This window comes from Neltuma alba, unplaced genomic scaffold (assembly GCF_004799145.2).
Source record: "Neltuma alba isolate B1F8T4 unplaced genomic scaffold, ASM479914v2 tig00004174_pilon, whole genome shotgun sequence".
NCBI lineage: Eukaryota > Viridiplantae > Streptophyta > Magnoliopsida > Fabales > Fabaceae > Neltuma > Neltuma alba.
The window spans coordinates 9,200-81,288 of record NW_021633593.1 but is presented as its reverse complement, the minus strand read 5'-3'; the positions used below and the strand labels follow the sequence as shown (position 1 = coordinate 81,288).

At 32.5% G+C, this 72,089-nt stretch overlaps 2 protein-coding genes and 1 pseudogene across 2 annotated transcripts; all 3 read left to right on the top strand.

Annotated features, from left to right (window-relative positions):
• The first annotated feature begins 28,918 nt into the window (after positions 1-28,918).
• Positions 28,919-33,328, top strand: LOC114743904 (heat shock cognate 70 kDa protein-like; annotated as a pseudogene).
• Positions 33,329-47,436: 14,108 nt separating this feature from the next.
• Positions 47,437-47,868, top strand: LOC114743903 (uncharacterized mitochondrial protein AtMg00820-like). Its single transcript, XM_028932106.1, has one exon. It carries the CDS (start codon positions 47,437-47,439, stop codon positions 47,866-47,868), a length of 432 nt encoding a protein of 143 aa, XP_028787939.1.
• A 400-nt stretch (positions 47,869-48,268) lies between these two features.
• On the top strand, positions 48,269-48,631 carry LOC114743902 (uncharacterized mitochondrial protein AtMg00810-like). The gene has a single exon (XM_028932105.1). It carries the CDS (start codon positions 48,269-48,271, stop codon positions 48,629-48,631), a length of 363 nt encoding a protein of 120 aa, XP_028787938.1.
• Positions 48,632-72,089: the final 23,458 nt, after the last annotated feature.

The window sequence follows — 72,089 nt, the reverse complement described above, 5'->3', positions numbered from 1 at the left end:
TTATGTCAACCGCATCAACTTATATATGACTGAATTATTCATTCGGTTCTAAATATAAGACCTATTTTGTAATATAGTTACATTACAAAATGGTTCTTATATTTAGAATTAGAGGAGTATTAGATTAAAATCATTGCCGAATCTTTCTCCCCAGTAACTAGGAAGCATTTCTTTAGTTATATTGTGGTTAAACACTTGACACGAAGCGTCATAGTGAATAATATCTTAACATTCAAAGGGGTTTGGGACCAACCTAAAAATGATACGGGGAAAAATAAATTATGTACTAATTTGGAAATTTATATAAAATTATGGATACCAAATCATTAATATTCTTTGATAAAAATATAACACAGAAGAATTAAAATAACCTTCAGTGTGATCTTCTCATCCATGGACTAGAACAGAAATTAGAATAGAAATCCAAGACTTGATTCGGGAGGAAAATATAATTTGGGAAACAGAATTGAGAGTTGGGGTTGGCTGCTTCTTTTGAGTCATTATTATCATCGAATTGTTATAAAGATTTGATACGATACATGCACTTGTTACAGTCTGGTTAATTATAATTTATTTGTTGACAACATGACATGTAATTTATAGTGAGCTTTGATTTCGTAGCTAGTACTGTTTAACACAAAAAATGGTCCCTTACCAAATGGCCCACCATAATATTCTAGCTTCACGATAAAAGGGGCTGCAATTTGAAACCTACTTTTGTAGGATGCATAACTTTTTTCGGTCCCTAAATATAAATACTAATATAAATTTGGGATAATCTTTTATAATTTCAACCGGTTGTGAATTAGCTCCTTATAGATTTTTTTTTTCATATTCTTATATTTTCACATGTTCTAATGAGGTCTTTGTATTTTTTTAATTTTTTATTAATTTAATGTAAACTTAATTAAATTGATGATATTGAAATATAAAACATCAATAATGAATTTAAATTAATAATTATATAATTGAAAAATAAGAAATATAATTCATTAATTCAAATAATTAATTATAAATCAATTACAATTATATTTCATTCTTATAAAATTATATTAATGTCATTCGAATTTTATAATTATAAAAATAAATAAAATTTATGATTATAAAATATATTGTATAAATATTTGTTTAATTAAAATTTTTTAAAAATATTAAAGTAATATTTTTATAATAATTACTTGAAGAAAATATTATCAGATTGTATAGAAAAAAGGAAAATATTACTATAATTTATAAAATAAATAATAAAAAAATCCAAGGACCTAATTAAAGATAAGTTGAAATTACAAGGACTTGATAAAAAAAAGGAATATAAATACAAGGAACTAATTAAAAATGGGTGAAAATATAAAGACATTATAAAAAAAAAAATATTGGGACTTGATTCAAAATAGATTAAAACTATAAGAACTTGCAGATTAATTATCCCTATAAATTTTTAGATACAAATAATAATCATTTACAAAAATGCCACTTCTAGTTATAATTAATTATTATACTTGTTTTTAGGTAATTGAGTTTTTCAAAAATACAAAAAATCCCTATTAAATTTATCTAAAATACTAAAATTCATATTCAAACTTACACTAACATGCATATTTCTTATCAAGTCAAAATAACTAACTAGGAATTGCTGAATCTTCCAAATTTATCTCAATGCTCATAAATGTTTATTAATGACTTTCCTCTTCTTTTTCTCCAATCCTTCACACTCTCTCTCCTAGGGATAAATATTCGGTTATTTGGTTTAGTTAATGGAAATAATTAAGATAACTGAATAACTAAATATGTCATAATTTTGACACCGAATTGAAACCAAACATAATGGACTAACCAAATCGAAATAACCGAAACATATTCGATTCGATTAGTGGGCTTATTCGGTTATTGGGCCCCTTTTTTAGGTTTTTTTTTAAAGCATTATACCAGTTCAGTAGCCCACCCAATGCAAAAAAAAAAAAAAAGAAGTGCAGATAGTAAGTAAGAATTGTGAATTTTTTGGACTTCTTTTGTACAATAAATTTGGATATTTGAAACGTGTAATAAAAGTTCTAAATTCCAAAATCAAATACATCTTATTACACAGTAGATATATTATGAGACAGAATAACTAATAATCAACTTCTTTCAAGTATTAATCCATAACAGCATACAAACTAATAACAAATAAAAATTCAAACATAATTAAAATCCAAACAAACCAACCAAATACTAATAACATAACATGTGAAATTCAAAATTACCACAAATTCCAGCCAATCCTTGTCCCTAAGTTCCTTGTGTGCAACTTGCCACCAACACAAACTCATCAACAACTACAATTAAACAAGAAAATTAAATTAGAGAGTGCACAACTTTATAGTTAAAAAAAAAATTAAGCACAAGATTTGTTCACTCAAGTTTTTTTCCCTTTGTTACGCCTACAATATATCAACAGTTGCCTCTAATGAAATTTTTTGCAAATCTACACAAAGAAAGACAAAATAAACTTCATATATCATAATAAATCAAGCATTATATTATTCTTATAATGTTATGAAGTAATACTAAAATATTACCAAATTCTATCTTTTGAATATCATCATTCCCTTCTTCTACAACATATTGAATTGAGCATCTAAGCTAATCTTGAGCAAAAATTAGAGATTAGATAGCTTTAGGAGTTAAAGAGCTCCTAAATGAATTTAGAACTCATTGTCCAATGCTGAATATAGACTCTAATGCAACTGAAGAAATTAGAATAGCCAAAACATCTCTTCCTAATAGAGAAAAAACAGGAAGTCTAAGACCATTTAGCTTCCACCAACCTAAAATATCAAAATCATCTTTATTAACCTCAATTTCTTCATTTAAATATCTATCAACCTCAGTTTTGCTAGTTCTTCCGCCAAAATGCTCAATCATGAACTCTTATTCCTCAATATCAAGAAATTTTTTGACTTTTACAGCAGGGTCATCATCTTCATCACAATCTTCTTATGTGCTATACAATGGCTCCCTTTTAGATTGGGTTGAGAGGGGGAAATGTGTTTTTATACAAAGAAATTAAAATTTCTTTAACATGCATCCCCAAACTTATACCAATTGCACTTGTGTGCATTTTACACTAGGCAAATGGTACCCAATCTAATTTATATCAGGGATCAAGAGCAGTGGCAATGTAAAAAAGTTGGTTCATCTTCATAGGATCTCCCCAATACTTATCAAATTTCTCTTTCATTCGGTTTGTCATGGAAGCCAACTCCCAAACATCACATTTTGTCTACTTATCCAAAAAACAATATAGCTTATAAATTTCACGAAAAAAGTATTGGATGTTACAAATAAAGAGCCAGATATCCGCACATTAAGCTTATAAAAATAACCCAACATCATGATCATCCTCCTAACATCCTTCCAATCTTCATATTCAAATCTTCATATTCAGGCACCCCCTCCATCTTGAAGATTAAATTGAAAATAAGGATCTTCATTCTCAAACTTTTTAAAGGCTGCCTCAAATTTTTGATTAGTCTCTAACATCAAATAGGTAGAGTTCCACTTAGTTGGGACATCTAATCATAAGCTTTGTTTACTTTGAATCTTTTCATCCTCACAACTCTTTGAAATTTCTCATTTGAAGGGGTGATTGTCTAACAAAGTGGACAACTTCTCTAATTTTTTTCACTAAGCTTCCTATTTCTTTTAACCCATCAGCAACAATCAAGTTGATTATGTGTGCAACACATCTCATATGTAAGAATTGACATTTCATAATTGAGTGGCCTCAGTTCATAATTTTTCCTTCTAAATATTGAACCATAACATCATTAAAACCAGTATTGTCCAATGTAATTATAAGTAGCCTTTCAATTCTCCACTCAAGTAGAAATTTTTCCATTTCCATTCCAATATCCTTTCGTTTATGACTATAAATTGGAATGAAATTCAAAATCCTCTTTCTCAATGTCCATACATCATCTATGAAATGAATAGTAATGCACATGTAATTAATTCTTTGAATGGAGGTCCAAGTGTTAGTGGTGAGGCAAACCCTTTGCCTTTTATGCAACAAATAGTCTTTAAATTTAACTTTTTCCTCAATATAAATTTCAAAATAGTCACGAGCAATAGTTCATCTTGATGGAATTTTAAATTTAGGTTGAGCAATAAATATAAATGGCCTAAACCCATTCCCATCAACAATTTTGAAAGGCAATTCATCAGTAATTATCATGCATGACAAGGCTTTTCTAGTAGCATCTTGATCAAATTTCTAATTTGCAAGACCTATTTTGCCATCTTCTACATTAAAGTTCAAAAGAAATTGTGCAAGTTCTTCAGGAAGGGGCTTTAATATACAACTACTCAAATGGTTGTTAAGTGCAGTGGTTTCATTAGCTTTTGGATCACATGCAAGATCATTTCCGCAATAATTGCACTTACCTCTCATTCCACCTTTTCAATTCACAAATTTGGTGAAATGCTCCCAAATTTTTTATCTTGGCTTCATGCCTTTTCTTTTTGTAGTCCCACTTATTATTGGCATTGAAGGCTTTGTTGTTTAAGTAGCGCTATCATCTCCACCTTGAGCATAACCCATACTTTCACCATGAGAAAACATCTAATTGAATGAAAAAACTAGTTACAATAGATTATATAAGAAACCAAATGAACACAATTTATAATGAATAGATAACTCTCATCTATAATCAATTTCTCTTCTTGTAAATTTACATTTTCTGACGGGAGAGGTATTTTGGATTTAGAGTTTAGACCTATATAATATATATGTGTCGTGCGGTGCAGAAGAATAGGAAGGAACAGGGGATCCACCAGTTTGAAGATAATATATATGCTTTTACCTAATCAAGCCACTAATTTAAAGATAGAAATTGATTCTTAAACGTATGATTAGACACGAGTTCCTTGACTTTATTTTCCAAGGAGAGAAAAAACTGAATTACATGCCAAAATCCAAATAAATTAATTCGATCAAATAAGTTGTGGCTACGTTCACATCACAGGCTGCACAATCAAATTTAAGTTTAACGAAAGGAAATGGAGGAGAATCAAGCGGGGTGTCAAAACTTTGAAATATAAATAACATTTCAGAGTCACAGTCTCATAGGATGCCTGTCAATTAGAAGACACGTAAACAATAGATGCAGAGCTATTTGACAATTATATATATATATGTGTGTGTGTGTGTGTGTGTATATATATATTCTTCTTCCAAGTTAACATAATTGGGTTACGAAATACCCCATCATTCTATTCTAACTGTACAAATTAGTTCGATGAATGTTGAGGAATATTGTGCAGAGAACTAATTTTAACGATATCGCTTAGGGACTCACCGCTCACGTCTCACAGGGATGCAGAGTAATGCTGTGTCGCTGTTGGAGGAGAGCACTACCCACGTATGATGGAGGAGACTAGAGAAGATGCCGGAAGGCTTTGATGAAGCTCAAAACTTAAGCAGTGGAGTTGAGAAGGCCACAATCGATAAAGCTTAGAAGCTGTGCAATGGAGTTGAGGAGGCCATAAAAGATGAAGCAGAGGTGAAGTCCGAATAGACTGAAGCCACAAACCTAAACTTTGAGCTTCAGGTAAGGAGGCAAGGCAACTTGAGGTAGACGGATGACAACGCGATTTAGGGCAAGAGTTCGAGTGTTCGACTGGGGTGTCTGGGTCAGTGGGTTGGTTTGTGAGACTGACGAGAAGGCGAGAGGAGAGCAACTAATGTCCAATGGACTGAAGGGAAGGGACTGACTGAAATATTTAAAAAAAGGAGAAAAATAAAAATAGAAAAAAAACGGGAGAACAATAAAAAAAATAGTTTATATTCGGTTATTTGATTATAACCGAAATTTTTTTACGGACATCGAACCAAACCCCAAACATCGAAATAACTGACAAAATTAACCCAAAAAAAAAATCAAATTAACCGAACTGGAAAAACTGAATTAATTTTGGTTTGGTTTGGTTCATTTTTTGATTTTGCTCATCCATACTCTCTTGGACTCTCTCATGGATTCACATTGTATTGTATGCTTCCCTGCCTTCTCCTACTGTTTCAACTATCACAACTCCTTTTTTTTTTTTTTTAAGTTCAAGCTCTTCCTACAGAGACAATAGCCAAGGCACCATCAACATGTTTTCTCCTCTCACCCTCTCCAGATTGGAGAGTGGGTGAGAAGGATGGGGGAAAGAGGAATTCTTAATTGAGGAGAGAGTGACAAGGGCTAATATCTAATAAACATTCAAGGATATTAAGGTAAATTTAGAAGATTTGTAAATTTGTAATCAGTTCTCTTGGCCTAATTATGAAGATTTTTGGAAGTATAAATCTCAATATGGATTTAATTGCGATTCTCCCTTTAAAATATTGTGCATTTGTGCCATTAAATAAAGGGTAAAAATGAGGAGAAAAACTAACTAATTTGAACATGTAATACATAGATTTTGGTATATGTGGGTGTTTTGCAAATATTAGGATTTATATATATTTAGGGGAGTAAGTTTGATTTTGATAAGATTAAGAGTTCCCTATTTTGACTTGATTTTCGTCCCATTTAAATTGAGAGTTTCCAAAAAGAAGACTCGGGCTAGCCCCTTTTTTTTTTTTGGGGTTGATTCTTTACTTATATGCTTCATTTGAATTGAAAGAAAAGTTGGGAGGATAAAAATAGTGACCAAAATATCTTTCTCTGTAAAAAATGTATCACGTTTTAAATCAAATTATATACCACAGTTGAGATGTAGTTTTCTCCATCCAAACCTATTTTCTTTTCTCTTTAATTTTCTCTCCATCTAAACAATTGTAATTGATGAAGACAAGATGTCAGATTGAAAAATAACTTCATCAAGCCCATTGAGAAAGACATATTGGAATGCATCAAGCATAGCCTAATATTCTGCCATGAATGAAGAGTCAGCCTTAATTAAATTGGCTCCACCGTTCAGCCATTTGTGCCTCTTGCAATAAAACAAATAGTGGCAAATGGCAATTCGTTATGTATAATTAGTATCATAAATGACGTTTTCGATGGAATGACGTAATAAATTTGTTTATAAATTTATTCATTTTAGGTGCTAAATGTTCCAGGTTTTGGACATAGATTTATAACAATCAAATTATCCTAAATTTTATTTTTAACCATCAAGATTATGATATCCTTTATGGAAAAATATAATCAAATGTGCTAATAAATTTATTTATCATATAACTATTAAGAAAAAGACTTTCAGTGATGACTTTCAACAGGAATAAAAAAAGATAGTCACTGAAAGTCAATTTTCAGTAGCGATACTAGAAGCTGCCACTGAAAGTATATCCTTCAGTGGTGACACAAAAAGTTGCCGCTGAATGTGAGACTTTCAATGGCCACTTTTTATGTTGTCGTTGAAGGGTATACTCTTAGTGATGATTTTTTAGAGTCGCTACTGAAAGACTCACTTTCAGTGGTGACATTTTTTGTCATTATTGAAAGTTGATTTTTAGCAGCAATATTAAAACTAAAAGTCGTTGCTAAAAGTATCTTTCAACACTTTTACCAACAAGAAAAAAGTCTGCACTGAATGTGAAACTTTTAGTGGTAACTTTTTCTGCTATTCCTAAAGGGTATATTTTCAGCAGCAACTTTGTAGCGTCACCACTAAAGGACCCACTTTCAGTGGCAACTAATAGTGTTGCAACTGAAAGTCTTTGGAGTCTCCATTCAACTTCAGACTTTTAACAGCTACTTTAGAAAGTTGCCGTTGAAGGTCAAACTTTCTGCTACTATATTAGAAAGTCGCCACTAAAAGTATGATATTACCTCTAATCCTAAATATAAGAGTTAGTTGACTAATTTGAGTAGATTAAAAAATAAGTTAAGTTAATTATTTGTAATAAATAGGTGTTATCTTTCCTAAAATATTATTACTAATCAAGTTTATTGGTTACAACTATTATTATTAGAAGGATTATCTTAAAAAAAATGAATAAGTATGAGAGACAAAATAGATTAGGGTCTTATAGTTATGACTAAAATAAAAGTCAAGCAAGGTCTTATATTAAGAACTAAAAGTAGTATAATAATACATATTTTATTTTACAATAACAATCAGAAAGTCAATCTAACTCAATGGCAAGATGATTGGGCACAAAAAGAGAAGATTGTCAGTTTGAGCCTTGAAAAATTTAAGCCAAAAATATTTGAGTGGTAGCATGGCAGGGAAGTGATGACATGACAATAACATGATATGAGAGTGGTGACATGACAACAATGTAGACCCCAATCGACGTGGGCAAGTTGGTGAAGTACTTTCAGCAAGATGTCGCTGCCAAGTAGCCATTTCGGATTACGTAAAAGATATTATTAAACTTAAATTATCATGTTTTTTGAGATAACCACAACCGAATTAAGGTGAAATATCAAGTTTCAAATTTAGGCCTATAGTTTTAACCAATTTCTAATCGCGTCAAAACCCCATGATCTGCAAGGCATGGGAAATTAGGATGATTGCCTTGCTTATAGAGAGTGTGCCTTAAGTCATCAGTTTTTCTTGGATTCATCTTGCTTATAGTTTCATAGTAAATAACCAATTAATTCGCTGGACTTAAAGAAAACATCTTTTTGTATAGTGAAAGAAAGAATTTCAATTTTCTGTTTTGACTTAAGTGATGGTGGAGCATGGTGTGATTAATATCAAGCTTTAAAGGAAGAGAAAGGAGTCCAAACGCATGAAAAGAAGTCTAACATTCCAAAAGATCTATTACAAAGTATCAGAGGTCCAATGACAAGAGCAAGGATCAAAGCTATAAAAAAGGCTCTGAAGTGTCTAATAAGAGAGCTAAAAGAGTTGGAATTCATTTATTTGGAGGAAACACATGTTAGTGAGCCTAAAAGAAGTCCAAAATAGTCATCACATTGCTAGAAGCCCAACAAGGTGATGTACAAAGCCCATGTAGAGTCTGGATTTAAGAATTCACTTAGAATACCATGTGACAAGCATGTGTCTTGGAGGAGGAGTATAAATGATGTCCAAGAGCCTTCAAAAAGCATCAAAAAAAGTCATTATGCATTAATTATAATTTAAATTCATTTTTTTAGGAAGTCTTATTTTCTTTATTTGCTTTGAATAAGGCTTTTTGATCAATGATTGTTCTAGAATATTATTTTTGATCTAATTTCTTATTTTCAAATAGCAGACTCGTTCTTGAAGTTTAAGCCATTTCTTTTTATCTTTATGTAATAAATAGTGCCTCCCATCATCAAATAATCATTAATAAGGCATCACCCTTAACATTTATGTCTTAAGATGCTGATTCTAGATTGTTCTATGGTTGTCTATATATAAGCTATGTTTTTGTACTTGAATTTCAGACTTAGATGAATAAGAATTGAGTTTATTTATTTTTGTGTGAGCTTTGCTTGCATCCTCATATTCTCATGAGAATACTCGACAGTATCAAGAGATTAATCAATCTTGTGGCGGTGTCTTTATGGCTAAAATTGTAAGAGATAGGTTCTCTTAAGGTCTTACCTAAATCAATTTTTCGTTCATCACTTGATTCTAGCAGGTCCATACATCCTCTTGTATCATTAAGTAGACAAGTTCATTCTAGCCTTTCAATTTAAGTTTAATGAAAAGGTTGGTTCTGTTATAGTTATTGCTATTTTCAAAAAATTAGTATAGAATTTGTAATTTTAATTTTTGTACAAGTTTCTTTTTTATATCAAAATTAATTATTACTGTGCCATATCAAAGTTGATAATTTTTATTTTATAAAATAAAAAAGATAAAAATCCATTTAAAATTTAGCCTAAATATACACTTAGTCCTTTAACTTTATATAAGGTTTTAATTTGGCCTTTTAATTATAAAATATTTGTTTTTAATCATTTAATCCTAAAATTATTAATCTTGAATGATGATTTTTTTTATAATAAATATGGTTGTTTTGAAACTTAAACTCACTATCTTAGTATATGAGAATGTTTTATCAATATTTAAGATCTCAGTATCATCATTTTTAGGCTTAAAGGATGAAAAAAAATATAATTTTTAAAGTTAAAAAACTAAATTGAAACCTTATATAAAATTAAATAACTAAAAATATATTTGACCTTGATTTTATAAGGGTAAAATAGTCATTTTCTCATTGGCCTTCCTTTCTTCCCTTTTCAAGCCAAACAAAGTATCATTAATGTATCTCTGCTCCCCTCTCCACTAACCAATCCAAACAAATTATTATTAAAATATTTCCCCTCTCCTCGGTCGATTCAAACGTAAAAGGTTAAAGCACATTGATACAAGGGTTTTTCATTGTATAGTGAGTTTTTTTTTTTCCTTTAATGGGAATTGAAAGAAAAATTCGTTATGACCACTTTATTTGGGGAAAAAAAAAAAAGAAAACGAAGTTACCCAGTCCTCTTCTGTAGAGCTGTCAAAATGAGCCAAGCCTATCAGACCAATCCTTTTAAGTCCTTTTAAATGGAGCGTCGAGCTTGTATTTTATGTGTTGAAAAAGAAACTGGGCTTAAAAGGGCTAGCTCTATAGGGCTCAAAAATAAAAGGGCCAGCCCTTTTAAGCCCGTTTATTTTTTTATTATTATCAATATATTTATAAAGTTATGGATTACTTTTTTATGAATAAGTTTGAATTAGAAAAATATTTAGAAGAACCAATACTCAAGCCAGATAATTGAAAAGAATTAGATGTCTTGGACTTGTGGAAGAACAATTAAAATCAATTTTCAATTCTTTCAAGAATGGCTACTGATATTCTTAACATTCTAATCACTACAATAGCTAGTAAATCTTCATTTACCATCGGTTTACATATCTTAACAAAGTGTAAAACTTTTCTTATTCAAACAAATATTCAGGCTCTTATTTGTATTTATAACTACTGTATAGTTTTATTTTAGATAAGGCAAATGAAGACAAAAACCTTAATATTTTTATCATTTAAGAAGAGCTCACTTATAGTAAAGAACAATTAAATATTGCTGATTTTGATGATATTGATGAAGATAAAGATAATAATGATGTTGATGTTATTAATCTTTAGCTGCTAGGTTTTTATCTTTCTGTTTTTCCTATTTTGTTAGATTTTGATTTTTTTATTTTGGATAATAGTTTATTGGTATTTAATTTTTTTTTCTATACACCATTAGTTTATTTTACTTATATTTATAATTTGAATAAAAAATCTTAGAAGTTTTGTTGTTTCATTTTTTTATTTTAAAATAATTAAAAAATTTAAAATTTAAAAAATAACATAAAAGGGCCAGCCCTTTTAAGCCCTGAGCCCGCATTTTCAAGGGTCGGGCTTCAATAGTTAAATAATTTTAAGGTATGTGGGCTTTAAAGGGCCAGCCCTTTAGAGCTGAGTTAGCCCTTATTGACAGCTCTACTCTTCTGTAACTAAATACAAAATCATCTTGGCAGTTGAGTTTCACTCTAACGACATTGGTCAATATTTGAGGAAGTTAACCTCTTGAATTACGTTTAATTTTCCTGTTTTTTAATTATATAGGAAAATTATGATTTTTCAATAACGTTAAAAAATTTCTAATTAAACATCTTGGTTTGATTAGAAATTTATTAAAAATATAGGCCTAATTTTAGATTTTGACAATTAAATTAAATTTAATTGTGATTTTCTTCTTCTATTGTGCCAACTAAAATTGTTATAGGTATCTTTAACAATTATGATTGCGATATTTGTGATAAAAAGATGTGATCTATTTGAAAGCACATATAAAGTCCAAAAAAAAAAAAGAGAGGAAGTCAAGCCTGGATTTGTATGCCGGGATAGTTTCTACTCCTCTGATTCTTAATATAAAACCTATTTAACTAATTTAACTAAACTAATTAAGTTAGGTAAGTTAGTTAGTTATAAAAAATATAAAATATTTTTCTTAAAATACCATAATAATTTTTCTTAATATCTTTAATCCCTTTCCTACTTGATTATGATTGAGTATTAATAAAGGTAAGGGAAAATTAATCTCCCAATCCTTATAGTTTTCTTCAATTTTGAATCAGGTCCTTGAATTATTTCTTCTTTTTATTAGATCCTTTAAGTTTTTTTGTTAGATTTATTGGTCCTTCTATCAAGAAATCCGTTAAAAAGACATCATAGCATTATCTTTAGAGCACATTTAATCCCAAAGTCGATCCCTACACCCACCTTTTACTTCCTCGCTTCCCCTGTTTCACACCTTGATGGCAACACTAATATTTTCTTGTTCTGGGGAGTATAAGTACATCGAGAATCCAAGTTTCTTCAAAGCACATGTGTGAATTTTTGTTGTTGGGTTAGAGAGAGAAGTCCGATGATATCATCCTACATTCACCTGCAAACCATTGAAGTACACTCCACTTTAAGGCAAATAGTTTTCTTGTATTATAAGTCAACTTATAGCAGAAACCTAACAACTAATATACTAATTCTTTTTTATAATACATGTTTGATAATAGTAATCAGAAGCTTATGTAATTTGCAAGTAATCATGGGATGGCTAAATAAATGGCTGGAGTTTTGTTACATAACTTGTTAGGAGCATATGTATAATTTTGTTGTATCACCGGCACAAGTGTAACAGCTTCCATAATTAATAGTAAATAAACATTTTTAAAATGATAATTTATTCTTTAAAGATCAACAAATAGAAAAGAATTAGTTAAAAACATTTAGAAATCTACCATGGCCACTAACAATTAATATCCTTAACAGAGTAGTAGCTACTATTCTAGAATAGTAAAGATAGTTAATAAAACAAGAAATAATCAACACTTGATTTTTCACGTATATATCAAATCTGTTTGCAATACTCTAGAATCTCAAAATACAATTAAGATCAGTTGTAAATGGGCTAGGGCCTTTGAAGCCCGTCAAAATAATAGTCACTACCGCCCATAACAATTGCCACCAAAATAAAATTCACATATGTGTCTAAAAGGGCTTCGCCTAATAGCACAATTCCAAGATGAAGTGGAAAAGTTAAAATTATGTTAAGTATAACAAAAAGGCCCTAAAGTTTAGTAATATACATCAATCAAGGTATGTATAACAAAACAAATGCTATACAGGGATAAAAGGGAAACTCAAGCCTCGGACAACTTTCTCTTAGGACCAACACCTGAACCCTTGCCTGAAAAATATTAAATAACATAGGGTGAGTCAAATTGACTTAGTGACCACAATTCCAATTGAACAAGTATACAAGGAGTGATTACAAGATAGTTAAGTGAGCAAAGCACAATTTCAAATAACATATAGGAGGAACATCTTTACAAAAAAAAATATATAATAATTCAAAAAGTAACTTGTATGCACAGAACTTCACCAACTATCCTTATAACCTCCTTGTAACCTTTGACAGAACCCATGGGCTATTCGCACATAACAGGATTCATCTCTTTTTCAAAACTGCACCAAGCTCTCCAATAATGAGGTGTAACTCGGCCAAAAGTTACGGAACTCATATTGGACTGTGGGTTCCCTTTTGTTGAAATATGAAAAGGTGTCATGTCCTTTAGGTTGACCCTTGACCCGGCCAAAAGAAGGGTGATACCGATGGCCCTAAAAATGTTAAAGCCAACCAATGGGTGCCAAGTGGCTGCTATACCACGTGGTATGAAATAACCAAACCTCCCACAATCATACTCCATCACAACCCGATACAGTTCCATGAGCAATTTAACAGTTCATTTTCACACAATTCAATATCCATAAATTATTTCCATATTCAATACTCAATTTTTGTTCAACATCAACAATAAAATCTCAAGATAAAACAATTCATGCCCACTTAACTAACAAATTTATCAAAACATAGATTTCATATTTTTATTCCACACTTTTTATAGATAAAATACTATAACATATAATGATAACATTTATAATGTCAACATATGCTTATAATCACATCAACAAGCATAGAAGGTAAATTAGAAAGTGGTTACCCCAAGTTCTTGACACAAGGACTAAAATGAGAGGATTCAAGACCCAAGAGCCTAAACCAAGCTCATAATATTAAACATATATTAATAAATTAGAAAATAGTTACCCCAAGTTATAAACATATATTAATAAAAAAAAGACTAAGTAATACAACATTAAAAATAGTTTATTAATTAAAGCCCTATAATTGGCTTACTTTAAAAATTATCTTTAGGAAAAATAATAATTCATCTATTCCTCTAAGTAACATTTCAAATACTTCCTGACTCTATTTCTCTCAATCACATTATTAATAAAAATAATTCCTTCAAATCATCCAAAAATCTCCAAAAAGTGCTTACTTTAATAACTCTTAGAAAAATAACCATATATCAACTATGCCTCAAATCATTATTAGAATCCTATTCCCTTCTTTCATTAGTCATTCTCCCATTCATTAGAATCAATAAATTATAATATTTTTCCCAATTTAATTCAAAACACCCATTCTACTAGTTAAAGTCCCTCCAGCAATCATCAACATTCCTATTCCAACAAAAATCCTCAAAGTTCAAGCATTGAATCCTCAATATAACTGTCGATGAACTAACTAAGAAATTAAATTCAAAATTAATATCATCATCAACACAAATCACAATTTTTCAACCAAATCCTAACTTCCATTGTCTTAAATCAACCATCCAAATAAAAATCTAAGTCATAAGTCTCTTATTCTAACCCCAATAGCTCTATTAATATCATAATAATAAGTTAGAAACCTCAAAAATTAAAAATCTAATAAGCCCTAAAAATTCATTCTTCTGCCATAACTTAGAAAATAAAAAGAATAAGCTAAATAAATAAAAAAGGACGAAGATAACTTACCTAGATATCTTATATGTGCCCAAGTAAAGCCCTTTCTTTCTCACACCCTCAATCTCCCACTCACTCTCACTCATTAAAGCGAACAAAATAGATAGGGGAGGGGAGTGTTTGAAAGTGGAGGTACACGTGACTCCCACTTGAAATGCTTTTGCTATATATATATATATATATATATATATTTTAAAAGAGCCACAGCCCAAACAGGGGGGAATTAACCCCCCCTCCTTCCAAGAGGTAGTGAGTGGCCCACGTGCCACCTACTTGCCTTTTGATTTTATTTATTTATTTATATATTTATATATAATAAATTTTTTATTTCTTTTCATAATTTATATGTATATCACAAAAATTATTATTTATAATTTATACAGTAAGATTTAATTTTAAATATTATTAATTAATCTCATACCCAAATGACTTAAATCTTAAAATAAGAGGGAAAAAATGGAATGTTACAACAAGGGTTCCCTTCCCCTGTAGAAATTTGTGTCACATTCCAAAATGTTTCATTTGGCAATAAAGGATCAAAAACTGGGATGAGGGTCAATGTAGGAACTAACGAGGAGATGAAACAACTTTTGATATGAAACCCCGAAAAGGTCTAGACTGACATTTTCATAATCATCGGTCTAGAAAGAGCAAAACGGAAAAATTTGAGAAAAATTCCAAAAAATCCCTGAAAAATGGAAAAAGTGTATAGTAGAGGTTTTGAAAATTCATTTGAGGCCCGAAAGGTAGAATTTCAGTGAAAATGAATTATTACATAATTTCCCGTAAATAGAGATTTTTTGAGAAATTATTGAGAAATTGAAGGAAAATAATTATTTCAATTAGTTAGAGGCCTCAATAAATTTTGGAGATTGATGGATAAATCATCTAAATATTTATTTGAATTTATAAAATTAGTTTTCAGCCTTCAAAGCTGAGAAATTAATTTTAGGGAATTTATTTTCTCTCAGAACTACTGATAAAGGCCTAATCGGGAAAAACTCAAAATAAATACCTGGAGGTGGCAAAAATTTCTAAAAATTTTCAAATCATATTCTCATATTAAAAGGTGAATTATCATGGAGAGAAATGAATTTTTGGAGCTCTGAAAAAATTGTAGAATGTTACTAGTGAATAGTAACCGATAAAGTTTCAAATTGGTTTGAGATAGTGATTTGGTTTGTGGGCCATCTTTTTGGGCCAGCCCAAAACATTTTTGAGGCCCATAATGGACCCAATTGAAGGCTCAATTTGTGCAGCTTCCAGATCCCTTAATTTTAATTAAATAAAATGCAAAATTAAAGGATATTTGTGTGGAAAAATCTAGAGAAAAGCCACATATTCAAATCTGAAGGTTTGGGGCACTTGATGGCTGCCAACACACCTCCTTATCTGTCATTTGGGTGTGCTAATTAGGGGAGAAAATGGCAGAATATTTGGTCTATAAATACCCATTGAAAATACAAAGAAAATGTTAGAAAATTGGGAAAAATAAGGAGAGACCATGCCACTGTTCATCCAGCTCTGTTACACAAAATTCTTGAGGAGTTTTAGGCAAGGAATCATCCAGCATATACTAAGGAAACACTAAGGTATGTCCAAGCATCAATATCCCTAAGTTTTACATTGATTAAACAAGGTGTGTGATGCTTAGGGAAGGATAGAAACCTTAATAATCAAGTGGAATAAGGAAGATTAAGTGATGTATGGATTGATTTTTGGATGAAATCAAGGTTAGGGTTTAGGGGGAGAATTTCATCCAGCACTGTTCATGCAGAAGCTGATTGATTTTGCTTGATTTGATGATTTCAATGGCTTTAAAACATGTTTTTGTGTAGGGATATGTTGTTGGAAAGTGTTTAAAATCATTGAAATCAAAAATAGAATTTTTGAAAAATTAAGGACCCCTATTCGGCCAAACCAGGTTCATGGGGAAAGAGTGCGATTTTCAAAAAAATCTGATTACACCATTAGATTCCTCATGAAAAATTGTGCAGGATTGAGTCATGAGATGGTTGATTTTAAAGAAGGAATCAATTTGTTAAAAATCAAAGAAAAAGGGGGGAAATTGTTGAGTTAATGTTAAAGTGGTTGAATAAGTTGTTTTGTAATTAATATGGTCTATGTTTGTGCTTGGTTTAATGAGCATTGAGAGGAGGAATTAAGGAGAAGTATTGCTCCTTGGAGGAATTACGTGGACAAGTTTTACAAAGGTAGTTTTGAATTATAATTTGATTGTTTATCTTGCTTGTTTGTTGTGAGTGTTGTTACTTGAATTGGAAGAACTTTGTGGTGACCTTGATTGTTTGATTGATATTGGTTATACTTTAGCCAAATGCTTTGTGGTATGTCAATATGAGAAATGGTAGTGTTCCTCTCCTTGCATAATATTTGGTATGAATTCCTATGAATTGGGAATGGTTTGGATTGCATGACAAGTCACATTAAACTTGCATTGATTTATATGATAATTATAATTCATATACTACCGAGATTTCTTTGAAATCTCATTTCTCCTATGTTATTTTATGCCCTAATTAGGAGGTGGACCAACCATAGAGCAAGAGAAAGAATTGACTTTGGCATGAAATGGCTTTATGAATATTATGTTATGTTAGAAACTTGTATCAAGTGTACCAAACTTTATGTTGATTTTATGATAAGTTATGGATGACATTTTGATGTAAATTATATTGTTATTCCATGTTCTAATGTTGAAATTATGCTTGAGGCATTGTGGAAGGAACGTGGTTGAAGGAAAAAGGGGAAATAAATCAAGCAAGTGGCAATTAGGGGATAGAAATGCCCTAAAAAGTGCCAAACTTGTGGCACATAAAATAATAAGCAATTGTTGGATTTTGGACATGAAATTTTATAGGAAAATATATCTCATTTTTATCTTTAAAAAAAGTGGTAATTCATTAAATTTGGAGTTATGTGCTAAGAGTTATGCCCTTCCAAAGTTAGGTAAAAATACTGAAAATTCGAAAATTTACCAAATAAATAGTGCATTTTGATGAATTTTCTGGAATTATTCTGGATGGAATTGGACCTAATGATTATTTTTCTTCCATATAACTCTTAGCAAGCTTCGTGTGAAAATCAGAAACACTTTGTTTTGATTTTTCTAGATTTAGTTATGAATTTTCAAAATTGGCCCATTTTCATATGAACAGTGCACGGACAGGATGAACAGTAAAATCCTGAATTTCAAATTTTTCATTCGGACATGTTACGAAGCGATTTATATTGGTTCCAATTAACATATAATAGGATATAAAGAGAGGTGTGACAATTTGTTCTCGCACTGTGCTCAAATTTTTTCTGATGGCGTCTGTTCTATTAGCCTGGGTTTTAAAAAAAAACGCACACACACATACTGCTCACAATACTAAAGGGCATTCTCATTTTATTTCAATTACCTCTTTTTTGTTTTGAGTTTGTGAGACCCCTCAAAGCACCATTTGTTTTCAAGGTTTGTTGGATGGAGCGTCTATGGTGTTGGGTTTCTGCTTTTTGGCGAGAGAGTATGGAAGGAGGATGGATGAAGGGATACATTGTGTTTTTGGTTTTCAATGAGAGAGTCTAAAAAGGAATATGGATGAGGAGGCTAGGAGTTGGTGTGGTCTGGGTTGTGGGGAGGAGAATGACTAAAGACGTTTTGGGAAAGAGAACAAGAAAGTAAGGGGCTGTGGAGGTTGATGTTAGGATCAAATAGTGCTTTGAAGATGATGCTATGATGGTCTCTTTACCAGATTTCTCAACGGAAGGACCAATAAATCTAACAAAAAAAACTTAAAGGATCTAACAAAAAGAAAAAATAATTCAGGGACTTGCTTTAAAATTGGAGAAAACTATTAGGATTGGGAGATTAATTTTCCTTATAAGGCCCTACATTAAGGACCGGAGGAGTATCTTTTTTCTTATTTGGTCAAAGCCATAATTGAATCACCCTTTTTCACAGTAATTTCACCGCTCCTTCTTCATTCATTCCAGCAAATCATTGGCCTCATTGTGCTCTTTCGTCTACTCTCTACTTTGTTCTGAGCTTCGGTAATGCTTGTAAGTTTATTTCATGTCATCTTTTGTTTTACTTATGGTTATACTTTGAATTTTTGCATTGCTCTTTGGTTACGATTTTTCCTTTTCTTTTTGAAGTTAGTAATCTTATCCCTGTGGCTACTTGCTAGTTATGCTCACTACTACAAAAAAAAAGGGTCATTTTTGTCTATTTTTCATAACATAAGAAAAAAGACCACTATACTGGTCTGTTATGGTAGAATAGATGAGTATGTACACACATACTCATCTGTTATGCTATAATAGACGAGTGTATAGATATGTACTCGTTTGTTAAGTAACATACGAAAAACTTTTTACTTTAAATTTTGGATTTTTAGAACGCAGTGCCATTTTTTCATCAGATTAGAGCGAATCCTAGCAGTAGTTTCTCTTTTTCTCCTCTTCTCCTTCGTCGCAAGCTTCCTCTTCTCCCTCTTCCTCTCTTCTCATGTGACAACTAGCGTTCTTCTATCCTCTCCTTCTTGGCTGAGGATAGCTTCTCCTCTCTTCTCTTTCTTAGTGATGCTATACCTTGACAACACAACAAACTCTATGGTCAACCTCTCTTCTCGATGGCGGATAACTCCTCCTTTCTTTTCTTATGTGCTTAACAACACTCTCTCCTTCTTTTTCCACCACTTTAGTTTGCAAAAAGCAAGGTATGTTATGTGGTTTAGTGTTGAATGTTTTGGTTGTATGAGACTATTATATGTGTGTTGAAAGTGATTGTTTGGGTATTTTGGTGTTGAAAATTTTCTATTTAAATTGATTGTTGGTGAATAATAGCTTTTGGAAAGCAATGATAGTGATTGGAAAACTATATTAAGATTAAAAACATATCAAACCTGTTTAAATATTAATGCACAGAAGGGGTTTGTGAAAATATCCAAGAGAAAATTTGTTGGAATATGATAGTTAATTAAGTGTATTCAATGTTTAATCTCCATATTAAATTTTAGACAAGCATGTGATTTTGAAAGTTAAAATATATAATTAAATAAGTTAGGATGTCATTAGATTTTCTAGTTTTAAATTTTCGCGTTATGTGACTCAGTTAAGGTGTTTATTTTTTTCTTAACTAAGCTAATTTAGATGTTATTGTTGTCATTTGCTTTGACTCTTAAAACTACGATTTGTATGGAAAGTGTAACATGATTTGGTTCTGTTGATTTACTGTCTTTGTTGCTCTGATTGGTTTTGCTTCATACACTTTAGAATTACAAGTTATAGTAAAAAATGATAGTACAAATAATTTTATTTTTTTAAAAAAATCACTATATCCATTTGTTCTAGCCATAACAGAAGAATATGTGCTTTCATATTCGTCTGTTTTACCAGAACAAACAAATATGTGGTAAAACAGATGAATATGTGGCTGCATATTCATCTGTTCTGGTAAAAAGACAAATATGCGGCTGCATATTCATCTGTTCTAGTAAAAAGACGAATATGCAAGCACATATTCGTCTATTTTCCTAAACAGATGAATATGTGCCTTACATATTGGTCTGTTAGCAATAGACGAATATCTAACTTCTATCTATGTTTCCTTTGTCTACGTCCCCCTTTAAATAGGCGAAAAAAGACCTATAAACAAATGAAAATGGATCTTTTTATAGTAGTGGCTTTTGGTGGGTAGGTTTTTATTCTTCATAATATACAAATGTAGAAACCTTGTTTGTAATCTACAAACAAGGTCTTATAATTAGGACTGGATTTAGTTTTTTTTTTTATGCTTTATGATATACCAAGCACGTGTCTTTCTTTTCTTCTCCGAATAATTAGTGTTTTATATAACAAGCCAAGTTTAAGGCTATATGACATCAAGTTAAAATGGAGCTCTTTTCTGTGATTTGTGTTTTTATATGATTTGTCTTTTTTATGGCAAGTGAAAAATAATTTTTAGTGATAAAAACTATATATGCGAGTGTGACTCTGGAATAGGACCATTCTGCAAATATCACTATGTGTGTGGTAGTGGTACCTTACATGTCCTAACCCACTCTAGAATAGGACCATTCCTTGTAAGACCCGATTCACCTAATTCCAAATCATTTTCATCTTTTATCTATGTTTTTAAAATATTTATCCTTTCTAAATATTTACTCTTCGGGTCCTTAATATAAGACCTAATTAACTAATTTGAGTGGATTAAAGATGTTAGTTTAATTCATTAATATGATGTGTTTCTTCTGAAACACTTTAAGCATCTTTCTTAATTTCCTCCCTTCCTCTTCTACTTGATTATTATTGAGAAAATATCAATAGGTTTAATTTAAAAAAGAATGATAAACATGTAAAATAATTCTTACATAAAGAACCAACATTAACTCTCCAATTAGTTCATACACTAAGGGCCGGAGGAGTAATAACATTATTTTATTCAGGGACCATAAACTAGAAGAGTTTTCTAATGTCTGAGTTATTTCCTTTTTCTACCACTTAGTTCTAGATAGAAAAGTCAACGATTAGAAAATGCAGAGATGAAACAGAAAGAGAGACTAAAAGTGCTTTTTTGCAAAATAATAATTACTGTAACAAGGTATCATATTTATAATGATATTTACAAGAGGAAGTTACTATGTAATATGGTTACAATACAACTGGTATGATAGCTAGCTACAACTACTTAATTTAATTCAACACATGTCCACTACTTCCTAACATCCCCCCTCAAGCACAGGGATGCTTCAGCAATTCCAAGCTTGGTCCTCAGATCATCATCCAAAAGCTGGTATGATGTAGCCTTTGTTAAACAGTCAACAAGTTGATCTAACAAGGGTACATAGCCAACTACAATCTTCTTAGCCGACATTTGTTCTCAAATGAAGTGTGCATCAAGTTCAATGTGTTTTGCTTGTGAGGAAAACACAAGGTTACTAGCTAAAGCCCTTGCACTATCAAACTTATCAAGTGAAATGAACTAAATAAATACTACTACTCTACCTATAACTATCACTGCAAATGCTCAAAGAAAACTTAAGTGTAACCAATCACACAATAAGGACAATCAACCTCGAACAATCTTGCCGATAGTCCCTGGCAACGGTGCCAAAAACTTGTTCACTAAATAGCTTAACCACAAGCAGATGAGTCACAAGTAATATAAAAAGTATCATTCCCACAGAGACTAAGGCTAGATGAGTTAAAAATCATAATTGTGTTCTTGATTAGGTTAAGTGAAACAAAAGTTGTAAAAGAGTTTGTGAAATGAGATTAGAAAAACAATGATTTAAATCAATATGAAATCAACTTGACTTTGAGACAAATAAGAGTCTAGGGTTATTTTTCACTAAAATACTTCATAAAACTTGATTACTCAATTCTCAAGTAGTAGTTAACAACAAGTTTAGTTAGCTAGGGTTCGCAGAATTGATTAAACTTTCTCTAGTCAAAACCAAACTTTTGCAATCATAATAAAACATAGCAATCTCTTGCATTTGTTTGAAAAGGTTGCATTTTGAAAACCCGAAACCCTTTTTAGGCTATGCTAGGTTAATAGATATATCTCTATTCTATCAACAAACCTTCTATTTAATAAGATAAATTTCCAGACTAGCACGTTTTTACCAAAGTTCACTGATTAATTTAACTTTCTCAAGCTTTAGCTAATCAACTAAACAATCCAAATGATGGCCAGTCACAAGTAAGCATTAAGCTCAAGGTAAAAACAACAAAACATTATCATTAACACTAAAGAGAGAAGTGAACCAAGTCTTAATCTGTACAATAGATCAAAATAATCCTAGGATAACTATTCTGGCTACATATGTTTATTAAAGAGCCATAACTATCAGAATAGTTCCTAGCCATTATAGAAACAAGGAGAGGAGAAGAAGAAAACCAAGAAAAATTAAGGCAGAAACTTTCAATCTCTTGTAACTTTGATGCCTAATGATCCCAAACTTCAAAACCTCTAAATCGTAGCAGAGCCAGCCTCCAAATGAGCCCTAAAGTCAAAGTGTCCCTGAAAACCATGAGTCTCCCCACATATAAACCCTAATTTTTAAGTTACAGCATAAAACGCACAGCTGCAAGGGGACAAGTACCATGGCAGATGTGGCCATCCGTCACGACGGATATCACATAATGGTCTTCTTGAAAGGGTTGGGTGCCACAGCGGATATGATTAGGCACCATGGCGCATTACACAGAATTGCACTCTTTGAGACAGATAGGGGCGCTATACTCAGACGCCGCGACATATTACACTAAATGCCTCTCTTTCTTTTCTGTTTGAGCTGTCGTGGTGGTTTGCTTCATGCGCTATGGTGGTTGGGCCTGTTTTAAGCTCCTCTGTTTCTAGTCTCTCTTTCTTGCTTGCTTTGGGCCTTTTCCTGCATAATTAACTTCCAAAACAAATAAAAGAGTGCTAAAACAGGTTGAATAAGTAGGAATTTTGAGAGGTTATTAGGTATTATCGCACCTGACCTAGGGGATATATTTCAGAGGAAACTCAAGCTTCTTCAACAAGAACTAGAGCCAAGCCATCTCTACTGCTAAATTAGTTAAAGCTCGATATTCAAACTAGGTACTAGAATGATCTATAGCTCATTCCTTATGAGAATTCCAAGAGATTAGAGAATTTCTAAAGAAAACACAGTACCCTCCAATTGATTTCGTATCATCTAGACAACAAGCCCAATTTGCATCAGAGTACCCTATTAAATTGAGATCTTTAGCTGTTTGAGATATAACCTAAAGGTTGCAGTACCTTTAAGGTACCTCATCACACGTTTCACAGCCTGCCAATGTATCAAAGTAAGAGATTGAAGAAACTGACTTAATCTATTTAGTGAAAAAGATATATTAGGATGAGCTTGAGTCAAATATTGCAGAGCTCCAACTGCACTTCTGTATTGACTAGGATCTTTTAATAATTCTCTATCATGTGCAGATAATGGTTTACTAGAGACCATAGGCATTGGAGAAGTATGTAGGCCAGCAACATACATTTGAGACAAATGCAATCCATGTGAGTCTTGTTTAGCTTCTATACCCAAGATATAATGTAAGGATCCCATGTCCTGAGGAGTAAAAATATTATGAAGTTCTTGAGTAAAAGCTTTCAGTTTTGTAGGATTATTTCTTGTAACCATACTATTATCTACATAGACCAGCAACATTCCAATGCAATCAGAGTGTTTAACAAAATAAGAATATATCACACTTAGAATTTTTAAATCCCCACGATAACAAAGTATTTTTAAGCTTATCAAAGCAAGCTTTAGGGACTTGCTTAAGCCCATATAAAGCCTTGTCAAGTCAGCAAGTATAGTTTGGTTTAGTTTTATCTACAAAACCCTTTGGTTGTCTCATATAAACCACTTTGTCCAGGGTGCCATTGAGAAAAGCATTATTTATATATAGTTGATTGATACACCAATTTCGTGCAACAACTATTGAAAGAACTAATCGTATAGTGGCTACTTTCACAACAGGGCTAAAAGTCTCATAGTAATCAATACCTGGACATTGTTGAAAACCTTTTGCTACCAACCTTGCCTTTCTTTTATTCAAGCTTCCATCTGGGTTCAATTTATTTCAAAACATGCACTTGTAACCTACAAGACTTCCTCTAGCAGTGAATGGAACTAGTGTCCAAGTCTTGTTTCTTATCAAACCATTGTATTTATCTTGTATAACATTCTGCCAAGAAGGATCAGATAAGCCTTCACCAACTATTGCAGGCTCAGGTCCAACTTCAAGCGAGTGCTTTGCTAACCCAAAAAAAGGATGTTTAGGCTTTGTAATTCCTGCTTTATTTCATGTCACCATAGGGTGAGCATTTTGATAAAGAGTTGCTTCTAGTTCATGATAAGAATTATTTTGTGGAGAAGCTTCAATTGAACATCTTGCGAAAAGGGCAAAGGTATAAACCATGCAAATGTTGACATTGGTTCTGAGGGAGAGCTTTCATTGCTATTTAGGACAAAGGAGTAGTAGCATTATTCTGATCTACATGAGGAACAATAGGCAAAGGTGGTAAAACAAAAAATGAAGCACCAATAGTAGTCAATTTCTCAACATGCCTTGTATTTAGAAAACCGCACTTGAAAGGAAAATCATGTTCATTAAACACTACATGTCAAGAAATAAAAATTCTTCCAGTAGAACTAAGAAACTTATATCCTTTATGTTCACCACTATATCCAAGAAACACACATTTTATTGTTCGCTACTGTAATTTATGATTGTTATAAGGTCTTAAACAATGAAAGCAAGCACTCCCAAATACCTTTAAGAATTTCATATTAGAATTAAATTTGAAGGCAACGATCAGAGGAGATTTACCATGCAGAACATCAGTTGGAAGTCTACTAATAAGATAAACAGCATATTGAAATGCTTCATACCAATAATGTAAAGGCATCGAGGCTCATGCTAATAAACTTAACCCTATTTCAATAATATGTCTATGTTTTCTCTCATCTCTGCCATTCTGACTAGAGGTATGAGGACATGAATGTCTGAATTCTATCCCATTAGTGGCAAGAAAGTCAAAGAAATCGTGATATTTTCCTCCCCAATCACTTTGAACTCTTTTAATTTTCCTTTCAAATTTATTTTCTCTAAGAGACTTGAATCGTAAGAATGCTTGAAATGCTTCTGACTTAGTTTTTTTTAAAGGATACTGCCATGTAAATCTATTGTTGATTGATCCTAATCACACAGATCATTCAAAGAAACTAGAATTACTATAGTTCAGGAAGAACAACTCTAGGTGTCGATCTCTTGGTCCCTAGACTATTAGAATTATCGTCCAGTGAAAAGAGTAATCAAATTACGCAGGAAGTTGTAAGTGTCTTGATTTTTCCAGTTTGATTTTAGGCAAAGAAGTAAAATTCACAATCACAGAAGACTGAATTATCTTTGTTAAAGCAAAAACACAAGAATTACAACTGATGAAGTATAAGAAGGAAGAAGAAGATCGAATGCTTAAAATGTCAAATCATCCACAACAATCAATGACACTAATGCTAAAACTAATTTCAACTTTGCAAGATAAATCCTATTCCACTGATATCAAATTCAAATCACAAAGTCTATACAAAATTACGGATGAACACCGAACACGTCAAGAATTCAAATTGATTCATCAAATCTAATTGAACAGTAATGCAATGTACTCCATTCCAACCTTGCTTTAGATATCTTATGATAGAGAGAAGCTAAGGATTAGGAAACACAGATTGACAAACCGAACTAGACTTCTGTTATATTGACTCCACGGTTCAGGTGATGTTTACTTCCAGGAAGAATATAGTGTTTAGCCGAGCATAGTTGTCACATTGCCCGTACTGGAATTCAAATTTTCCATCACTAAGCTCACACTGAATCGCCAAGGTCGAGAGTAGATAGTGAATGGAAGAGAGAAATTGGAATTCGATAACCACTCTGCTTTGTTCTTTTGGTCCTTATATTTACCGGCAAACTCTTCTGTCTATTGGCTTTTAATTGCTTCTGTTTGTTTTTTCTGTTGAAATTCTGTTACAAGACCCCTCTCCTTTTGGTTTCCCCCTTCCGTCATTTGATTTTTCAGTTTTGAAGCCAAAGGAATCTGTTTTTCCATTTGTGATGGAATTCGAATTCCCCTCCTGATGGAACAACTTTCTTCCAAAATTCAATTCCTTTCTGGCTAGAATTGCATTTCCAACAAGTGTGAAATTCTAGTTTTGTCCCTAAAATTAATCCAATAGTCACAAGAGAATATCTAATCTAAGGAATTGATCAAATGATTATTAAAAACCACATTTTAACCTATTTCTACTATTTATGTGCATAGAATATTAATTCATCAATAATACAATTAATACCCAATTAATCGACTAAAATATCCACAAAATGCACTTATTAACATATCAAAATAATGGTTCATCAACTGTAATCATCAATAAAGTGTTTATAGTAACAAAAACCAGAAGTACTCAAGATAGGAGCTGGACCCCAAATATCTATATGTATTAAGTCCAATATATTTGAAGCATGTGACAAAGATTTTGGGAAAGGTAACAAATGTGACTTCCCATATTGACAAGCATCACAAAATACAGATTTAGAAATCTTAATATTACAAGATTCAAGAATTTTATTTAAGGTAACAAGGGATAGAAGTCCAAGTCTTTGGTGCCATAGACTAACTTCATCTTGACCAAATGTCTTTACTGCTAATGCCCGAGCTTCAAACTGTTTCATCTCATATGATCCATCACTGAGCTTCCCTTGATGCAATATGTTTCTGGTTACTCAGTCCTTCACATAGCAACAAAATTGAATGATCAAATTCAACAATTACATCATTTTCAGTAGTTAGTTGTGGTACATTAAGGAGGTTTTGTTTAGACTCAGGAACATAGGGCAATTGTGAGAGATGAAGAGAGTTAGATGATCCAGAACAAGGTAGAGAAGAATTTGAGAGGGCTTACTTGCAGAGAAGAATTTCCAGTCCACAAAACAGATAAACGAGTTCCATCAAAACTAGTCAAGGTATTCTTACCAACAGTAGGAACTGAGTTGTAAAGAAGAGAAGGATCATTGACCTACGTGGTTTATAGCACCACTATTAACAAACCACATAGGATCAGCAATTGCATGAGCAGTGGCAACATTAGATGTTGCATTATCAAAGTATGACCTTCTATTGTTTATAGGGAGCCACACATTTCGATCGAATCTGCAAATAGCAATAGGAAGCAATATGGCCTGGTTTTCCACATACTTGGCACATAGGGTGCTAACCTCAACCACTACAAGATCAACCTCAACCACTACGACCTCCACGAGAGCTAGAAGCTCCATAATCTCTAAAATGTGTGGTATGATATGATCTTTCAACATTAGCAGAGTCATGAGATAGGGATAGATTTCCCATATTTCGATACAAATCTAAATGACGTTCAAAAATTTGTAACTCAGATTACAAAGCTATCCACAATAAGCCTTTAACAGACATTAAAGTACAAACAATTAGATTATAATCCAAATCAAGACCAAAAAGTGTAATCGTAATCGGTTGATAAGCAAGATGCTTGACCTGAGTGAGGTATTCCTCTATACGCAAGCTATATTTTTGTATGCTTTGTAACTCAGCTTTGTTCATCAAAACTTTAGAGCTAGTGTCTACACTAATCAAATCTCTAGCCATCTTCTAGAGTTCATAGCAGGTACGACAATGAACAAGTTGACTTCGATAGCAACTGGCCAAATATGGCTTGATCAGCAGGGATCCACTCTTTATAAAGCGGCTTTACATGAGAGTCACCATCAGTGGGCCACTCATTTGGACATGTCTTCAAACCAAGCACATAGCCATCGAGGTGTTGTCCATGAAGAAGCGACAAGGTCATCGAACTCCAATACAAGTAGTTATTGCGATCAAGTTTGATCGGAGAAGGAGAAACAGAGGAGGAGGGACTCGATGAGGTGGAAGGTAGAGAACTAGACTTAGTAAGAAAGATAACAGAAGGTGAGGAAGAGGTACTAAGAAGAGGAGATGAAGACATGGCTTAAAACAGAGAGATCTGGTTAGGCTCGTGATACCAAGATAGAAAAGTCAAGAAGTAGAAAATGCAAAGATGAAATAGGGAGAGAGAGAGAGAGACTGAAAGTGCTTTCTTGCAGAATAATAATTACTGCACCATGGTATCATATTTATAATGATATTTACAAGAGGAAATTACTATCCAAAATGGTTACAATACAGCTGATATAACAGCGGGCTATAGCTACTTAATTTAATTCAACATGTGTCTACTACTTCCTAACAGTTCTTCATTACCATTTTTCTCTTACAATGATAAGTTACAATTTCTTGTTGCAAACCATATTAATATATGGAAAAATTAATCTTTTGGTCCTTCAAGTTTTAATTCAGTTATGACTCAATCCTCTACTATGACTTGGTGCAACTCAGTCCCTAAACTTTTAACTTGGTTAAAATCCTTAAACTTTTTCTGTTCAATAAATTAATCCTTTTTATGCATGACTCACCTTGACTCATCCTAAGTGGCTTCCAAGTAAGCTCCACATAGATTAAATAGAAAATTAAAAAAAAATTTCATGGCTAGCTTCCTTGATATCTTCGATCAGGTACTCACCATCACTGCCGGGCAAGTGCATGCATTCTGCCCAAGCACTCCCCCCCTAAGTGTAACTATTCTTTCTTTCTTGTTTTTAGTTCCTTTCTTTTTTCTATTCCCACTTTGTTGACTCACCGGTGAAATGCAAAGAACGGCGACACTACCACTAAGATCACCGTCAGAGAGGGTTCAGTCGGGTTTAGTCATACGTAGATTTTTTTCACTCCTCAGTAAGCAAGTTCAGATTTTCTTTTCCCACCATGCCTCACAACGCCTATGATTGATTGAACCAACAAATGGACGCTCCTAATCATATAATTGACCATTTGTGGTGCTGCTGTGTTCAGGGAGGTGAGCTCTTAAGATCTATAAAGAATTTGCTTCCACTTCCTCTCATTTCTTTCTCATTCTTTTTTTCCTGAAGCATCTATTTGACTTTGAATTTGTAAGAACAAGAAGCAGGGAACTAGAAATAAGAAATAAGAAGGGATAGTTACACAGGAGGTGGGAAATTGCTTGGGCTGAGTAGATGCACTTGTCGGCTGGCATATCTGGTGGCGATGGAAGATATGAAGGAAGCCAGCCATGCAAACATTTTTTTTAAAAAAAAAAAAAATTCTATTTAATCTATGTAGGGCTTACTTGGAAGCCACATGGGATGAGTCAAGTTGAGTCATGAATAAAAAGTATTAATTTATTAAATAGAAAAAGTTCAGGAACTGAGTTTTAATTGAGTTAAAAGTTTAGGGACTGAGTCGCATGGAGTCATAGTAAAGGGACCGAGTCATAACTGAGTTAAAACTTAAAAAGACCAAAAGATTAACTTTTTCTTAATTTATTGTTTACGGAATATTAAGTTATATTACTTCTTTAGAACATTATTAAGAAGATAACCAAGTTTCTACTGACACGTAATGGAATACATGAAAAGTTTATCAAATTATCTAAATGAACTATTGTTTAATTAAAGGCATCAATATGTTGGCAAAAAGAAATTAAAGGCATTAATATTCATAGCTGACTTTGAATCATGACTCTATGAAATTTTCCTACTTAGCAATGAACTGTAGTAGTACTCTTTCTTTCCAATGTCAAAGCACACTGTCTTTTTCTTGAAGACATGACAAAACTTCTTAGTATATCTTCCTTGCCTTCTTGTTTTTTTAACCTTATGACTTTTAAGAAGAATATAACTATAATAGGATTATAGAAAATTTATTTTCAAAATTTAAAAGAAATGAACTACGAAAAATACGGATATATCAATACATAAAAAGTATCACCATCAGATGTGGCATAATTACCCTTCTCGTAAGGGCATCACTGATAATTATTTTTTATTCTTAAAAGTTGGATGGTGTTTGACTGGAGTTGATAGCATCCTACTTTGGTTCTTATTATTTTAATGGATTAGTTCAAGTTATCCTGTTATTTGTATCAATCACATTTTTCATCACTCAAGACTACTTTTAGTGATCTTTCATCTTTTTCTTGCTTTATTATGAAAAAAAATCATTCTTATAATACTCCTAAGTCTAACTGTTAGAATTTTAAAAGTAATTTTACGAAATATGATATAAGTAGGTGAGAGGAATTTTGTCTTGACTTTTGTAAAATTATTTTTTTTTATTTGATTTTAGGGGTATCCAAACCCCCCAAGTCTAGCCATTAATAATGATCTGAAAATTTCTGCGAATCAAGGGAATGAAGTTTTGGCATCAACTGGAGATGGGATAACCATTTTGAAAATCTGCAGCATTACGCTTGATGCATATACAATAGTTTCTGCATTGCTTATTGACTTGGGTATGCGTAGATCTGATGATTATAGAACATGTTAAAGATATAACAACTTTTTTGGCTTTTGAATTTCTTGATATTGAAATTTGAATCTTTTTGAGATTGATTTTCCAATCTATCACCCAAACAAGTTTCTATCAAATTGACTTTTTTTTCTTTTAAAGAAAAATAAAAGCCTATGGCCTCCGAACAATTCACCAAAATTGAACCAAAAAATCATCTCATGGTGGTCATTTTTGCTACGTTATTATTATAGGGATCTTCATTAGCCTATTATAACTTGCAAGTTCAAACTTCATCTTCTCAGATTTAGTCTCCAAAAAGAGAAGAGAATGGCTGATAGTATGCAACAGAAACAAGCCACCGGAATCGATCTTTGCACCACATACTGGTATGCAGCATTATGGCAAATGGTCGAGTGGCGATCATTGTGAATGATCAAGAAATAGAACGACACCGAACAATTCACCAAAATTGAACCTTTTTTTCTTTTGCTATTTTCTATTAATTGTCGAGTAAAAGCTTAAAGCAAGGAAATGAAATAAAAAAATTTTTAATAATTTTTTTTCATAAGCTTTTTGAAAGTTTGTCTTGGTTCTCTCTCTCATAGAAGTGATTCACTTCTAGTTCAAGTGACTCAGTTTTGGCTAATGCTCAGGATCTCTTGTTTTTTTTTTTCTTTGTTGTACTGTGCCTAGAGTTAAGACATTATTTATTTTTATTTTTATTTTTAAAAAAATGATCCCTAACCTAGCTCTTATCCCTATAGAAGAGAGACACGCACCCACCACATGCCCACTTGGGTTTGATCCCACTGCCTTAATTATTTATTTTTATTTACAATATTAATACTTTCCAGAGGCGAAGAGATTAATTGGCCAGAGATTTGGAGATTCCCACGTTCAGAGTGATATAAACCTTTGTCCATTTAAGATAATTTGTGGTGAAAAGATATGCCCAAAAATTGTTGTAAATTTTAAATCACAGGAAAAGCAATTTCTACGGGAAGAAGTCTCATCCATGGTATTAGCATGATGCATGAGATTGCTGACATATCTTGGTTCAACCGCTGAGAATGCCGTTGTGGCTGCTGACTTCGACGACTCTCAACGTCAAGCAACCAAAGATGCAGGCACAATTGCTGGCCTTAATCTAATGCGAATAATTGATAAGCCTACTGCTGCAGCAATTGCATATGGTCTTAACAAGTAAAATAACTACCGGGACAAGGAGAGGAACATATTTGTCTTTGATCTTGCTGGTGGTACCTTTGATGTTTCTCTTGTCACAATTAACAACGGCGACTTTAAAGTTAAAGCAGTTGATCGGCGGCCATACACACCTTGGGGAGAGGACTTTGACAATAGAATGGTGAACTTCTTTGTGAAAGATTTTAACAGGAAGCATAAGAAGGACATTACGTACTGGGAATCCAAAGGCCCATAAGGAGGTTGAGAACTTATTTTGTGAGGGCAAAAAGAGCTCTTTCATCAACTTCCATTGTTGATACAATTGTTGAGGTTGATGCTTTATTCAAGGGCATTGACTTTTGTTCAACTATATTACGCGTGCCGAGTTTAACGAGTTGAACAAAGACCTCTTCCAAAAGTGTTTGGAAATTACATAGAAGTGTCTTATGGATGCCAAGATGTCCAAGAACAATATTGATGAAGTTGTCCTTGTTGGTGGCTCTACAAGAATTCCTAAAATCCTACAACTATTACAGAACTTCTTCAATGGGAAGAATAGGCTATTGCTTATGGTGCTGCTGTTCATGCTGCCATAAATATTAAATGGGCTAGGAAATGAAAATTTACGAGGCATTGCCCTGAGAGATGTCATCCCATTGTCCTTAAGTTTGAGCGATATGATGGTCTCATGCAAGTGGTAGTTCCAAGGAATACTAGCATTCCTACAACGATGTGGGTTGATCGTTTTACTACCACGGAGGACAGCCAAACAAGAATTAGTTTTCATGTTTATCAAGGCGAGAGAGCAATGGCAAAGGATAACAATTTTTCGGATGTGTTCTACCTAACCATTCCTCCAGAACCAAAGGGTGTTCCTAAGTTCAAAGCTTGCTTTTCCATTGATGAGAATGGGATTTTAAATGTCTCCATAGAGGAAACTAGATCGGGGAAGAAGGATGAGATAACCATAGTTGATGGAAAAAGAAAACTATCGGATGAAGAAATTGAAAGAATGGTTCAAGAAGAGGAAATATACAATCGAGACCGAGGATGAGAGGTACAAGAAGAAAGTTAAAGCGAAGAATGCTTTGGAGGATTATATATACAAAGTCAAGGCCTCAATAAATAATGAGGGGAGTGGCTCAGTACTTTCCAAAAAAGACAAGAAGAAGATTGAGGATGCCACCAAAAGGGTCTTGGTGTGGCCTGATCCCCAGCAGCTTACTAAAGTTGATGAGTATAAGCATGAGGAGAAAGCGCTTCAGAACATATTTAATCCCATTAAGTTGAAGATGAGTCAGGATTTGAATGATAGTGTGCTTCCTTCTGCATCTTGTAATGGTGCCAGTTCAAGTAATAAGAAACAAAAAAGGATTGCGAAGGATGAGCCAAAAACCTGAGATAATCGATCTAGATTGATGTGTTGTTGTTTATGCTTTTGAGTCATGGACTCATTTGAATCAGTAGTAAAAAAAGTAGCTTATGCTTAATTTGATTTTTAGAAAAGTTAGATTGAATAAAAGTTAGATTGGTTAATGTGATCTATGTTTGAATCGACTTTTACAAAAGTTAGTTTGTAAAAATAAAAGTTGTTTGGATTGTAATTAAATAAGTAAGTTTAGTTTGTAAAATAACTAAAATAGGTATGACTTTTATTAACTAATGAAAGATGATAACTAATATGAATTTACAAAATATAATAATTTTAAATTATTTTAATAAGAAAAAGTTAAATTTAATAAATCAAATATATTTAAAAAAGAAATCATGGTAATGTGAAAATTTTTGAACTGAATAATATTACATAATCAAATATACCCTACACATATGTAAATATAAAATTAAAAATCTTATAAAAAACTATGTAAAAAATTATTTTCATTTAATAGAATATAAAGTTATTTATAATATAATAATTTTTTTAGAACATTGTGTTATTAAAAATTTTGAAAATGAAAAAAAAAAAACCAACGTATGAGTGAGAAGAGGAGGAGGGCAAATTTGGTATTCAGGGGCTGTTTGGGTTTTTTGCCAAACACCCCTATTTTTTTGAAAACCATGGTTTTGAGCTTGAAATTTTGGTTTCAGCTGAAGCAGCACGCGACCCGCTTTTTATTCTATACTATATATTGGATTGAGTGGCCCCCACACGTTGGACTTTTCTTTTCGTCGGCAACGGCTCCGAAGCATTCAAACTTCTCATGCATTAATTAAATTGAATTAAATAATCATATTTTTTGGTTGGCAAAATAAATTATTTTACGAAAAACATATTTAATTATTTTATTAATATATATACGTTTTAATTTTAATTATTTTATTAATATATATACATGTTTAATTATTTTATTAAATTATTTTGCAAAATAACATATTTATTTATCTTATTAATATATATACGTATTAATTTTTTTATTAATATTTTTATTTACTTCAAATAAACATATATTATGAAATATATCTTATATGTAATTATTATTTAAACTTATGTCCTTTTTAGTAATTTTTACATATAAAAAAACACTTCTGACAACAACTATCCAAACACTCTCACTTTATCAGAATCACTTTTTCAAAAAAGCTATTCTTTCAAAATCTATTCTTTCCAGAATCTATTCTCCAAAGCTATTCTTCAAACCATGGTTTGAGGTTATCCAAACACCCCCCTCAGTTTACAAAATGCTCTCACGAGACCAAACGCACGATTACTTCATCAGCTTTTGCTTTTTATCTGCCTAATCTGGCTTTGACCCAAAAGGAGAATAGACTAAAAGCTTAACCAAACCGCTCCTTCACCATGCAAACTGAATTTTACCACTTACAAGTTACTTTTACCTGTTGTACCGCTACACCAAACACACATTGTCGTCAGATTGTCACTTAAAGGATTTCATGTGACCATAGGTTTCGTTAGTTTTCGGTTCTTTTAATTGATGTAAATGCTTATGGAAGGACTTACTTTGACGGCGGCTTGATTGGACTTTTGTATCAAGCGTGGTACATGAAGTATTGAAGTAGATGAAGCAATTTCAATATTGCTTGTAGGAATGGCTGCTACAAGCTAAGTGTCAAACTTAGATAATTCACATGCGAAGACTAGATTATGGTGTGCCTTACGCATTGTCTAATTAATTGAAATTTTTAGTATTAGTATTATTTTTTATCAGGTTAAGTGTAAATTGGCCCCGAAAGTTTTTTTTTCCGAGAATAAACTTAAAGGACCAAAATTTATATTAACCTTTTGTTTATTTTATGTATTGTTGTTTGTTTCTTAAGTCTGTGGCTAAAAAAATATAAGTGATATTTTAAAAGAGAAAATGAGAGGGTAAGAGAATAAGCAATCCAATTAAAAATGAGTTAATGTACAAATTAGTCAGGAAGTTTTTGCTTAGGAGTACCAAGCACCTAAAAAATTTTTTAGTACTAGTATAATTTTTTTTTTCTGAGAGCAAATTGTAAAGACCAAAGATTATATTAACTCATAAACAAAATATATTAACAAGCATATAATACAAATATAATTAAAGAAATTAAAAATTAATATTTTATATTATACTTTTAGTCTTTAAATATGTAATCACAATCACAATATTATAGTATAGATATTTTATGATTGCCTTTGTAATATGGTAAACCTTTGACTTTTTGCTGGTAAAAAAAAAAAAACCTTTGACCTTTTGTAGGAAATGACTAATAGTTATAATTGTTATGAATATAATAATATCTCTGTGGATATCCATATATTTCCTATTATCTTCTATATCTTCTATAATCTTTAATATCTCCCATTATCCCTATATTCCACAATTATCTCCTATTATTATATAATCTGTAGATTCTATCAAAGGTTTAAAGTTGTGCCTATAAATAGAGGTCATGTATAACATATTAAGCACTCTTGAATTGAATATAAAATATTCTCTTTTGATGATCCTCTCTTCCTCTCTATTTCTTCTTTATTTATAACACGTTATCAGTATGAAACTCTAACCAAGATACATATGATATACCTTTGATCTTTGGCATAACTTTAGAGTATCACTTCTATGATTTTTTTTAAAGTATCGTTTGCTCTATTTAAATAAAAATATCTCGAATATTGTATATATGGTGTTTCGAAATATTTGTATCTGTAATCGATCTTCTATGATAATCTGAGCTATTATATGAAATTAAAAAGATCTTTTACCATTGCTTTATACATTGGGTTCCATGGCTAAGATTGAAAAGATCATTTTCCCCCTTTATTTCTTATTGACCTTACATCACTATTTCGATAGAACCCGAAGTTCTAATGGATACTAGCAGTATCCTTAAATGGTTACCATCTAAAGTTAAATGACCAGAAATCATATAATTTTAAGTTTTTTTCTCATTAAGATTAAATGACTAGAAGTCATATATATTTGATATTTTATCTTATTAAATAACTAGAAGTCATTTAGGTATAATTTTCTATCTGATGGCTAGAAGCCATATATATTCAATTTTTTTATCTTATTAAATGGTTAGAAGCCATATAATTTGAATTTTCTAGTTTATGGCCAGAATCCATATATATTTGATTTTTTTTATCTTATTAAATGGCTAGTTACCATATAATTTTGATTTTTTATCTATGGCTAGAAGCCATATATATATATTTGATTTGTTTTATCTTATTAAATGACTAGAAGCTAGATAATTTGGATTTTCTATTTTATGGCCAAAAGCCATATATATATTTAAATTTTTTATCTTATTAAATGGCTAGTAGCCATATAACTTTGATTTTCTACCTTATGGTCAGAAGCCATATATATTTGATTTTTTTTTGTTATTTTATTAAATGGCCAGAAGCCATATAACTTGAATATTCTATTTTATGGCCAGAAGCTATATACATATATATATATATATATATATATATTTAACTTTTCTATATCTTATTAAATGGCTCGCAGCCATATAACTTTGATTTTCTATCTTATGGCCAGAAGCCATATATATTTGATTTTTTGTTATTTTATTAATTGGTTAGAAGCCATATGACTTCAAATTTCTATCTTGATTTTTTCATTTTAAAATTAAATAGTTAGATGCCATGTATCTTTAATTTATTTTTTAAAAACGGCTTGAAGCCATATAGTTTTAATTTTGAGAAGAATCATTATATGGTTTGTTTATAAAAGAAAAATTATGACAATTATAATTATAAATAATATAGCCCAGGAAACTAATGATTATATAGTGAAGAATGTGTTAGTACAAGAGTTTACCTTTTCTCCTTATTTGATGTTACATTTAATTAATTTAAAGTTTAAATTTTATTCTTATCTTATTCTCATATATTCTTGATATTCAATTTGCCATCTATTAATATTATAATTTTTTATTACTAAATGGCCAATAGCCATGACACTCATGTTATTGAATAACATAAAAAGAATAACTTTGATAGTTTTAAAGCCTTAAAGGCTTATGGTTCAAAGAATGACATAAATGATCTTTGAAATATATATTTACTATATAGGGTTTTAAAAACTAATGACTTATAAATAGCCCTGAAAGTTTATGATTCAAATCTTCATAACTATGTAGCTTGATTTTAGTCTTTATAGATTTTTTCAAATTTTTGTTGGATTTATAAATTTATGACTAAGATTTGAAGTATTGCAGAATACATAAAAAAAAAAGTAATGTTTTTTAATAATGAAACATTGAGAAAATATATATGTCGTGAAAAAAAAAACAAATACTTCATATTTTGAAAAAGCATAACAAGAAGTGAAGTATATCATATAGTGTAAACAATATATATTAGTTCCTAAAAAACTATATATAACATTTTCTGAAGAACAATATATAATCAAAAAATTGATATAGTTCTAGAAGAACTAATCACAAAAGGTTACTATAGTTCTTGAAGAACTAGCAACAAAATCGATATAGTTGTTGAATAACTAATATAGTTCCCCCTATTCTTTGTGGCCAGAAAAGGAATCAATAATGAAAATTATGACCCACAAACATATATATATATATCAGAACATTTGTTCATCAAAGGGTCTTAAGGTGACAGCTCAATTGGATTAAAATCCATGACTATATATGAATCAAGAAGCAATCAGATTTTTAAGTTAAAGATATGTTATTAGCTTACTATATGCAATTCACTCTATTTGAAATATATAAATGAGAAAAGTATGTTTATATGACTCACACTTGAGGGGGGATTGTTAGAATACAAGTGTGAATCATGTTAGATGAAATTTGTTATCTTCAATATTCATGTCATTTTTTATCTCATTTTCCTTTTGAAAAAGGTTCAAGAAGAGTCAGTGGCACTCAACCTTCCATGAGTGCACAAGTTTCTACCATTGGGTGAAAAATAAAAAATAAGATTCTAGAAGAGCTATATCATTATTTATTATCCCAAAGATAAAATCCATAATTGATAACATATTCCTTATGAAATATTAAGGTGAAAAATGAATAATATGACATGGTAATAAGAAGTTTACTAATAATTGAGAATAATTTTACAATAAACCAAAAGTTTATGCATTTATAGTTTGGCATGACCGGTCAGATCATCCCGGATTAAATGATACAAAATATCATAAAAAATATGCGTTGCATTTATTAAAGAACCAGAAGATTCTTTAAAAAGGATATATAATTCAACAATTTTTATATGCTATTTGTTCTCAAAAGAACTAAATAAGAGAATATCACCAGCTGTGCTCAAAATCAGATCCGTATAGATTTATAATATATCAAGTTTATATATGGGCCCATTTAGACACCATGTGGACCAAAGTGAAAAATGCATCTATAAAATGGTCATAGGTATTTATGATCAACTTGCAACTTGAAGTTTGCAAATATGTTCAAATAATTACATTGAGTACTTAAGTTCTTGATTATGAAATCAATATGATTCTCGTTGAGATTGTTAGTAATTGTTCTTCACATTGCTAATGATTATATGTTTAGTAAAAGCCTCCATAAGTAGCTAGACTAGAGTTTATGATAACATAATTCCTGTTTGAGTGTTGGGATGATTGACTTTATATATATTTTTGCACATAAATGCATTAAGCCAACAATATGTTGTGAATTCTCCCATTATAATTAGCTTTTGGTCTGGAGCCAGACATTTTTCATCTTAAAATGTTTAATATCTATTATTCCACCACAATAATGCACATAGATGGATACTAAAAGTAAGTTGGGATTAATATTAGATAAGAACCTCCTTATTCTTGTTTGTCTCAAAATAATATTTCTAAAGGAGACTTATAGATTTAGGAGACCTACATTGCATGTTCTTAATATGAGGGGGAGAAAATGTGTAGCTATAAAAGAAAACACATAAAATGCATTTTCAATACCAAATGTAGATCCTCAAATATAGTAGTATGAACTAGAAGTTTATAAAGTATTACATTCGTAAAATATTGCTAATATCTGCCAAATGCAATTACTGACCCAAGTGAGAATTCTTAATTCTCATATTCCAGCTAAAAATGCTCCTATTTTTAAGACATGCTAAAAGCATGAGAGCATGATCTGTTCTAAAAGAAAAGAAAAAGGAGCAAATAATTATGATCATACTAAGGATGAATGAATTGTAAAAGACGTTAAGACATAACTATTTGACTCTTGAAGAGGCTTAAGTGTCTAAAAGCAATAAAAAGATCATGATATTTTATGTTATAAAAGAAAAGGGGACCGATGAAGGAATAAAATTGTCAACAATAATTTTAGTGATGATATCACATGATCAAATGAGGATTTTATATATAAATCTGTCACGAGATACATATAGAAAAATAGTTGGCCAACAAAAAAGGAAAGACGCAACATTATGACAAGAGATTTGTGTATCTCTAGCCCAAGCACTTGAAGTGTAATGGGCGTTTGTACAAGAAAAGAGAAATGCAATCATGTGGTGGATTAAAATTTTTATGTATCTTATCAACATGACAGTTTGATAATATATGAAAATATGTTATATGTGTCTAGAAAATATAGCGACTCACTATATAGTAAAATTATATGTGACTCCCATAAGGGCTCAAATCCTTGTGTAAATTCAAATGATCTAATACATGAATACATCTGGATCATAATATATGAAAATCTTTGAAGGATTCAAGTTTCTAGAAGTATACAATTATGTTCTCAAGAACATTACTTAATTAAGTCTCTAAATGAAGCATATGTGGTTAATATTGATTAAAGGAATTATGTAAATATATTCCAACTTGTCTATTTGTGAAAGAATTTAAAATGACTTTGCTATCAGTACTATTTATGATGATAGCATCAAAATTCCTGATGAGTTTTCAAAAGCTGCGAATTACTTAAAGAATTTGAAATGAAAGCTTTAGGAAGAATAAATATGAATAAGTAACATGTATTATGTGGATAATTAAGCCACACAAAACCAATATATGGATAATTTAGTCTGATCACTAGAGCACATGTGTATTTATCTAGCCACACAAAACCTAATATATTATTTGCTAATTAGCATGATATAGTTTGTCACCGATATAAAGACGATGGAGTGAAATTAAGAACATTCTTCATTACTTTAAGGGTGCCGTGGATATGTGAAAGTACCCACAACTAATCTTACTAGCTATGTAGATATAGTATTTCCGTTTGATCCTCATGTTTTTGATCAAATGTAGGTAAACCATAAAAGGACTATTTATCTCATGATTTTCAGAAGATTATGAAATTAACATTTGATATTTTTATCTCACTATAGTATTTGGAAGGCTTGTTCGTTATATTAAACTTTGCAGGTTCGAAGATGTCAACTGATGTTGCTAAGAGTGGGAGTTGATACACGCTGTATTCTTTTTTTCTTGTCTATAGTTTTATCCCATTAGGTTTTCCTAACAAGGTTTTTAATGACATAGTATCGCATAGTGTATCAATGAATGATGTACTCTTTTTCTTTCGCTAAGTTTTTCTCTCATAGGGTTTTTCCTAGTTGAAATTTTTTTAATGAGGCACATTCATATATAATGGACATCCAAAGGGGAGTATTATGAATATAATAATATCTTTGTGGATGTCTATATATCTCCTATTATCTCCTATAATCGTCAATATCTCTCATTATCTCTATATCCACAATTATCTTATATTATTAAGTAATCAATAAATTCTATCAAAGATGTAAAACTGTGCCTATAAATAGAGGTTATGTATAACGTATTAAGCACTCTTGAATAGAATGAGAAATACTCTCTCTTGTTAATCCTCTCTTTCTCTTTATGATTCTTCTCTATTTCTTCTTTATTTATAACAATAATTTTATTCTATAATTAATTTAATTTTTACCTTCAAAACTAACATAAAGAAAAAGACAGAGATCTTTAAACGAGATCATAAATCATAATATTATCTCCAAATCATTCTGATTGTCTCTGGATTTTTTTTTTCAAAAACCAGTTTGTTTTAAGAAATTTTGAAATTATCATTGTAGAATTTCCGATATTATAGGAGAAATAATAGGAATTAATTGTATATAGAATAGGGATATTTGATTTTTCAAATTATTTCTTAATTTCTTCTTGATTGTAATCCCATTAGTGAATGCAAGGAAGAATTTCCTCTCCATTATTGCCTTCTTCACAGAGATTGCAACAACACTTCAAAGATCACTTAAATTTGAAAATCAAATATCCCTATTCTATATACAATTAATTAATTCATACTACTTCTCCTTTAATATGTGGACGGATTTCTACAATCAATATCTTACATAGCAAATAAAGGCTTATTGTTAGTCCGTTTACACTAAAACCCAGTTCACAAATTGAGCTACTAGGCTTTTATAACAAAAACTAAAGGCTTTGAGAAGATGAAGTGAGCATGTGATTTTCACATAAAATGATACCCATGAAGCCATATACCCTGCCCCCCTCTCTTGTAATCACTTTTATCGTTCACGTGCCCACATGCATAATGCCTCTTTTTGCTTGCATCATTTTTTATCTATTTTTGTGGATCTTTGAGGATATTTATATGGAAATCAAACCATAATTTTAAAAGTAATTTTACGATATACGAAAAAAAATATGTAAAAGAGTTTGTTTTGATTTATGAAAATTTTTTTTTTTTAAAAACACTTCGAGAGATATCCAAACACCCCATTTATCTTTTTTATTAGATAGACCATAGTTGAAACTGTTGGATGGATGAATCGATTCAAACCAATAATATAATAATTAAATAAAAAATTATACTATGCTCTCTTCATTTTTTTAATAGATAGTACATTCCTATTTATAAAAAATACTAGCTAATAACATATTTGAAGTTTTTAGTAATACCTCTAGTCCTTAATATAAGAACTCATTTAACTTTTATTTTGATCCTAAATATAAGACTCAATCTACTTTATCTCTAATATTTATCCTTTTTTTTCCAAGGACTTTCTGTAATAATAGTAGTTCTAGTCAATACACTTGATTAGCAAGGATTAAAGGTGGAAATAGATCAGGCGGCATGTCAAGGGCCTACAGCCTGGCCTATTTTGGGCCTAATCAGGCCAGGCTTGTTAAAAAAAAAAAAATACAGGCTCAGGCTTTTTTAGAAGCCTATTTCACTTAACAGGCCAGGCTCAGGCTCCATGAGAAGGCTATAAGACTTATCAGGCTGGCCTGAGCTTGTTATGTTTCTTCACATAATAGGTGGATTATGCAAAATGTAGGCCTTGAACCCAAGACCTGTGAGTGGATGAAAAGTTACTTCACCACTGCACCATTTCGTTTTGTTGCTACTTCTTTTACATGATATATAATTTTAAACCCTATTAAGTAAATTAGCTAAAAAATTATTTACTCCACATTAGGTTTTCGTTTTCCCCTCTTTTTATTTCAATCTTCAGTTCAATTTTCAACTATCAGCGTTCCTCTCACGGTCTCACCTCGGTTCTCAGACTCTAGTCTCTGCCTCTCTGGTCTCCTTCTTCTACTTTAGTCTCAGTCTCTCGGAGTCAGATAGACAGCCATGCCGGCGTCGATCAGCATCAGCACAAAGAACAGTCAGTGGCACGATCGCTCAATTGCATACCTCTCTTCAATCTTCATGCCTGTGCGTTCTGATCTATATATCCTCGACGGTGTCGACTCCGAAGCCTAAGCCATAACATTAGAGGGGTTGAGTCATCCTCCTCCTCAGTCCTCACAGTCACAACCTATAGTACTCCGAAGCCACATCTCGGAGGTCAGAGCTTGAACCATCACCATCAGTCCTCATTGCTCGATGTTGACAACTTCTGCTCATCAGTCCTCATTGCTCGTCAGCCAGATAAGCTTCCTACAAGCCATATTGACTCTTAAGCCACAACTCACAACTCGGAGGTTAAAGCTTAATTGGTTTTGTGATTTTATCTAAAGAATTATTTGTAGATGTAGAGTAGAGGATCATCTTTTATTTTTCAATGTTCAAAGGAGTATCATGGCATTGATCGCGTGATTATAGAACCGTAGATGTAATACTTGCTGGTTAGAGCTCTCTATTCTCTGTGGAGATGATTTTGGTATTAAGCCAAGTACAAATTTGTAATGATGATAACTCTATCACCGTGGAGAATTTGTAATGTTTGCTACTGAATTTTATTTTAGTGGCATAAAAATGATGATAAATTCTGAATTAGGCTTGCTACTGAATTTTGTTTTAGTGGCATAGAAGAATGAATTAGCAAATGATAGGGTCTATAAGAATGAAGAATTTGGATGTATGTACTTACAGGATTAATTAGGAAATGATAGGGGGTTAATTTTTTCTCGGTTGGTGCTTTTAGAGTTCATATAGTTTTTTCTTTTAATGTTGTGTTACTGTTGATACATGATTGTTTTTTTCCAATTTATTTTACTGATATTTTGCATCAAGAATGGAATACTAATATATGCTTTGTGATTCATTTCTAGTTAATTTCATCTCCATTTTGAGAGTGAAACAATGTCATCTAATTTAGGTCCTTCAAATGCTATTATGCCATTGGCTAGTCAACAAGCACCAACAGATTCTAGTCAATAAACTAATGAAGAAAATGATGGTAATGATAGTATTATTCAAAAGAAGAGGCGAAAAACCTCTACCATTTGGGAAAATTTTGATCAAGTTGAAACCGATAAGGGAATCAAAGGGAAATGCAAGTATTGCAAACAATTACTTGCGTATTCAAGGAAGGGAGCTAGCACCAGCGATCTTCGAAGACATGTCCAAGCTTGTTTGCAAGGGAAGTTGCTTGTTTCTTTGCAAAACAAGCAACCACAATTCTGTTTTAGCCTTCCAATCTGAACATTAACATTTTTGACACCGGGTGCTAGATATTCTAATGAAAAGATGAGGAAAATAATACCTACTACAATTATTGTGCATGAACATCCTTTTAACATTGTTGAGGATGAAGTTTGGATGTGGGGCTTCCAATATGCAAATTTTGAATTTCAAACAATATCTCGCAAGATAGCAAGAACTGATTGTTATGCCATATATGAGGCAGAGAAGAAACAATTGAAGGCCTTATTAGAGGGTGTGAACAAGATTAGTTTGACTACTGATATGTGAAAATCAGCTCACCAAGTAGCTGAATACATGGTTATCACCGGGCATTTCATTGATCCGAGATGGAATCTTCAAAAGCGAGTTTTGAGTTTTGTGAAAATTCATGCTCCTAGACGAGGAATTGATGTGGCAGATGCTATCTTCAAGTGTTTGAAGGCTTGGGGTATTGAAAACAAAGTGTTTTTTGTGTCAGTTGACAATGCCTCTTATAATGATTCTTGTTTAAGAGCTCTTAAGGACACGTTATCACTTAGTAGTTCATTACCTCTAAGCGGTGATTTGTTTCATGTGAGATGTTGTGCACACATATTAAACTTAATGGTGTAAGATGGCCTTGGAAGAATTAGGGACATTATACATAATGTTTGTGAATGTGAAATATATTAATTATAATGACTCAAAGCTAAAAGCATTTTGTGATATTGTTGAGTAGAAACGTTTTGAGGAAAGAAAGCTTATTCTTGATTGTCCAACAAGGTGAAATTCGATATATATGATGCTATCTACTGCTTTGAAGTTCAAGGTTGTCTTTCCTAAATATAAGGAAAGAGAGCTACATTACAACTATGCACCATCAGAAGAGGATTGGAATTAGGTTGAGAACATTTGTAAACTCTTAAAAGTATTATTTAATCTAGCCACCCATGTCATCTCAGGTAGTAAGTATCGTACTGCAAATTTGTATCTTTCTAAAGTTTGGAGAGTGAAACAAGTAATTAACAATGCCATAGAAGATGGTGATTTCTTCATAAGAGAAATGACAGCTTCAATGAAGGAGAAGTTTGACAAATATTAGGGAGAATGCAATATGTTAATGGCCATTGCAAGTGTTTTGGATCCCAAGTGCAAATTATATGTTGTTAATTATTGCTTTCCTTTGATTTATAAGCTTGATTATGTGGCTTCTGAGAATATAGATAAAGTGCTGAGTGCTTTGAAATCAATAAATGATGAGTATGTAAGCATGTATAAAGGAAAGACAACGGGTAGTAATGAAGTTGATATGCTGATAACGACTCTTCTACCAATGCACCTGGTTCTTCTATAGTTACTGGATTTGACCAAATCATGAGCAATGTTCGTGAAAAGCAAGCAGTTCCCCCAATGAAATCAGAATTGAAAGCTTATCTTGAGGATGGTGTTGACATTCCTGATGGTAGTTCTAACTCCTTCAGTGCCTTGGAATAGTAGAAAAATAATAGCATGAAGTGTAAGATTTTATCTGAAATAGTTGCTGACATATTAGCTATTCCAATCTTAACCGTGACATCAGAGTCCACTTTTAGTGTTGGAGGTAGAGTTATTGATGAATATCGTTCCAAATTAAATGAAGAATCAATTGAAGTACTTATTTATGGTAGGGATTGGCTTCGCAACAAGTATGTCTTGAAGAAATTATGTTGAAAATTTGATGATTTGCTACTAGTGGCTATTCTTCTTAAACTTGTTTTGTTGTAATGTTGTTGTATTTGGTATGTTCTTGTTGATTAATAACATTATCTCAACTTGTATTTTAAGTATTCTTGGATTACATTTTATTTAGTCGTATGCTCTTTTTTTTCCGTGTTTGGCAGCTCTTGTTCATATTATTAGTGACTTGTTTTGGCCTGTTTAAAGGCATTCGGCCTGTATTCTGTCAAAGCCTGTTTTTGGCCTATTTAAAGACATTTGGCCTGTATTTTGTTAAGACCTGTTTTTGGCTTGTTGGAAGGCTTGGGGCTGTTAGCCTGTTTATAGTTTTTCAAAAAATACAGGCCTATTAATAGGCTTCAGGCTAGGCCATTGTATAGGCCAGGCTTAGGCTAAAAAGGAAGCCTTTAACAGGTCACAGGCTAGGTTTAGACCTATTTGATACAAATCAGGCCTAGCTTGTTAAGGCGATGGCTTGACCTGCCCTGGCCTGTTTCCATATCTAGTAAGGATATTTTAGAAAAGATAACACCTATTTATTACAAATAACTAACTTAACTATTTTTTTAATCTATTCAAATTAGTCAACTAATTCTTATATTAAGCATCAGAGCTAGTATTATTTTTCATTTTTGACCTCATTAATTATTAGTTAGTCTCCCTATATCAATTATTGGATTGCTTCTCCTTTTTCTCATCCATTTTCTCTTCTAAAATATAAATTGTATTTTTTAACTTTTAAAAAACAAACACCAATACATGAAATAAACAAAATATATTCACAAGAATATAATACAAATATAATTTAAAATTTTAAAAATAATATTTTAAATTATAATAATAATTTTTAGGGAGTCTTCTAATTAAATTTAGCTAAAATACCAAAATACAAATTCTAACATATATTTTTAACAAATTCTTAATTAGACCAAGAGACTAAATTAAGGATTTGTGAATCTTATTGAAAGAACTAAATACTCCTCAATAACTAAAAGGAAAGTTAAAAATAGGTATCTTAGTTAGTACTACAGGAGAAAAGACCCTTAACAATGAGTAAAAAAGGCTTTACACAGCAGTTTTTGAGGCATAGTGAATTCCATCGATATTATAAACAAAGAATTTCACGGAGGTTTATAACCATCGTGAAAGTTTTTTTCACCACAGTTACTTTATAAAACCGCCTTGAAAAAAAAAAATTTCATGGCATTTTTTCTATTAACTATTTTAAAAAGTCCTTTCACGATGGTTAATCAAATAACTGTCATGAAAGGTTCATTTTTTAAAAAACTAATTTTGACTCAATTTCCTATACAATCTCCCTGCAATGCTAATTATAGATCAATTCTAACTAGCATAACAGAAGAATGCAAAACCATTTCAAAATATAAACTCAAACCTGATGCTAACATAACTAATATTTTCAAGTTTTATTCAATCAACTACACCTAATAATCAACAACTTAACTAATTAATATTTTAACTAAAAATATATAATAAACAATGAACTAAAATGTGAATGACTTCATTCACATTTTCAAAGTTCTCAAGCAATGTTGTTGACGAGAATGTTAAGGTACCAACTAACATTGATGAAGCATTGGCCCTACCTGAGTGGAGACAGGCAGTTATGGAAGAAATGGAAGCTCTTGAGAAAAATAACACTTGGGTAGTGGTAAACCTACCAAAGGGAGCAAAATCGGTTGGATGTAAGTGGGTGTTTAATCCAAAGAATAAAGCTGATGGAAGCTTAGAAAAATACAAAGTAAGATTGGTTGCCAAGGGTTTCTCACAAACCTATGGCAAGGACTACACAGAAACTTTCGCACCAGTGGCAAAGTTAAACATAATCAGAATTTTACTATCACTAGCTGTCAACCTAGATTGGCCTCTGCATCAATTGGATGTCAAAAATGCTTTCCTCAATGGAGAACTCAAGGAAAAGGTCTAACATGAAGTTGCCTCCAAGGTTCCCAGGGAAGAAACCTGGTCAAGTGTGCAAACTAAAGAGATCATTATATGGGTTGAAGCAATCTCTGAGAGCATGGTTTGAAAGATTCACCAAGGTACTCAAAAGGCAGGGCTATACTCAGGGGCAGAGCGATCACACGAAGTTCTTCAAATATAAAAAGGAAAAAATAACTGTCTTGGCAATATATGTTGATGACATTGTACTCACAGGGGATGATGTGACAGAAATAGAACAGATTAAAACAGCACTGGCCCGAGAGTTCCAAATCAAAGATCTTAGGGAAATGAAATATTTTCTTGGGGTGAAAGTTGCTTGATCAACGAAAGGGATTTATATCTCTCAAAGAAAGTACATCTTGGACCTCTTGAAGGAAACAGAGATGCTGGGATGCAGACCGAGTGATACACCCATAAGAGTTGATAAGATTAGTGACGAGGGGGACATTGGTAAAGCCGTGGATATGGGAAGATATCAACGAATCGTGGGGAAACTCATATTCCTCTCTCATATCCGACTAGACATCGCCTTTGCAGTTATTGTGGTGAGTCAACACTCTCATGATCCTAAGCAAAAGCACCTTAATGAAGTCTATAGAATTCTTAGATACTTGAAGGGATCCCCGGGTTATGGACTACTATTCAAAAAATCTGACAAGCAAAGCATTGAGATATACACAGATGCTGACTCAGCAAGTGACCAAGATGATAGGAAGTCCACATCGGGCTATTGCACTTTTGTTTGAGGCAGTCTTGTTACCTGGAGGAGCAAAAAACAAAGTGTAGTGGCACGAAGCAGTGCTGAAGCAGAGTTTAGAGCTTTAGCACTCAGTATATGTGAAGGGATATGGCTGAAGAGGGTACTGGAAGAATTGAAGAAGAATGTTAACCTACCTATCAAACTATATTCAAATAATATGGCAGCCATAGATATCTCCCACAACCCTATCCAACATGACAGAACAAAACATGTGGAGATAGACAAGCATTTCATAAGAGAAAAAATTGATAGAGGCATAATTTGCCTAAGATACATTCCCTCAAGCGAACAGATAGCGAACATACTTACAAAGGGGTTGACAAGAGACAAGTTTGACTACTTTATTGGCAAGTTAGACATGATTGACATCTATGGTCCAACTTGAGGGGGAGTGTGAGAATTCAGATCCGATTTTATAAGGATTAATTGTGATTCGAATCTGATTGTATATATGAGTGTATATTCCTTGATCCTCTCCCTTATTCTCGGTCACAATTAATTTCAACTGCCCCTCACTCATGTATATAATCTACCTCATCGTGATGAATAAAATATAGATGAATCATCATTCTCGGTCTCCTACAGGATCTATATTGATGTGTTGTTGCTTCTGCTTTTGAGTCATTGTCGTCAGATTGTTACTTAAAGGCTTTGGTTAATTTTCATTTCTTTTAATTAGATGATATAATATTATTGTTAATGATATTTTAGTTGACGTCTGATTGTAGATTGATCTAAATGCTTATGAAAGGCCTTTGATGGCTTGATGGGACTTTTATTTCAAGCGGGGTATATGGAAGTATTGAAGATTTGAAGTAGATCATGCAATTTGAATATGAATATTGCTAGTTGGATTTGCTGCTACAAGCTAAGTGTTGAGCTTATTATATACTCTTCCGGTCCTAAATATAAGACCATTATACACACTATAAGGAAAATTAAGAAAGATATTAAATTACAGTATAATAAGCCATTTAGGACCGAAGGAGTAATTCACATGCCATGACTTTATTAATTATGGTATGCTTTACGTATTGTTCTCTACAAAAATTTGGATTATACTACATCTTGTTTTTGATATAAAACCTAATCGACTAATTTAGGAAAATTAAGAAAGATATTAAATTATTTTAAAGTATTTATATTTAGTGTTTTTTTTATAAACTAATTTGTCTCACTTATAAATTTATATATGATTTAATAATATACTTCAGTAGTATTTTAGAATTTTTTTTATATAGAATGAATTTATCACAAAATTTAAATCATTAAATTAAAGCTATATATTTTCAAAATTTTATGCCAACATTAATTAATCTAACATTATGTTTAGGGTTTAATTTCAATTCTATTCGCAAGTGTCTAGTGGAGTGCAATTGATGTCCTTAAATATTTAAAGGCCTAATGTTTTGCCAACGTCTTAACAAATAATGCAATGTTAACAAATTTTCCCACTTCCAAACATTTGATCGTTAGTTGGCCTAGTCATGCTTAGGGCCATGTATATGGAACATCCACTTCACTTTTTTACTCAACTCATTTATGGCATCTGGGGGAAAAAAGAAGTCCACCACTCACTTCTTTAAATTGTTATCCTTTACGGTTTTGTGCATTAAACAAGAATTAGTTTTGATTGAAATTAGAAAGAATCCCATAAAAAAAGTTTAAAATTACTAAATCTCAAATTAAGTTTGATAACAATATTTTAATAGATATTAGCAACATTGGACTTATAAATAACAATGCACTGTTATGAAAATTTCTTATTTGAGATTTAGTGATTTTGAATTTCTTTTTATGGGATTTTCTTTTGAAATTATTTCCTAGTTGTTGACACGATGGAATTAGGACCAGTGGCTTTATGGTATTTAAATTGACAAGCAGATTGAGTAACTTTTAATTAGATTGTATACTGAAAATTTGTGGTTTAATTAGCCAGTTTAACTGTGGTTTAATTGTTGGCTGACCGCATTTCTTATGTCATACATTGCTGACTGCATTTGCTTCAAGTGTTAGTGTGTTAAGGAAAATACAGAGCAAGATATTAAAATAAAACACAAACTTTCTGCATCAATTGTGCATTACCATGTGGAAAAAGCAAGTTAACAAAACATCATCTCCAGTACTAACAGGGGTTGGGTTTAGCGGAAGGGGCTAGTCTCTCATAACGTGACGAACCAAGGTTCAAATCCCTGCTGGGAGAGTTGTCCACATTTAGTGCCCGATAGTACCTCGAATAGGATTGCCTCCAATAGGAGGATACCTATGCTTTAGCAAAAAAAAAAAAAATCTCTAGTTCTTAATATAAATACTAGATAACTTATTTGAGAATATTAAGAAAATTAATTAAGTTAGTTATTTGAAATAAATATGTATTTTTCTTTTTAAAATACATTTGTTAATTATATGCATTGGAACAACTTTTTAATGAAAACCGCTTAACATGTGCACATAATGATATAAGGATTACATCAGAGTAAAATGAATAAATAAAAGAGATAAAATAGATTGAAGTTTTATATTTAACACCAAATTGAATTCACAACTAACTCTTATATTAAGTACAAAAGTATTGAAATAAAACACAAACTTCCTACATCAATTATGCATTGACCGGCGGAAAAAGCTTTTTTTTTTTTTTTTTACATTTGTTCCGATTTTGACTGATAAAAAAATGGAAAATGAGGGAAAAGGACGGCAAAAAATTATATCAATTAAAAACATCGTAAAAGTTGTAATTATTTATCAGGACCTATCAAATACTAAAATATAAATTTAAAAGTATTAAATACTCCTAACGAAATATTCTAACTTTCTGAGTTTCTTCTTATCTTCAGATTTTTTTTAAAAAAAGATAAAAATAAAAGTAAAACCACGGATTCCCATGATGTTATAATTTTTTTTTAGTTCTTTTTCTCACCAAGATTTTGTATCCACCATATCATCAATATATTATTTAATTATTAATATTAGTATTTATTCATTTATATCATCATTCAGTTTTTTTGCCTGATTTATATATTATCAACATGGATATTAATTAAACTCTCTTCACTAAAAACAAGAAAAAAAATTAAATTCATTTCATGTCTTATTAGAAGCAACCACTTGTTTGTAGCGCGCCGTCCATATTAGCCAACACACATGATCAAATATTCTTGTCCATGGCCATCGGTGAAAACGAGCTCTGCTGGGATTTATGATCCCATTTTTCCTTAGCCAAACCTGTAAAGCACAAGAGAAAATATATGATATCTATTAGAATTAAGAAAGAAACTCCACACCTCTCTTGGCCTCACAATCTCTCAAGGTGTGTATTATGCTCTCCTCACTATCACAGCCCAAAGGGCATTTATCTGTAAGAGCTAACCCTCTGCTCTAAGTGCATTTGTGCTTAATCTCTCATAGGAAACTTGCTAGAGGAAAAGTTTTATTTTCTCTAGCATATGCTAACGCCAAAATCTTGTCCATTCTGTTTGACTAATAGACCTGTCTGAATGAACCAAGAAGTTGTAAGCAGCTTTGACTGTGAATCTACCATCAAGCGCACTTCAACAAAAACCATCTGATTTATCGTTGTTTGGGGATTTTATCCTTACAAGGATTTGGACCACCCAGTCGGGAAAAAAATTCCTTCCATGGATTCGCATCCCATCCACCGATAGGGAGTTTGAAATTAGCTACCTTTTCTTCTTCACTTATATGCTCTAGATTGTGGGTAGCATATCCATGAGTGGTGCTTCCAGAGGGGTCCATCTATCCCATGAAAATTTTATAGGTTGACCATCATTTATACATCTCCCAATCCCAATTAAGAAGCTTTCCTAGACGGAGGTAATTGCTTTCCAGGTTAAGGAGAAAACTTAGATCCAGTGCCTTAGGTCCAGTATACCAATAAGTTGTTGCCATGTAGATTATTTTTTCACATCAACATTTAAGCCCCCCCCCAAAGATTCTGTTAAACCCCGTTAGTCTAATTACACCCCTTTTCTCCTCATCTACCTTCACAGCAGTTGGCATTACCCACTACTGAAGAGAAATTCCTCCTGAGTTCATTCATGACAGTATTGCTCCTCACCAACGAAATGCCACCAACACTCTTCTCTTTGACTTGCTACCTTTCAAACTGGAAACTATTGGCTGTCGATATGGCATCGTACTCGCAGACTTCTGATCGTAATATTCCTTTAGGTTCTTGTGAGTTCACTTACCGCTCTTCTATCAGATCAACCTCCATCAATTTCAAAGCCGTCGCCATGAATGGTGGTTTTGTGATCCATGATGACTTTGTATTGATGGCTTTGCCATGGAAGGGGAGCAGTGAGGAGAGAGAGTATCACCATGAAAGGGATGAACGCATTGCTTCGAGACTAGCAATTTACAAGAAGAGTGGTGTTGTGAATGTGGTTGAGGAAGAGAGAATAAATCAATCTCACGATTCACAGTAGGAGCAACAAAGAAGAAGAAATTTATTGTTCACTCAAAAAATAAATAAATATGTTTAGGCTAACAGGGTTTAACAGAATCTTTAAGGGGGTTAAATGTTGATGTGGAAAAATGATCCAGATGGCAGCATCTTATTAGTCAACTGGACCTAATGGACCCAAAGCACTGGACCTAAGTTTTCTCCCCAAGTTAATGAGTTATATTTCCCTCTATGTATCGAGGGTATTGCCTCTTCCCCACATTCATAAATACTCTGTAGACATCATACCCATAACGCCTCAGGTTATGTGATTAATCCCCAACAAAGCTCTATTATGAAGGCCTTATTCTGCTGTTCCAAATTCTTTATGCCCAATCCCCCTTCCTTTTTACTCCTGGTAATCTTCTCCCAAGCTATCAGGTGCATTTTCTTTATGGTTGCATCTTGGCACCATAAGAAATTCCTACTAATTTTCTCTAGATTGCATTTGATACGAAGGTAAAGTTGACACCACAGCTTTGATAAGCACTATTCTATTCGCCATTGTTAGATAGCTCCCTTTCCATAATGCTAATCTAGTCCAACCCTTCTTAGTTATGTGTGCCTAAAGGTTTCTTTCGTTATCCGTGAGTGAATAAGGGATACACCTAGATATTTTCCAAGGTCAAGAGTGACTCCAATTCTAGGAATTTGGCTTACAGCAAGTGCCCTATTCATGTGAACATTCTTGGAGAAGAAAGCTTTGGATTTTCCCAGGTTAATCTTATGTCCCAACACCTTACAAAAGCGTTGCATATCCTGCTTGAGGATATTCATCTATCTTGCTGAATCTTTAGTGAACAGTAACAAGTCATTGGCAAAAAATAAGTGAGAAATTTCAAATTCATCACTTTTAAATTTGAGCAGTTTCCATCTCTGGGCTTAGCATTCAGTTGAGATCAAGTGTCCTAGTCTTTCCATGCCTAGCACAAACAGGTATGGACTAAGTGGGTCTCCTTGTCTCACCCCCCATGACAGTTTAAAACTAGTACCTTCTATTCCACTCCACAAAACCTTTAAGGTTGCTGTGCTTACACAATGCATAATGATATCTGTCAATCTAACCGGGACCCAAATACTTTCCAAAGTATTTTTTTAGGAAGCTCCAATCCAGGCGGTCATAAGCTTTTTCCATGTCCACTTTGATAGCTACTAACCCTTTTCTACTTCACTTAGTCTTCATTAGGTGAATAGCTTCTTATGCTCTAATAATGTTATCACAGCTTGATCTTGATGTAATAAAGCTACATTAGTGGGGTCCCACTGGCTGATTCATGACAAATTAAAGCCTGTTTGCAATCAGTTTAGTGATTACTTTCAAGCTAATGTTGCAAAGGGATATTGGGCGCATTTCCTTCAAAGTAGTTGGCTAGTCTACTTTGGGGATAAGCACTATATTGGTTTGATTGATAGCTTCAATTTTGTCTAGCTTTCTGAACACTTGTTTGACTATCTCACACAGGCTATGCCCTACTTAGTCCTAAAGGGCTTGGAAGAAGTGTGGCTGTAAGCCATCTAGGCCCAAAGCTTTGAAAGCTCCCATAGAGAACACTGCATTTTTAATCTCCGTATCTATCAACTCTCTGTTAATCTAGTCCAATTGTTCTAGTAAAAAGTAGGAAACAGATTGGGCCAATAGGGGTCTTCTAGAGTTTGTCCATCTTTTGTGTACAGATCTTCATAAAAGTTACTTGCCATCTGGTGTAGGGTCTTATCTTCTGTAACCCATGTTCCCATTTCATCCTTTAGAGCCATAATTTTCTACTTTTTCCTTTTAAACATCATTGAGGCATGGAAAAATTTCATGTTTTTGTCGCCCCATTGCAACCACTAATACTGAGATTTCTGGTACCACATCAGTTCCTCTTAGAGGAGAATCTTGTTATAATCTACCCACAATTTTCTTTCTAACCTATGTAGACCATAATCAGACCGTTGTTTCTTAATCTTTTCAATTCCTTCAAGTCTCCTTAGGATCTTATTCTTCCTCCTTGGAATGCTGCCTAGCTTCTCTATATTCCACTGTGAAGCAGCTATTTGAAACTTCTTCACCCCACTGCACTAATCTTGTTCCTGCTAGGCCTGAGAAACGATCTTTGAGAAATCTTCATCGACCACCCATGCCACTTGGTAGTGGAATCTTCTGTTCACTGTCCTGGGAAGTACCCTTCTATCGCAAGAAACAACTACCACCTTGTGGTCTAGTTTATAGAAAAGATCATGTTTCACATCAGTATGGAGAAAAATGTTTTCCCACTGGAAATTACAAAAAACCTAGTCAAGCTTCTCTTTTATGTTCTCCCGCTCCCAAGTAAAATGATCGTGGGGATTATTTAGTTCAATCAGCTTGTCTTGTCAAGACAACTGTTAAACACATCCATTGAGTTAGCATTTGTACCACTCCTCTGACTTTATCTCTTGGTACTTGATTGCATTGAAATCACCTACTAAGAGCCAAGCTTCCACTGTATGTTTCGCTATGGCGTTGATGGTTTACCATAGATTTCCTCTTTTTCGATAGTTTGGCTCCCCACAGATGAAAGAAACAAAAGCACTATGATCCGAGTTTTTGCTCCCCATTTTACAGTGTAGCAATTGTTTTGTAGAAGAAATATACTCAATGTTAACATCACCTTCATTCCAACAGACCCAAATTCCTCCTATGAATCCTGTTGCTTCTATTCGAATCCAATGAGAGAAACTAAATTTTCTGATCACTCTATCTGCTTTCTAACTGCTTATATGGGGTTGAATGATACACAAAACATCAATATTATTCCTTCTTACCATGTCTCTAATGAGGTGAGGGAAGGCCCTCGGCTCCCCTACAATTCCAACAGGCTATAATCATGGAAAAAAATTGAGAGTAAGGGAAGAGAGGGGTACGTATCTGCTCTTTCCCATATTGGGCACATCCTCTTCATCGTCCCAAATATCTTCTGCCAAATCAGTGGTTGCTTCTTCCTCCACTCCCATCGATCCTCTTGCCTAGTCATTCTTGATGTCAAGTGGTTTAGGATTTTGGTTTCTACTATATCTCTCACTTCTTTCTATCTCTGTTACTGTGTGTTGGGAAGTGTTGTTTACCTCTATTATGTTTTCCTCCAATTTGTTCAACTTCCCGTTATTTATGTTCTATTGGGATTCTCTTTTATACACCACCATCTAGCTTATTTTGCCTTAATACTTTATGGATATGTTGACTAGCTACTTTAGGCTGATTCTTGCTCACTCAAATTGTTTGTTCCACCATCTGTATCTTTTCTGTTTCTTTGGGCTTACTAGTTGTAGCTAGCCTATCCTTAAAATTTGTGTTAGGCTTGTCATTCTCCTTGCCTTGAGGCCTATAAACTTTTTTGGCCTTCATGATTAGTTTTCCTCCCTGTTCCATTCTGGAGGTACTCATTGGTCCTCTTTATAGAGTTAGTGGTTTCTTCTTCTCATCCGGCATCAATTCTGCCCCTCTAACGCCAGATCCCTCAGTAGTGTTTTTCTGGTACAACTTGTAAAACCCTTAACCTCAAAACATTATAACTTATCATAAAATCACTATTATGGTAGAAAAGGAAATCTGTTAAATGAACTACCATAGGAGGAAGAAATTTGCATAATTTTGAATTCACATTTAAACCGTTGCATGCAACTAAAATAATCCATTCATATACATCTACTGGGCCTCCGAGCCTCCGGCCCGGGTAACAACAGACATCACATTAGCCCATCTAAGTGATTCCCAACAAAATGATCCAGAGTTCATAAAACACTAGCAATGGCCTCCGGCCAACCAAAATAAGGAGATACATTCTCTCCAGTTTACGACAAGGCCGGGTAGTCAAATATATCAAAAAGCAGTCCTAAATGTGGCAATATATACTAGTCATACATATACAAATGCTAGAGGCCTAAAGCTAACTAAGCTCAAGCCTCTGCGTCTCTTCCCGATGGCCCACGCCCGGAACCTTCACCTGAAAACATTGTAAACCATGGGGTGAGACAAAGTCTCAGTAACCAACCTTTCCAATACTAGGTACTACTAAATAGGTGCTCGTAAGGTGTCAAGTGGGGCAGTTCACAAATAATATATAACGATAGCCACAACAATTCATGCAAGTGCAATGATGCAATCCCATCAACTAAATCCCTCACTTTGGGGGATTTTCAGGAGCCGAAGCCGGCCTATCCCTCACTATGGGGGACGTAAGGAGCCATAAAGGCCTATCCCTCACTCTGGGGGACGTAGGGAGCCAAAAGGCCTATCCCTCACTCTGGGGGGCGTAGGGAGCCAAAAGGCCTATCCCTCACTATGGGGGACGTACTAAGCCAACCATCATGCATTAATGGAGGCCTTACCACGTGGTAGTAACAGACAAAACTCTCACCAATTTCCCAATTAATGCATCATGCTCAAATTATAATCAATGAGTAATAATCATTTCACAATTAACCTCATTCAGTGGCGTAACTTTCACAATTCCAAAATTCATTCATCATTAGTCGAAACCCCACAAGACGGTTTTCCTTTTTATACACAACATACAGTTTGAACATAATTACTACTTAGAGCACAAAACATAAATCTACTCACAATACCACAGAAGCAAGTACTAAGGATTGGAAAGTGGTTACCTCTCACCTGAGCAAGGAATAACAAACCGACAATGTGGCCCCGTGCACCACCACGACTCACAACCGGTCTACACAAGCACACAAACACACAACCATCATATATTAGCTTTCAAACTAATAATGTGGCCAAAACAACACTTGGGGACACAAAATTCCTACCTCCCATCAAAACTCTACCCTACTCAAAGGGTATAACTATCAAAACAACACTCCAAAGTCCTCAAAGTCTATTAAAACATCAAGTCTCCTTCCAAGCATCAATTAGAGTTCAAACCTCAAGGACCCACTATAGGAATTCAACCTCCAACATCCCATTTGAGCAATTAAAGTTCCAACAACAAATCTAAACCGATTAAACATCCAATTTAACTCTCCTTAACATAACCCAAATCACAAAACTCAGAATCAACCTCTACATTGTCATCCTCAATCCCAAATCATCCATTTCCATAAACCCTAACTCCAAAAATTCAAGATTCTTTAAATCCAAGAAAACTACACCGATTAAACACTTAAACTAACCCAAAGCAATCAATTAAACTCAAAACAATCAGTTAAAAACCTCAGTTCCATCACAACTCAGAAAATCCTAGGGTTCCACCAAAAATCCTCAGAAATTCCAAGAAATTCCAAGAAAGAAAGAAGATTAGAGGTTAAAATCACTTACTTGAGGTAATGGATCCTTAGAAATGCCTTTCCCAAGCCTCAACAACGAAACCCTAGCAGAGCTCCTCTCTCCTCCTTCAGATTTTCTTATTTTCGCACGCTGAACCCTCCCGCGACTATATAGATTCGCGACCTTTCGCCGCGGCGAACTAATCCCGAGAGGGATTACTGGCCTGAAAACTCGACTTCGCCGCGGTGAACTCCAATCTTCGCCGCGACGAAAGCTTCCCGAGAGGAAACTCTCGCTCGCTCAAAAAAACTTCGCCGCGGCATACCCTTACCTTCGCCGCGGCGTCCCTATAACTTCGCCGCGGCCAAACCTTCCAGGGAAGACACTCCCCTCTAAAACTCCTGGTGCGCCGCGGCGAACATACCCTGAGAGGGGTACGTTCACCTATTCCTCCAACAAACCTCAAATCCAACCCAAACACCAAGATCAAGATTAAATTGCTAATCTATCCTCAAAATCAACCCAAAAGAGGCTATTAAAACCCAATAAAACTCAGGATGTTACACAACTCGCCCCTCCTCTATCTCTTTCCTCATCCTCAATTTCTGCAAGGAATGTGAATCGTGATTTGGGCAGCTGCATTTCTACTTTCCTATTACCTCTTGCCATCATCCTTGCCTTTGTATGATTTTCTTTCATATCACATTACCTCAATACCCTAGTTTTCTTTGTCCTAGAGATAAATATCCATGGACCAAAAGTCTCTTGATTCCTTACTACAGTTCCCTTGTCTCCTTGTTCTGGCATACTTCCCTACGCTGGTTTTTTCGGCGAGCTATACTGGTGATTATCTGAGCAGCGAGTTCTTGTCGTTGTTTGTGAAACTTTTTTTCCAAGGGCATACTTCCCATCGATGGCCATATAGGCCACATTCGAAACATATAAGGTCCAGCTCTTCATATTCAACATTGAAGATTTTGCCTGCTGCTATCACGCAGGGAACGAGCTATTTTTGCAGATCAAGCTCAACGCATATTCGGGCATAACAAGCACATTTCACCTTGTTTCCAGAGTTCTTTGCTAACATATGTAGATCTACACAAAGAGGCTGACCTATCCTGTCTCGTAGTCAAAACATACAATGGTTATTATAACACATCATTAGAAACCCTGACCTAAGAAACTATTCTTCAGAGCTGATTCTTGAAAGAATCAAAGTAAGGTGTCCATCGTTGTACCAGAATGTTGTGTTGCGCTATGACCCATGGTCCATCATATAACACCTTTTTATAATGTTCCTTCCACAACTCCTGGTTGGTGAACTTGACTTTAAAGTAGTTGTTGGGAATATCTATCAGATCAAAATCTATAGTTCCCTATAGTCATGTCAGGTAAGCCTTCAGCGTTAAAAGGTTAAAGTGTTTTCCTAGCACCGTGGTAATCAACGAGTAGTTCCATGGCTTGCACCACTCATTATACTCCTCTAGTGTGATCAGAACTACTAGGTAAATCTTCATCAGTCTTTTCATCTCTTCAATCGGTTTTGGCATCTTCCAGAAAATCTTATTATCATCTGCAAATAACCCCGCTATTTCCAAGCATTTTCCTCCATTTGCCATTCCGTTAAACCCCATCAATAATTGCTTATATGATAGAGGTTTGAACATTTCCTTCAATGCGTCTTTCTCCCCTTGTACCCTCAGAGGCACCTCCTCCTTTTTAGCCTCCTGTTCCAATTCCTTTCCTCCATCCGATAATCCATAATGGCAGTCACAGCTTTAGTCAGCTTCTTTTTCTTTTTCTGGTCATCTTATCAGTCTGATGGGTTTTTACGTTGACCTATGTCCTCCGTACATGCAAGAACAAAAGAAATGAAAAGCAACCACAGTTCCCAAGAGAGAGAAAAGCCGAGTCACCTTAATTCAATATTATCTTGTTGTGCGTAAATTTTGTCTTTAATATAAAACCTAATCGACTAATTTAGAAAAATTAAGAAAGTTATTAAATTACTTTAAAATATTTATGTTTAGTGTTTTTTTTAAAACTAATTTATCTTATTTATAAATTAATATATAATCTAATAATACATTTTAGGAGTATTTTAGAATTTTTTTTTATATAGAATGAATTTATCGCAAAATTCAAATCATTAAATTAAAGCTATATATTTGCAAAATTTCGTGCCAACATTAATTAATCTAACATTATTTTTAGGGTTTAATTTCAATTCTATTCGCAAGTGTCTCGTGGAGTGCAATTGATGTCCTTAAATATTTAAAGGCCTAATGTTTTGCCAACGTCTTGACAAATTTTCACACTTCCAAACATTTGATCGTTAGTTGGCCTAGTCATGCTTATGGTCATGTAAATGGAACATCCACTTCGCTTTTTTACTCAGCTCATATTTATGGTAACTGGGAAAAAAAAAAAATCCACCACTCACTTCTTTAAATTGTCGTTCTTTACGGTTTTGTGCACTAAACAAGAATTAGCTTTGTACCTAGAAAGTTATCAATTGAAATTAGAAAAAATCTCATAAAAAAAGTTTGAAATTATTAAATCTCAAATTAGGTTTGATAATAATACTTTAATAGGCATTAACAATATCGAGCTTATAAATAACAATGCACTATTGTGAAAATTTCTTATTTGAGATTTAGTAATTTCTTATTTCTTTTCATAGGATTTTCTTTTGAAATTATTTCCTAGTTGTTGCCACTATGGAATTAGGACCAGTGGCTTTATGGGATTGAAATTGACAAGCAGATTGAGTAACTTTTAATTATATAGTATACTGAAAATTTGTGGTTTAATTAGCTTGTTTAACTGTGGTTTAATTGTTGGCTGACCGCATTTCTTATGTTATACATTGCTGACTGTCTTTGCTTCAAGTGTTAGTGTAATAGTGTGTTAAGGAAAATATATAGCAAGATATTAAAATAAAACACAAACTTTCTGCATCAATTGTGCATTAACATGTGGAAAAAGCATGTTAACAAAATATTACCTCCGGTTCTTAATATAAATGCTAGATAACTAATTTGAGAGTATTAAAAAAAATAGTTAAATTAGTTATTTGAAATAAATAGGTATTGTTCTTTTTAAAATATATTTGTTAATTATATGTATTGGAACAATCTTTTAATGGAAACCTCTTAACATGTGCAAATATGCAATGATATAAGAATTACATGGGAATAAACTGGACAAATAAGAGAGATAAAATAAATTAAAATTTATGTTTAAAATCAAATTGAATTCACAACTAACTCTTATATTAATTCTAGAAGTATTGAAATAAAACACAAGATTCCTACATCAATTATGCATTAACCAATGGAAAACGCTTTTTTTTTTTTTTTTTTTACGTTGGTTCTGATTTTGACTGATAAAAAAAAATGGAAACTGAGGGAAAAGGGCGACAAAAATTATATCAATTAAAAACATCATAAAAATTGTAATTATTTATCAGGACCTATCAAATACTAAAATATAAATTTAAAAGTATTAAATTCTCCTAACGAAATATCCTAACTTTCTGAGTTTCTTCTTATCTTCAGATTTTATTTTTTTAAAAAGACAGATAAAACTAAAAGTAAAACAACGGATTCCCATGATGTTATAATTTGTTTTTAATTCTTTTTCCCACCAAGATTTTTTATCCACCATATCATCAATATATTATTTAATTATTAATATTATTAATTATTGATTTATATCATCATTAATTTTTTTTGCCTGATTTATATTATCAACATGGATATTAATTAAACTCTCTTCACTAAAAACAAGAAAAAATAAATAAATTCGTTTCATATCTTATTAGAAGCAACTATGTAAGCTCAAGTGGAAAAAATAAAATATTACGTAAATAGTGTCAAACATTAAAACATCATAATATATTAATAAAATTTGGGGCAATTAGAGAGAATGACTGAGGGAATGCTATTTATTAAAGAGAATAATAAAATTATAATTATTTAAAACGATCAAATATTAAAATATAAATCTAAAAATATGAGATTGTGCGTAACCAAACTTCCTGCATTTTATTTTTAAAATTAATGCAATTATGTACATTTTATTAAATTAAACTTAATTTCTCTCAAAGTTTACAACTTGCATGAATATCAATTGAAACCAAAATACACTAACATTATTTAGTTACGTTAAAATTAAGATTTTATTTTTAAAACCATCAATAAAAGTTATATAATTTTAGTAAAATTTGAGATTCTTTAATAATTTATTATATATGTTAAAGAAAAGTTATGTGTACCTAGAAAGTTAAAAGAAAAAAGCACAATTTTAAACCATTCAAAAAAAGTTTGCGTAATTTATTGTTATTTTAGAAGAAATTTATGTAAGTTTTAAAAATAAAAAATCCATGTAATATTAATAAGATTAAAGAAGGGAAATGGCAAATAAAGACCCTTGAATATATGAAATGGCGAAATGGGTTCCTGAATTAACATGATTGCTGTCAAAGACCCGGTTTTAAATTGCGATTATGAAATGAAACCCAAATGACCAAAAAGCCCTTCTTTTTCTCTTTCTTCCATCATCCCATCTCTTTTTCTTTCCTTCTTCTCTTCCTCTCTCTCTTCATCCTTCTCTCCCTCTTCTTCTCCCTCTCTCTTATGATATCAAAAACTTAAATTTCTATGACTTCCTTTCTCTCTCTCTTTCTCTCTCTTCTTCCTTCTCTTTCCTTCTTCTGCTCTCCTTCGACTTCATTCTTCTTCTCCAAAGTCGTGATTTTGTTCCATGTTTTTCCTAATTTGCAAAACATGTAATGCTATTATAGTACTCTTCATATAAAAGCTCTCATTCTCCACAATCTCTGTTTATTCCACGATCTTATCTCATGCTAATATACTCAAATTAACAATTATTACCTTTTTCCATTGTAAAAAATTGGTTGCTATCAAAGAATTCTGAAAATTATCATTTAAGAAGAGAAATGTAAATTTGTATGAATAGTTTATCCGAAGTTGGCATTCACTTACTAAAGTTGGAACGCAATGCTTATAAGAGCTGGTTGCTGTTAAAGAATTCTGGAAATTGTCATTTGAGAAGAGAAATTTAAATTTGTATGAATAGCTTATCAGAATCTGTCATTGGCCTTATTTAACTTGTCATTGGCCTTCCTAAAGTTGTCATTAACTGTTTATCAGAACTAGTTGCTGTCAAAGAAATCTGCAAATTCTCTTTTCAACAGATAAACTTAAAATTGTATGAAAACTTTATCAGAACTTGTCATTGGTCTTACTTAACATAATTTAAAATTATGTAATGGTTATGATATGGTTGGATTGATGTTATAACAATACTTACATTTCGAATGACACTTTCCACAATTGTCATGCTAATGACAAGTTTACTAAGGTGAATGACAAGTTTAGTAATGCAAGGGACAAGTTTCGATAAGCATTTGATAAGAATTTAAGTTTGTGTGTCAAAATGACAATTTCCACAATTCTTGGATGAATGACAACTTCAGTAAGGCCAATGAAAACTTAGTAAGTCGAATGACAACTTTTGATAATCTACTCATACAAATTTGAGCTTAAATTGTTAAAATGACAGAATTTCCATATTTCTTTACAAAATAACAAGTTCAGTAAGGCCAATGACAAGTTAAGTAAGGCTCATGACAATTTCTGATAAGTTACTCATACAAATTTGAGATTCTCTATTAAAATGATTGGATTTTCACATTTATTTAGAAAATGACAAGTTTAGTAAGGCCAATGATAAGTTAAGCAAGACTAATGACAAGTTAAATAAGGTTTTCATACAATTTTAAATTTCTCTGTTGAAGTGAGAATTTGTAAATTTCTTTGACAGTAAGTACTTTTGATATAGGATTTATGACAAGTTCAATAAGGCCAATGACAAGTTAAATAAGGTTTTCATATAATTTTAAATTTCTCTGTTAAAATGAGAATTTATAGATTTCTTTGACAACAAGCACTTTTGATATAGGATTCATGACAAGTTTAACTAGGCCAATGACAAGTTAAGTAAGAATAATGACAAGTTCCGATAAGGTTTTCATACAAGATGAAAAATGCACAGCTCATGCTTTCTAGTCCACTACGTTACCCTTTTTGCATTGCCCTTGATTTCAATTGTTTATATATTTTTTAAAAAACAAAATATAGAAAAAATATAAAAGTTCAATTTGTCCACACTCCAAAAATTTCCCAACAAAATAAAGCTTATCATCAAACTCGCATATTGCCAATCATTTATGAATAAAGAGAACATAAACTCAAAGAAAAAAAATCAAAGAATATTAAAGAGGAACCCTCTGTGTTTAGCTTCGTTTTCTACTTACAAACCAATTAATGAATCAAGGGGAAGAACAGAACAAACAAGATAATATTTGAATCCCCCTCTTTGGGTATAGATTCAAGGAAGAGTGAATTAGAAGATTATACACTTTCATCTCAAGCTACAATATATGGAGAGCATCTGATATAGAAGATGAGAACGATTCTTTCCTACCAGCAATACCCACTGTCTCTATCACAACAATCTTTGATTTCAACCTAGAACTCGGTGACAAAAGGGAACCCAATTCCTTACTTGAGCTAGGCTTCAACAATGTCCAGTAGAAGTTTTGTTGACCTTGATTATTGTTTGTCTTTGTATCCTTCATCTTAGTCTTATTCTTTACTTCCTTTGGGAGAAGGAATAAAGAAGACAGACACAAGAAGAAAGAAGATGATAGAGAAAGAAGAGAGAAGAGAGAATGAGAGAATAGGGAGATATGGGAGTGGGGGTGAGGAAATGGGGTTAGGGTAGAAGGAGAAGGAAAGAGAAAGACAGAGAGAGAGAGAGAAAAGAAGAAAAAGGAAAGGAAAGGATAAGATTAAAAAAAACAAGCAGATGGGTATTTTTGACTTTTGCCTAACATTTTATAATTCATATTTAGGAGCCGGTCTTTGATAGCAATTTTGCTAATTCAAGTACCCATTTAACAATTTTATATATTCAAGGGTCTTTATTTGCAATTGTCCCATTAAAGAATTAGGTGGTTTTTGTTATATGATGTAAGAAAAATTAATTATTTAATCGTTATGTAAGCGAATTTGTAACTTAATCTATATAATATAATTAGACTCTTCACAACTCAGTCCTCATCCTTTACACTGTCTTTCCCGTTCATCCCTACGCCAAATCCTAACCAAGTATGCCAGCAAAAATGTCGCTCCTTGCTCATTCCTCCTCTTGCTTGGGTTTCAGCGTCAACACATTTCCATTCATCAGTACATTCGAATCTTATATTCATTTAACTCTGACACCCGTTTTTCTTATTCTCAGAAAATGAAGATCTCACATGAGATATGGATTAGAGTAATGCCTCCTCTTCTTTCTATAGAAACAGAGGTTTCAATGGCGGTGACCAGTATTGCCTTGTGCGGTTGCTATAATGTACTCGATCCCTCCCACCCACGTCTCTTTACTAGCCAGAAGTGTTTGAAATTATCTTTGGATTGTCAGAATCTTATGTCCCATACATACTGCTTGATTTATAATGCGCACACAATTAATACTCCAAGAAATCACACCGTTTATTTATAAATCATAAATTTAAAATAATATGACTGATTTTTCACAATCCCAAGTGATCTGCATTAATTTGTTCATGATTCGTAATCTTCTAATTTTTAAACCGATATTAAGATCATAACTTAAGGAAAATTAAGGAGAGGGTCCTATAGAAAATAATATTTACTACTGAGCATCATAAGAATTATAATTATTTAGAAGGACCTAGTACCAAAATGTAAATTCAAAAATTCTAAATTACGCCTAACAAAACTTCCTAAATTGACTCCCACCTTTATAATTTTTTTTTTTTAAAAAACTAGAACTAGAACTAAAACCAAAAACACCCATCATTCCCATCACCATATATGTCCTTAGTTAATTCAACTTTTTTCCCACCTAGATTTGTATTCATACCATCAATATATATTATTTAATTATTAATATCAGTGCTTATCCATTTATTCATTTATTGTTAAGTTTTTTTTACCTGATTTATATTATCATCATTAATATCAATTAAACTCTCTTCACTAAAACAAAAAATTAGGCCCATTTTATATTTTATAGAGTAAAATACTTTGACTTCTCTTGCATTTTGCTCTAATTACACCAACATTTTCTCTATTTTGAAAACATATACTCAAGTCCAAACCGTTAACTCCGTTAAGAATATTCTGAAAAGATATTAAGATACTTTTTATCTGCTAATTTATCCTTCATAACACTAAATTTCTAAATTTTGGCTGAAATGTTTTGACGAATTTAAAATTTTTTATTTTTCCTTAATTTTATTTTTTATTCTTACAAATAGTAATTTTTTTAGTGATTTTATCAGAGAAAAAATGACAAAAAGAAGTTAAAAATTGTAATATTCCAATTCAGGCACCTTAGATGTCAAATCTCAGAGAAAGTTGTGCTTGATCTGGTATTTTACAAATATAGTCAAATGACTAAAATGCCTTTGTATCAGATTTTTAAAAAAAAGTTATCAAACTTGTCATTATTAATACATTTCTTATCATTAGTTGTTCAACACTTTTCATTACCAAGTCCTAATTTATTAATAAATAACTTGTTGTCAATATATTTTTTGTCATTTGTTGTTCAACACTTATTATTGCCAGCTCACAACTTGTTAATAAACTTGTTTATACAATGACATTTTTGTTCAAAATACCATATTAGGCATCACTTCTTTCCCTAGGATTTTGACCTCTTAGGTGCTTGAATTGGAATATTGTAATTTCTAACTTCTTTTTATGTCATTCTCCCTTTATCATATTGGTATGAAAAATTTATTTATTTATTTAATGTAGACATAAAAACCTTGAATGAAAATTTGGTTAATTCTTTAAATAGAGATATAATAGACTAAATGTGCCATAAATGTTTCTAACATAATTTTTATTTCAAAATGTTAAATTATAAATTTCAATGATTTCCATAGTCTCTCAAACTTAAAAAATTTATATTATATGATGAAAAAACCATTTATTTAATATATTTTCTAGTCATTTAAAAGAAATCTAAATAAATAAGTTTCATTATGCAATAAAAAAATTAAAATTATAAAATTTTATAATATAATCAAAATTAATAAATTTTATTGGATATTAAAATTTGAAAATACATGTATTAAAATTGTTTTTGTTGTATCAAAAATTATTTTTTTGATAAATATAAATGCTTAAATAACTTTTATGTTAAGGAGGGCTATTATGATCAAAATAGAAGTTTAAAAGTTAAAATTAATAGTCACCTAACAGTTGGATAGATGGAAATGAAATCTTAAATATACAAAGAAGATTTGTGTAACATGCATTTTAATTTTAATGGAAATTTGTATACATTTTCAAAATAAAGAAGAAGTTTTTGTAATTTAGGTAAAATAGAGGGGTAGTTAGAGTATTTTACTCTATTTTATAAAAATTACTTCTTTAAAGTCAAATGATGAAAGAAAAATGTTACATAAATAGTTTAATCCAAATTGACATGCTATCAATATCAGATTAAAATACATAACATTTTAAATGATTTACAAATTAATGTGCATTATTATGAAAAATTAACCATATTATTTATAATTTATAAGTCATGAATAAATGGTGTAATTTGTTACAGTTTCATATTGTGTGTGTATTATAAGACTCATTCCTCAAAATCATTTAACAATAACTATCTAATTATACATAGAATATATCAATATAAATATAAGAGCAAAGTTTTAAAATTTGTTGAATAAACTGGAACTAGATATCAATCTGGTTCGAGTCGTGCTGGTAGACACTGTCCTTAAGAGTTATTCCACCACCGTAAGTAAATGTGGATGTGGCACTTTCTAGAATTAAACAAACTCTTCCTGCAATAAATAGGGTAATAGAATAGCAGAAATAGAAATATAACCCAGTAGTAGAGAGAGGAGAAGAAGAGAAATGCAGAGGAGAAGATGAATGCTCGAAAGCTCAAGCGTAGCGTCCCGAACACACTATCTTGAACCCCTTTATATAGGCCATGGGAGCATATGAATGTTGGGCACCACACTTATGACAATAAACATGATTAAGGCAGTGTTTGGATTGCCATTTTTTATGGTAAAAGCACATGGAGAAGTGTGAAACTGAGGTTTGTGGCTTGTTTAGGTATAATTGGTTGTTTGGATGGGCTTTTAGCCCAACCAACTTCGGGGGAAAAAACTTCAATGCGTTCCAACGCTCAAAAATTTGACTTCTCAGCGTTTCAAATTGTGATCTATCATTAGGGAGGCATTAAATGATTATTAAAAATATTACCTGCCAAATTTGCTCCTCATATTTTCCCCTCTACCTCTTCTCTTTCATGTTCTCATTGTTCCATCCCTTAGAACTCGCTACCCCTACTGCTCATCCCCCCTCACTATCGCCTGCTGTTTGACCTCCCTCCCTCATATCAGCTGTTCCCCCTCTATCATTGTTGCTGGCTCTTCTCCCTTCATCATTCTCTCCTTTTCCCTGCACATGGATGACCCTTCTCCCCTGCTCTTATCCCTTATGTAGTCATGCCGAGTCATTGACAGCTATCCTCCCATTCTCTTCTTCTGTCTATTATGTGGCCCGCTGGTTATCCCACTAAGCTCGTACTGTCATTTGTCATTGGATGCGCTAGAGATCAGCTAGTGATTTGGTGTGCTACAAGTCAGTGTGGTCTTCTCCTAGATCTTCATCCTTAGTGAGCTAGTTTTGCTGGTTGTCCACCGTCATTCTTCACCATTGCATGTCCCAGATACTCATCAGACTTGTTGAGCTTCACCGTTGTTCATCAATCTGGTTGTGCTTCACATAGATCCGGCCATTCTCTGCTCCATTTGACTTCTGCTTCACTTGATTTACTATTATAGCTTCAACTCATAGGTGAGGGGACTGTTTGAAGGTCTTCTGCTTGATTTCACGTGCGTGTAATACACTTACACACACACACACACACACACGAGATGTGTCACACCTTACTTTTAGACCTCATTCTACTTTAATTGGAACCATTTAGAACTATTTCTTATGGCCTTAAGTTAGAAAAATTTGAACTTTAAATTTTCTTAAATTCGGGTTACTATTCATTGTGACCCTTATAAAGATAAAACTTTAAAAATTCATAACTAATTCTAAAAAAATCAAAATGAAGTGGTTCTAAGTTTTGCTTAAAGCTCTTCATATGATCTTTAGAGAAAAAGTACTCACTGGTATCAAAACTCACCAATTAATCCTAGAATCCGTGCAAAATGGTTCTGTTCATATGGTCATTTTTCAATTTTTCAGGATTTGGATAGGTATAACTTTTTATACAAAACTCTAAATTGGATGAAATACCACTTTTTTTAAAGATAAAAATATAATCTATAAGCTGTCAAGTTTCAGCTCAAAACTCATCTAGGCACAAAATTTTGTTGGTCAAACTTTACTCTTAAAAAGTCAACTTTTATCCCTCTTATATACCATTCTTGCTCTTTCTTTTCTTTTCCTTTCCTTCCATATGACCAACCCAATAACATAACACATGCTTGAACATAATTCCTTAATCAAATGCTCACTTGTAAAGTATCCTTAATCATTAGTACAATATTCTAACATAGTTCACAAGAATACATAACAATTCATAATAATTACAAAATATATACATAAGGTTCAAATGAACTTTATATGATTCCACAACATAATTTCTTCATGGAAATACCATCTCCTTGCCCTTGGGCACACCACTTGAGGTTCCTATTGATTGTTTATACATTGAAAGGAATGAGATTTCTTAGAAATCCTAGTAGCAAGAATTACAATAACAATGTCACATTTGCAAGATAGGTCACATATAGATTCATGAACATTATATGCCATGCAAGTATCATCACAATTCACTCATAAATAACATGTTAATGCATGTTGCCAAGGCATACAATGCAATCAACTAACATGTCATTGTCATGAAATAAACTCAAACATAACATAGCATATATTCAAGTAATCATATCATGTAACAACCAAGCAAGTTAACATTACAAATTGTGAATTTCATGCTACCTCTTTTTAATGCACAATTTCATCCTCCTTGACTCCTTTGGGTTTCTCCTTGTTCTCTTCTCCACAAAATCTATCAATCCAAGTATAATTACAAGCCACATTATCAATTATTCTAGTTTGATTACAAACACTTAACTTTAAGCCTAATTAAAGCCCATTTTTTCTTGATTTTTGACATAATTAATCCTCCTTCAATTCCTTCAATCTCTTGATTCATTCCTACATAATTTTTCATGTAGAATTCAAAAATCCATTCAGGTTTTTAAAATCACACACTCTTTCCCCTTCAACCTACATTGGTCAAATAGTACCCCTTTTAAGTTTAAAATTTTCAATTTGGATTTCAATGATTCCAAACACTTTTTTTTTTTTATGTTTCTTTACATAAAAACACCTTTTGATCTCATTGGAATTATCAAAACACAACAAAACAAATTCCTACATCAAGAACTCATCATGGCCAAACTAAATGCTTAAGGACCTTAACTTGGTTTTCTTCTAAAAATCAATCCAAACACTATTTAAACATGATAGTTCCAACTCACTTTTAAGGCTTCTATCCTCCCCTAATCCATACTCATTCCAACTAAAATTTGTAACATCCTAATTTTTATTTTGAGTTTCAATAGCCCTTTAACCCTGATATTTGAGGATAATTGGCGTTTAAGCTTGAATCTTGGTGTCTCGTTTGGGATCAAAGTGAGTTGGAGGAGTAGGTGAACAAATCCCTCTTAGGATTTGTTCACCGCGGTGAAGTTTCACTTCATCGCGATGAACAGGGGAGTATTGGGAGAGCTTCCTTTCGGGAATAGGGTTTTGCAGCAGCGAAGTTAAGGGGGACATCGCAACGAAGGTTGTCCAAGTGAGCAAAGGTTCCTCTCAGGAACTTGGGTTTCTGGGTTAGAAAATCCCTCTCAAAATTAGTTAGTCATGACAAAGGCTTTGGTTCATCGCGACGAAAAGGTCGCATCTTTAAATATGAAGAAAGGGGTCAGTTGTGTGAAAATTCAAATTTTTGAAGTTGGGAGTTGGAGCTCTACTGGGGTTTTGAACTTTTGGCTTGGAGGAGGTGTTTTTAAGGGTCTATTGCCCTGATAAATCATATTCTTTCATATGTTTGAAATGTAGATTTTAGACTATTTTAAGAAATAGATTGAGCATTAATTGCACTAATAAATAAATAAAATGCTGATGCACTTGAGCAAAAGAATTAAGCAATTGTGATGTTTTAACAGCTTTATGAAATTCCACAGTTGGATATTACTTCTGGGTTATTGTTCTGAATTCAGGGGCAGAGTTGTAAACATAAAATGGCAGAAACACATTTCCAATGGGAAAGGAAAAGGGAGTCCAGAGGAAAAGCAATCCCATCATTGATAGAAACTGATTTCTATCACCAATGGAAAAGAGTTTCCACGCAAACTTACAATTAGTTCCGAAAATCCCAATTACTAGGGAGGCGGTTCAGAAATTCAGGGGGGCAGTCAGTTACAGCAACAAGATTAAGAACGGAAAAAAGAAGAGAGAGGGAAGACGATTGGAGCTGAGCCGAACGACCAGAGAGAGAGAGAAAGACATTCATTCACGGGTGCTGATTGATCGCAATCTTTTCAGAACGCCGACTCGGGAA

Excerpts from the sequence above, each read along its gene's own strand:
- LOC114743903 (XM_028932106.1), top strand. The coding sequence starts at position 47,437 with ATGACTTCATTCACATTTTCAAAGTTCTCAAGCAATGTTGTTGACGAG.
- LOC114743902 (XM_028932105.1), top strand. The coding sequence starts at position 48,269 with ATGCTGGGATGCAGACCGAGTGATACACCCATAAGAGTTGATAAGATT.